This window comes from Triticum dicoccoides, chromosome 4A (genome assembly GCF_002162155.2).
Source record: "Triticum dicoccoides isolate Atlit2015 ecotype Zavitan chromosome 4A, WEW_v2.0, whole genome shotgun sequence".
Classification (NCBI taxonomy): Eukaryota; Viridiplantae; Streptophyta; class Magnoliopsida; order Poales; family Poaceae; genus Triticum; species Triticum dicoccoides.
Window position 1 is genome coordinate 636,823,866 of NC_041386.1, and position 60,386 is coordinate 636,884,251.

General features: G+C 46.7%; 3 protein-coding genes across 3 annotated transcripts; all 3 read right to left on the reverse strand.

Annotated features, from left to right (window-relative positions):
• Positions 1 to 2,552: 2,552 nt before the first annotated feature.
• LOC119289489 lies at positions 2,553 to 4,349 on the reverse strand. Its single transcript, XM_037568796.1, has 2 exons — positions 3,147 to 4,349; positions 2,553 to 2,868 (listed from the first exon to the last, which is right to left on the reverse strand). The coding sequence occupies exon 1, from the start codon at positions 4,253 to 4,255 to the stop codon at positions 3,302 to 3,304; it is 954 nt and encodes a 317-aa protein (XP_037424693.1). The 5' UTR covers positions 4,256 to 4,349; the 3' UTR covers positions 2,553 to 2,868; positions 3,147 to 3,301.
• Positions 4,350 to 6,632: 2,283 nt separating this feature from the next.
• LOC119287590 (elongation factor 2-like) lies at positions 6,633 to 11,528 on the reverse strand. The gene is made up of 3 exons (XM_037567158.1): positions 11,440 to 11,528; positions 9,948 to 10,076; positions 6,633 to 9,292 (listed from the first exon to the last, which is right to left on the reverse strand). Exons 2-3 carry the CDS (start codon positions 10,036 to 10,038, stop codon positions 6,852 to 6,854), a joined length of 2,532 nt encoding a protein of 843 aa, XP_037423055.1. The 5' UTR covers positions 10,039 to 10,076; positions 11,440 to 11,528; the 3' UTR covers positions 6,633 to 6,851.
• A 2,171-nt stretch (positions 11,529 to 13,699) lies between these two features.
• LOC119287591 (elongation factor 2-like) lies at positions 13,700 to 18,485 on the reverse strand. Its single transcript, XM_037567159.1, has 3 exons — positions 18,366 to 18,485; positions 16,923 to 17,051; positions 13,700 to 16,382 (listed from the first exon to the last, which is right to left on the reverse strand). Exons 2-3 carry the CDS (start codon positions 17,011 to 17,013, stop codon positions 13,942 to 13,944), a joined length of 2,532 nt encoding a protein of 843 aa, XP_037423056.1. The 5' UTR covers positions 17,014 to 17,051; positions 18,366 to 18,485; the 3' UTR covers positions 13,700 to 13,941.
• Positions 18,486 to 60,386: the final 41,901 nt, after the last annotated feature.

The following is a 60,386-nucleotide window of genomic DNA, read 5'->3' on the forward strand; positions in this document are numbered from 1 at the left end:
ACTGAGTTTGGAGAAAAGAAAGCTATGTTGCGCTCGAGTTTGTGCCTTCGTGAAGAAGTCCGTCAATTGTAACTCAGAGGGCACATGAAGAGCAAGAATCTAATCTTGCACAGCAGCACGCACAAAGTGGGCATCCACGCCGATGTGCTTGGTGAGCTCATGCTTCACCAGGCCACGCGCAATACTGATAACACCGGTACTGTCAGACAGTAATGGAGTGGAAGTAGAAGCAGCCACACCAAAATCCTCAAGTAACCATCGTAACCAGATCACCTCAGCCGTCAACATAGCCATTGCTCGCAACTTAGCCTCGGTGCTCGAGCGAGAAACTGCAGTCTGTTTCTTGATCTTCCAGGCAATAAGAGAGCCTCCAAGAAAGACACAGTAAGCAGACAGCGAGCGTCGATCTGAGGGATCACTAGCCCGAGTAGCATCGGAGTAGGCCTGGAGCTCGAGAGAACTGGAGCGAGGGGAAAAGGCGATGAGAGATCGTGCCACGAAGATATCGTAGAACACGGAGGAGATGACTATAGTGGATAGAGGTGGGGGCTGCAAGAAACTGACTCAGGATGTGAACAGGATGGGATATGTCAGGACGTGTAACAGCAAGATAGACAAGGCTGCTAATGAGGTGACGATAGCGAGTGGGATTAGGAAGAGGATCACCATCAGAGGCACGTAGCTGAATGTTGAGGAGTCACAACAGTGCGCTCATCACCGAGAGCGGCGCGGGCAAGAAGATCCTAAATATATTTTTCCTGAGAGATGTAGAAGCCATCAGAGGTCGAGGAGATCTCAATCCCAAGAAAATAGCGAAGTAGACCAAGATCGGACATGAGAAACTGGTTGTGAAGGCGAGCCTTGACAAAGGCAATATAGTCAGAGTCGTCACCAGTGATGATCATGTCATCAACATAGAGAAGGAGAAGAGTCTGACCACGAGAAGACGTGTGAACAAACAATGCGGGATCATGGTCACTGGGCAAAAAGCCAGCGGCAGTCACCATAGAGGCGAAGCTCTCAAACCAGGCGCGAGGGGCCTGTTTAAGACCATAGAGGAAGCGGCGAAGGCGACAGACCATGCCATCAGGAGAATAGTACCCCGGTGGTGGCTACATATACACCTCCCCACGTAACTCGCCATTGAGAAAGGCGTTCTGGACATCAAGTTGAGAGATGGACCAATTGCGAACAGAAGCCACAACAAGGAGAGTGCGGACAGTGGTCATGTGAGCCACAGGAGCGAATGTCTCATCATAATCGCGTCCTTGCTCCTGCTGGAAACCACGGGCCACAAGACGAGCTTTGTAGCGCTCAAGAGAACCATCGGAGCGAGTCTTAACTTTGTAGACCCACTTGCAAGTGATGGGACGAACACCAGAAGGAGGAGAAACCAGATCCCACGTGCCATTGTGCTCAAGCGCCGCAAGCTCCTCGACCATCACAAGCTGCCATTCAGGGTGAGTCATGCCGGCCCGATAGGTGGTGGGCTCAGCAATGGCAGAAAGACCATACCGGTCAGGAGAATAGCGATCAGGAGGAGGACAAGGCCTAACACGAAGGTTATGGACCGACGTAGGCGTGAGAGGTGGTGCACCAAAAGTAGAGGCACATCAGTAGGATCAGCGCTAGCACGAGGACGACGAGTGTAGTAGTGAGGAAAAGGGGAGTGTGGGCGAAAGACTGGAGAGGAAGGTGGGGAGGGAGATGAGGAGGAGGGAGGGGATGGTGGTACCGGTGGTGTAGGGAGACTCCTCTGGGAGAGGGTAGAACAGAGGGCACAGAGGGAGATGTGTCGGGAAGGAGAAGGAAGGAAATATCTTCCACGGAAAAGCTCGAGGAGGAGGGACGCGGATAGTAAAAACGAGACTCATCAAAAGTCACATCACGCGAAATGCGCAGTCGGCGACCAACAGGATCCCAACAGCGATAGCCCTTGTGCTCATCACTATAGCCAAGGAAAACACACTCAACTGGCTGAGCAGTCAACTTGGTTCGTTCTCGCGGAGCAAGAAGAACATAGCACACGCACCCAAACATACGAAGAGCGGAGTAGTCAGGAGAGCGATCAGAGAGATGCTCCATAGGAATACCACCCTTCAAGGCAACCGATGGCTGAATGTTGATGAGGTGTGTGGATGCGGATACTGCCTCAGCCCCAAAATGAGGTGGAAGAGAGGCGGCGATCATCATTGCCCGAGCCGTCTCAAGCAAATGGCGATGTTTGCGTTCAGCAACGCCATTCTGAGCATGGGCACCAGGGCAAGAGAATTGGGCAAGAGTGCCCTGCTCTGCAAGAAAACCACGCAACATGTGAGAGATATAGTCTCCAGCTGAGCCAGCACGGAAGATACGGACAGACGTGGAAAATTGAGTGCGAACAATGGCAGCAAAACGCTTGTATATGGGGAGAACCTCGCTGCGAGATTTCATACAGTAAAGCCAAGTGTAGCGAGAGAAATCATCAATAAATAGAACATAGTAGCGATGACCCCCTTTCGAGTCAAAAGGAGCAGGACCCCATACAACAGAATGAACTAAGTCAAAAGGACGCTGAGATACAGACTCACTGGTAGGATAAGGTAACTGGGTCTGTTTGTCAAGCCTACAACCATCACAATGCAACGAAACATCACCATAGACAGACCCTAAGACGCCTTGGTGTACTAATGAGGATAAGCGAGAGCCACAGATGTGACCAAGTCGATGATGCCACTGCTGGAAGGACACAGAAGAGGAGGCAGCAAGAGCATGGGAGCTGGCGTATGTGGTAGCAGCGGAAGGAACACGAAGCCAGTCAACCTCCCAAAGGCCCTCAGACTCACGGCGCCGAGGGCCAGCGCCAACCAGAGCCTGAGTGCGACGATCCTGAACAGAACAAGAGTCGGCATCAAGAATGACACGACAACCAGAATCAGTAAGTTGGGCAGCGGAAAAGAGATTCATGGTAAGACGAGGAACATGAGAAACACTAGGAACCGAGAAAGACGGAGTGGAAAGGATGCCATGACTAGCAGCAGGAAGAGGTGTGCCATCGGCCGTGAGAACATTAAGAGGAAAACCAGGAGGACGAAGAGAAGATAAAACAGAAGAATCAGAAGACATATGAAAAGAAGCTCCAGAATCCAGAACTCACGAGGATGTACCTGTCTGAGTAGGCTCCGGCGGGGGCAGAGTGGTGGTGGCTGTCACGACGGCAACAGAACCCGTCGAGGAAGAACCGGATGAGGCCAACATGCGCTTGAGCCGCAGAATATCCTGGTCAGTAAGCGACGCAGTCGAGGAAGACGCACGAGTCCCACTAGATGAAGAGCGCTTCAGGTCTCTCCGCTTCTTGTGACAATCTGATTCTGGGTGACCTGGCCTGTTGCAGTAGCCACAGAAGGTGTGCGAGCACGACCGACCCTCTCCTGAAGGAGGGTGAAACGCCCCCCTGGAGGTGTGGGCAGGAGCGGTGGAGTAGTGAGGTGAGCAGACAACACAAGAGCTTGGGCAGCAAGAACAGTGGGAACCACAAGCAGATCAGCAGACCGGAGATGTGTCTCCTCAGCACGAAGCTCGGCAAGCACCTCCGAAATAGGAACACGACCACGAGCAAGCAGGTGAGCACGCCGAGGCTCAAACTTTGAGCGAAGGCGAGGTAGGAACTCGTGGAGACGATGAAACTCCAAGTCTGACCGCACAGTCTGACAACAGCGGCAAGTACCACAAACCACAGTCTGGAGAGAGTCAAGCTGACGCCAGATGGCAGAGCTCTGGGAGTAGAACTCATCAATAGAAGAGTCACCCTGCTGCAGAGCATGCTCCTGACGCACCACAGATAGGTAGAGAGCATCACCAGATGGCTGATATCAGTGACAAAGATAGGTCCACATCGCAGCAACAGTACCAAGACCCATGAACTCAGACGCAGACTGGGGTAAGACACTCGCAGTGAGAACCGGAGCCGCTCGAGCATCATCGTTGCACCACTGAGTGTAAGCAGACAGATCATCCCGGTAAACAGAAAGAGCATCTGAGTAAGCGGATACCTGCTGATCATAAGCATCCACCGCAACATCATCAAGGGCCTTGGCTGCATCCCGATCAGCCTGAGAAGCGTCGGCAGCAAGAACAGGCGGGACCGGCGGGATAGGAGCCACAGGAGCAACATGACATGGCGGACAGGGGACCTCGCCAGAGAAAACGCCCCACAGGAGAAGACCGCGCATGTGGATGCACATGAAACCCACAAACTCAGCATAGTTGGTGCCATCGAAGATCACCGTGCACCGAGGGGCAACCACATATCCCGAGGAAGACATGGTGAGCCTTTTTTTGGTCAACTGCTACAGTGCGCCCGATCTAGATCAGGCAGACCCGCTCACGAGGGGAACGAAGCGGGGCTCGAGCAAATCGAGCGGACAAGGTGGCCAAGCGACAGCTGAAGGCCACGACCAGGAGGAGATCGCAGCTTGGGCTGCAGATCCAGATCGAGGGCCCATCCAGGCGGGAAGCAGCACCAGGCAAGAGCGGCCGGGACACCGGGCGAGAGCTGCCGGGCTGGGGCGACGTCCAGGCAGAGGCGGGCGCCGGTGGCCAGGTGCAGCAGCAGGGCGGCCAACCGGCAAAGCAGGAAGCAGGGGCGCCCGACCGGGCGGAGTAGGACAAGGCCGCCTCGAGCGCCGACGGCCAGGGCGCAGCAGGAGCGGGCGCCGGATCCAGCCGATCCAGCCGGACGGAAGGAGTCGGGCTTGGCCAAGAGAGAGACGGCCGGTGACGTACGGGAAACAGCCGGAATCGAGGTGAGCTAGGAGTGGCGCGCACGGAGTTGCATCGTGCGGGAGAGCGATGCTAACCTAACATCTGATACCATGTTGGATGAATGAGCAACTAGTATTCACTGAGGGTCAGAGGCCAGTACATATACATGTGTGGCAAAGTGCAGAGAACCCCTTATACATTGAGGATATACAGACAAGAGACTATACACATCTAACATGCGCTAACACAGGAAGAAGGATATATCTGGTGCAGAAAGTATCAGGGGCCACAAGAGCTTGATGAAGATTGTTGATGGCGCGACAAAGACAAGTTATGCATAAACCTTGTATATTCTTTCTTTTTTGCGGGGTCATAAATCTTGGATGTTCAATCCAATAATTAATTAGGGTACACTTAAGAGATTTTATAGAGTAGGGTGGGGGGGGGGGGGCAGTGGCCCCCTTTGGCCCATGAAGCTCCGCCACTGCACCAAACCATATATGCTCCCAATTTGAAGAAATTCAAATTTGAACATTCTGAAAAAATCTATAAAAAGTATGGACGTTGGCAACACATACGTATACAATCCCTAAAAAACTCAGATCCAAAATCTAAATATACGTTGAGGAATATAAAAGACAAATCCATCATGGTTAGTGTAAAGCTAAGACACAAGCAAAATGACATATTCATACATGAATTTCTCCTTTTTGTTTCTTCATGTGCGAATTTTTGGGGGCTGTGCACGCTTGTCCTGTGAGCACACATTCCCCTCCAATGAATTTTTAGAAACAATTGTGTCGCGGCATATTTAGAGATATCTAGCTATTGAAGACAAGGCTAAGTAAGAATAACGAATTGCACGTCATTTTTTTTATTGTCCTTTCTAAATTACGTTACAGCCACAAGATAGTCCTATCAACAATGACCCCGCGCAAAGATGTTAAGTAAGACATGCTCTAAGGACTGATATAATTGGATATTTTTTTTCCATGTCCGGTGAAACCATGCAACGTACAACTATGCAAAGGACAGGTTTTGGGTCTTCCCTGGCAGCGCCTCAACTGCTCCAATGGGCATATATATGCCTATATATGGTGCTTTGTTAAGTCCGTCGTCCGGTAGCACGACATCGCTGACGCACCAATTGAGGAATCGATGCAAAAAAAAAAAAACATTGAGGAACGGAATAGGAATATGCGACGCGGTACTGTTTTGCCGGCCCTGATCTTCCCTGTCGGTGCTGACTTTTGTCATCTGTTCTTTGTAAAAAATGTAACGCGGATTATCAGCCAATTTCGCTACAGTTGTAGTAAGATCTTAAAAGGCGTTTAACATGAGCAGCTTTTCTCTGCCATGTACTCTCTCCGTTCCAAAAATATAAGTCTTTTTAAAGATTTCAATAAATGACCACATACTGTACAAAATTAGTGAATCTACATTTTAAAATATGTCTATATACATCCGTATATTGTAGTCCATTTGAATTGTCTAAAAAGACTTATATTTAGAAACGGAGGCAGTACGTACTGTAGTAGCAATGGCACTCCAAAAATAGATCATAACAAACAAAACCTAGTAGCAATGGCACTCCAAAAATAGATCATAACAAACAAAACCGTCAAGCATTTGAGCTTCACATACATATAAGAGACTGAAAGCTTCAACCGCCAAACGATACTGCTCAGGTACAGAGCAGCTAATAGACAGTGGCCGGGGAAGAACACAAGGGGCTGGTGGAAATCATCATAACAACATGCAACAAGGAGCAAAGGAAAATCAGCTCAAGAGATTATACAACCATGGCTGGAACTCACAAACATTACAACACGCACAACCATGGCTAGCACAACAATCAAATACGTATATATGTAAATGAAAGCAAGATCTTGCACAAAAGCAAACACAGCACAGTAAAAATAACCACCGTGGGATGCCAGAAATATATCATCTAAGTTTAACATCTGTTACATCACCACAACCATCATCAAAACCACAGTCTCAGTAGCACCACATACAAACAACAAGATAGTAAGGAAGACACATAGGGAGAAAAATACCGCGCCTCCCTTCACAGCAACAGCCAGCAGCAAAACATGACCCAAAGTTTAGAGCTTGTCCTCGAAATCGGATAGGGGGGTCATCTGCTCCTTGAGACCCTTCCTCTTGCGGATCTCCGTCACGAGCGTCGCCGACTGGGTGCCGGGGTCCAAAGGATCGGAGGCCATGATGTCCCAGTGGTCAAACACGCACTGGGGGAAGGCCTGGCCGGACGTCGCGGCCCTCAGGGTGCTCGAGAACCCGAAGGACTCGATGACGGGCAGGTAGGCCTTGATGTTGTAGAGTGGGGTACCTTGCCTCTGCATCTCCTCGAACACGTGCCCTCTCTTCTGATTCAGCACACCATAGATACCACCAAGTGCGTTCTCCGGGGCCTGGATCTCAACCAGGTACACGGGCTCCAGCAGCCTTGGCTTGGCAGTGAGCTGAGAAGCGTAAATGACCCTCCTCGCCGTTGGGATGACCTGACCACCACCCCTGTGAATAGCATCAGTGTGGAGAACAACATCACAGACCTCATAGCAGATGCCGCGCATGTTCTCCTCACATAGTGCTCCTTCTTTTGATGCCCACTGGAACCCAGCCACAACAGAGTCCTTGATTTCATTCAGGTACTGCACTCCCTTACACATGTCCACAACCATGTTGGGGCCAGTCGTCTCAGGTCCAAAGCACCAAATCTTCTTGGCGAGATCCTTGTCCCAACCAAACTCCTCAGACAGGATCTTGGAGCGCACCTTAGGATCATCGCGCGGGCCAATGCGGCCATCATCAATAGCCTCAGCCAATCCCTCCTCCAATGGGCGAGCTTCCATGTAAAGACGGTTATGCTTGTTGGGGGACTTGCTCATAACGGTACGGCAGGACTTCTCCAGAACAGTCTCACGGAAGGAGACGACAGGGGGGGAAACAATGATTTCAGCACCACCCATGAAGTCATCCTGCAGATCCTTCAAGCAGATTTCAAGATGAAGCTCTCCGGCTCCAGCGATGATATGCTCACCAGACTCTTCAATGGTACAGAGAACCATAGGATCAGACTTGGCCAGACGCTTCAAACCCTCAACAAGCTTAGGAAGATCAGAAGCCACCTTGCACTGAACAGCAACACGTACAACAGGGGACACAGAGAACTTCATTGCCCTGATTGGGCAGGCATCAACTTCCTTCTCGTTTGTCAGGGTTGCATTCTTGGTGATGAACTGATCCAAACCAACCAAAGCAACGGTGTTACCACAGGGAACATCCTCAACAGACTCTTGCTTCTTTCCCATCCAGATAACAGTCCGCTGGACACTCTTCACATATAGATCCTTCTTCTGGCCAGGAACAAAGTTGGGACCCATGATACGGACCTTCATGCCAGTTGCGACCCTCCCAGCGAAAACACGTCCAAAGGCAAAGAATCTACCCTTGTCAGATGCTGGAATCATCTTGGAGACATACAGCATAAGAGGACCTTCAGGGTCACAGTTTCTGATGGCATTTGCATATATGTCATCAAGGGGGCCCTCGTACAAGTTCTCCACACGATACCTCTGTGCCTTTGAAGGAGAAGGGAGATGAAATATCATCATCTCAAGCAGAGCACGACTGGCAGGCAGCCAAGTTTGCATCACACGCTTCATGAGAGCCTTGCCCATCAAGTCCTTCTCATCATTCTTCATGGTCACACCAAGCTTCTTCAACATAGGCCACAACTTATCCTTCTGGTCATTCATGCAGGTTGCTATGATTTGCTTGATTGGCTCATAGCAGAACTGAACGAAACCTCTCTTGCAGGTAGCTGTCCCAGTGTTCTTGGAGGTCCATTTCTTTGTGGCTGGGTCAAAGAAGTTCTCACCCCACAGCCTCTCCATCATCTTCACCTCATCAACACCAAACTTGGAGGCATACATCTTAGCAAAGTTTGTAAGGGTGAAAGCCCACCCATGCAAACCAGCAGAGAATGCAACAGTACCCTTCTCTGGGTACACTTGGACATCACCAAGGAGCACATCTTCATATGTTGCCATGATGACATTGGCATTTTCGATGACACGGGAGAAAGTCTGATATGCTTCCTCACCTTCAAACTGAAGCTCAAGGAAGCATCTGTCCATCTTGTTCACAGTAAGAACAGGCCTAATCCTCTCACCAAGAGCTTGGCGCAGCACAGTTTCAGTCTGCACACAGACACCCTCAATGCAGTCAACAACCACCAAAGCACCATCAGTGATACGAAGAGCAGCTGTGACTTCCGAAGAAAAGTCAACGTGGCCAGGTGAATCAATAAGGTTGATCAGGTATTCATCTCCATCCCTGTCGCCCTTGTACATCTCAAGTGATTCAGGAGTCATCTGATAGAAAAGAGAGATACCCGTGGATTTGATTGTAATACCACGCTCTGCCTCATCTGCACGGGTATCAGTCATGCGAACATCCCCAGCAACTTCCTGGGCGATAATCCCAGCAGCTGCCACAAGGGAATCCGTAAGCGTAGACTTGCCTGCAAATATGTAAATAATATGTGAGAACAATGCACAAGCATCTGGTTTGACAGTTGAACACAACCTATATGAATAGAAAATTGAACATGTTAACTCATACAGTATAAGGCAGAAGTAGGACAGAGCAGTACAGTACTTTCAAACAATCAAGAAACAAAAGAAGGTACAAATAAGCTCAACAAGGTTTTTAGTAACATGGTTAAGCAAAATCTAGTGGGACATTGCAAACAAAATATGAAGACATCAATATTGAAGTAACTAAGTACAATCATGTAAATTTAAGATCCTATGCAGTGTAATACATTCAGGGACAATGTGAGAATACACCAAACTGGGAGATACTAGGCCTGGGATATTATGTCAATAGTACCATTTAAGCTTGGTGAAGCAGAAATCAATCATATAATAAGCAGTGGTGAAGCAGAAATCAATCATATAATAAGCAGTAGTAGTAAACTCCAGGACACAATAAGATGGATTGGTTTTAGGGATGAAACTAATTATGGCCCACTTCTTAAATTGACCCATTTAAATAGTCTCAGTATTTCGAATTAAATAGAGTAAAATTAAGAGCAGGCTACAAAAACATTGGTTAACAAAGATTCTACTGTATGAACTCAATAATTAGAGACAACTGTCTGTTTAGGCACATACCGTGGTCGACATGAGCAATAACAGACATGTTACGAATATTATTTTTCTTGTCCATAATTCCGCGGAGCTCCTCCGCTGTAAACTTCACCATCTTGACTGGTTTTGGATATCACACTGGGAATATAGTTCCTGTTCAGAATGGAACAAAAATCAAGTAATTAAAACCACAATTGAATAATCAGAAGGCTCTTACTACAGTTGGGCACGCATTAGTTTCAAGTGCAGTCAACCAAGCATATTAAAACTAACATATGGGAACCGAAGACCAAGTTCTGAAAACTTAATTGTCCAAAGTGCACTAAAAAGGAAGCCAGAAAGCAACAATGGCAACCAATTTTGAGAGCACTCGACATGACAGTGTGCGAAAGAAAGCACAAAACAGTAAGAAAGATAAGAAAGAAAAGCAGTCTATTATGTAGAGTGTGCACAAGTATGAAGCACAATCAGGCAACGGATATCACTAGCTAAACCTGTATAACTTATGAGGATCACAGAAAACTTCGCAGGAATCAACCATATGTGAATGGAAAAGAAGAGTAGGTCTGAAACAGAATCGTGGTTTTATGCAAAGTTGATTTGTAACAGAAGGGTAGTTTTATGCACACGTGCTGACTGTACTAGCATGTACACTACCAGTGTAAACACTAGAAACAATGGAAGCACAGAAGGTCATAATTTTGAGCTCTGAAATAGGTGCGACCAACCATGCATGGGGAGCACTGAGAAGAATACCAGAAGATAGCCACATATGATCAATTTAACCAAATGAAAGAGATCAGGGATAAATTCACCCATAATACCTCAACTATAAGTACATAAAAACTGGCACACCCCGATACAAGAGTCTCCCGTTCTTTCTTTTTTTTGAAATAAATACAAGAGTCTCCCGTTCTATATACACATAGTTATATTAAATTAAGCATGCCAAGCAAAGATGTGCATCACCATTTCCTCCGCCCTGAACATGAAGACAGAGAACAAAACCAACCAGGCTACGACAGGCAGGCAAGCAAGCGAGCAAAACCCTACAGCTTGAGCATTCTAAGAACCCCGTGGACGAACAGCAGCGCAGAAAAAAATCGCCGAAAAAGCTAGCAGAGCACCAGATGAAACAGATCGCCGTCTACCACGGCGGAGCGGGCAGATCCACGGTAAACACGGCGGGAGGAACACCCTTAGCTACCACAGAAGCACATCGGAGGCCACGAGCTTATGTATCTAGTGACGTCAGCGCAAAGTCGTCGCCAGGAACAAGCGAGCGGGACGAACCAAGCAGCAGATCTAACGCATCTAAGAGCAGCGAGACCGCATAGGAATAATCCCGGCGACCACGAGCCCAGCAAAGGGGACCGGAGCGCATCGAGCTAGCGAGGAGACTGAGCCGGTGAAATCGGTCGGCTAGGTAGCAGCTAGCTGCCTAGCACGGGCGCGCCCGCCGACGGAGCAGCCGGAGGGCGGCGGAAGGGGAGAGGAGAGGGGAGGTCCGGCTCACCTTGCGGGTTCGCCGAGAGATGAGAGGTGGGGAAGCGGCGGCGCTCCCGATCCGTGAGAATGGAAAGGGTTCAAGGAAGTGAGCACGCTAGGTCGCATTTGCTGGCCGTTATATACGCTATTTTTGTTGGTTCCGTGCGGGCCAAGATGCGCGGGGAGTGGAACTGTCCAAGGCCGGCCATGCGAAATGCGGCCCACAAGTGAAGCCGGCCTGTCCGGCGTCCACTGTGGTGGAGTCCGGCCCAAAGGGGATGATGGCCAGGCGTGGTGAGAATTTCGGAAGTTGTCGGAGCGAAAGCTCCGAAGCGCCATCAAATGGCGAGGAAGCTTTCGGAAAACCTCTAACCACCTAGGAGCCCAATCTTCAAAAGTAACAAGTGTTGGGTTTGATGAAAAAATGTATGTTGGGTCTTGCTCTCTCTATCACCAAAGAATCAACAGGTTTGGGCGCACATTTTTCAGAAACCATGCTCAGTTTAGACTTCATTGAAAGATGGGTTTAAATAAAGCAACCACGGAGATTTTGGATGGAGTGGTAATATTTGAACCTTGATGTGTGACACGAACACATGGCAACTCCGAATGTTTTTTATGACAAATGTAGTGACGCGGGGATGGCAACTTCATAAGTCAAGCATGGCCACTTGCTTTTTGGATGGTAAGTTTCAGCTTTTTCTGGGTTTCTTTTTTTCTTTCTAGATGACAATTTTAGTAGTTGTAAAAAACGTGAGGGCAAGAGTGCTTCGTGCCACATGTGTGGCACTTATTATTTAGGTGGCATGTTGTTGGAATCACGCTCAAATTAAGCTTCGTCCAAAGATGGTCCAAAGATGAGTGCGGCCAATCAAAATTAGTGTTAGCTCTACCACATCATATCTTCCCTTTTAGTGGAGAATTTGATGGAGGAGCTGCAGCCCTATTTCCCCGTATTATTTCTGTTAGCAATTGAAGGTTTTGTCTTGTCTTTTGAAAAGTATTGGAATTTCATAAAAGAAAAGAAAAAACATCTATGCAGCGGCCAAAACACCCTGACCAAGGCCAATCATCTCTTATCGATATTAACGAACATTGTGTCCAAATTAGGAAACTAGACTAGGATCACTTCATGTATACCTGTTTGGTTTGCAGCGTAAGGTTTTAACGCTTATTCTTAGTAGTGCCACAACATCTTAGGAATGTGTTTGATTTATTGCCACACTTTTCTAGCTACAAGGTTCACATGTCATAAGCTCACTTTTTGCTTAATCTTGCAACACTTATAGTCACCATTTTATTAACCACATTTTTTGTGACAGCCACACTTTGTCTAAGCTTAATACTTCCTCCATCACGGTTTAGAAGGCACAGTTAAATTTGCGTACGTTTTCACAATAAACAAGGTTTAGAGCGCATTGCATTTATTTCTAGTAGCTAATTACTACTCCGATATACTATTTCTATATGCATGCGTAGTGTGAATGCTATTTTTTAGCCCATCCCACAACCAATAGATAACCACCTAGGTCCCAGAGAATTTCCAAGAGCGCATTCTAAACCATGACGGAGGGAGTAGTGGTTAAGTTAGTCGTGAAAACAAGTCATGAAACGGCATCTTATGTTTCAGCAAAAAAAACTAAAAGGTTGAAGCTTGCTTGCAAGTGTCATAATTACATAGAGCCTATGTGTATAACTATTAAGTACATGTGCATCCAGTAACAGTCATAAAAAATATAGCAAACAAATCTATTATATGCCTAAATTTACTGAACAACTTCACAACTCAATTTTGCTATAAACCTGGAATAAGAGAAGTTACTGAGCATGAGAATTATGCGAATATTCTATTATGCCTACAAAGGTTCAATCTGTAATATTCCAAAAACATAAGTTTGGATACTCTCAGCGTTAACAGATGCTTCTACTACAGTATTTCTCTTAGGTCCAATTTTTTTCCGCTCAATCAGATGTATCTTAGCACACAGTAGGGAGCAATTTCTCATCATCAGTGTGTCCACAAAATTGTAGGGCATGAAATGGAGAATTGTGTACTGTATACAAACTGCAGCATAAACAAGTGCAGTAAGTTTTTGAGCATAGATTACAACTGCCAAAAGATGGAACACATTTTGATGGGCATCAAATCAGGAAGGTAAAATGAGAACGAAAAACTGCAAGCAGAGCTCTCAAGATCATGAAAAATATAGAGCAAGACTGGAGCAATAAAGAACCAGGCAGAGCTCTCAAGATCAACACAAAAGCAAACACAAGACACCAACAAGAACTACCAATGGATAACAGATACTTGTATAATCTAAGCTTTAACATCGACAGACATCAAAACGAAGTGCCAGTATCACGACAGATATATAATCTAAGTTTTAACATCGATAGACATCAAAACAAAGTGCCAGTATCACGACCGATAGGAATCCCAATAGCAGTACAGCGACGACTCAATAGACAGATAATAATGCAGCTCTCTTAGCAGCAAAAGCAAACTAGACCATGTAACAGAAGCAAAAGTTCAGAGCTTGTCCTCGAAATCAGATAGAGGGGTCATCTGTTCCTTCAGGCCCTTGCGCTTGCGGATCTCCGTGACAAGTGTGGCAGACTGGGAGCCGGCCTCCAAAGGATCGGAAGACATGATGTCCCAATGGTCGAACACACACTGGGGGAAAGCCTGGCCGGATGTCGCCGCCCTGAGGGTACTTGAGAACCCGAACGACTCGATGACCGGGAGGTAAGCCTTGATGTTGTACAGCGGGGTACCAGGCCTCTGCATCTCCTCAAACACATGCCCTCTCTTCTGATTCAGAACACCATAGATACCACCGAGTGCATTCTCCGGGGCCTGGATCTCAACCAGGTACACAGGCTCCAGCAGCCTTGGCTTAGCAGTGAGCTGAGAAGCGTAAATGACCCTCCTGGCTGTTGGGATGACCTGACCACCACCCCTGTGAATAGCATCAGTGTGCAGAACAACATCACAGACCTCAAAGCAAATGCCACGCATGTTCTCCTCAGCCAGAGCACCTTCTTTCGATGCCCACTGGAACCCTGCCACAACAGAGTCCTTGATTTCATTCAGATACTGCACTCCCTTACACATGTCCACAACCATGTTGGGGCCAGTCGTCTCAGGTCCAAAGCACCAAATCTTCTTGGCAAGATCCTTGTCCCAACCAAACTCCTCAGACAGGATCTTGGAGCGCACCTTAGGATCATCACGTGGGCCAATGCGGCCATCATCAATGGCCTCAGCCAGTCCCTCCTCCAATGGGCGAGCTTCCATGTAGAGACGGTTATGCTTGTTGGGGGACTTGCTCATGACAGTGCGGCAGGACTTCTCCAGAACAGTCTCACGGAAGGAGACGACAGGAGGGGAAACAATAATTTCAGCACCACCCATGAAGTCCTCCTGCAGATCCTTCAAACAGATTTCAAGGTGAAGCTCTCCAGCTCCAGCAATGATATGCTCACCAGACTCTTCAATGCTACAGAGAACCATAGGGTCAGACTTGGCCAGACGCTTCAAACCCTCAACAAGCTTAGGAAGATCAGAAGCCACCTTGCACTGAACAGCAACACGCACAACAGGGGACACAGAGAACTTCATTGCCCTGATTGGGCAGGCATCAACTTCCTTCTCATTTGTCAGGGTTGCATTCTTGGTGATGAACTGATCCAAACCAACCAAAGCAACAGTGTTACCACAGGGAACATCCTCAACAGACTCTTGCTTCTTTCCCATCCAGATAACAGTACGCTGGACACTCTTCACATACAGATCCTTCTTCTGGCCAGGAACAAAGTTAGGTCCCATGATACGGACCTTCATGCCAGTGGCAACCCTCCCAGCGAAAACACGTCCAAAGGCAAAGAATCTACCCTTGTCAGATGCTGGAATCATCTTGGAGACATACAGCATAAGAGGACCATCAGGGTCACAGTTTCTGATAGCATTAGCATATATATCATCAAGGGGGCCCTCGTATAAGTTCTCCACACGATACCTCTGTGCCTTTGAAGGAGAAGGGAGATGAAATATCATCATCTCAAGCAGAGCACGACTGGCAGGCAGCCAAGTTTGCATCACACGCTTCATGAGAGCCTTGCCCATCAAGTCCTTCTCATCATTCTTCATGGTCACACCAAGCTTCTTCAACATAGGCCACAACTTATCCTTCTGGTCATTCATGCAGGTTGCTATGATTTGCTTGATTGGCTCATAGCAGAACTGAACGAAACCTCTCTTGCAGGTAGCTGTCCCAGTGTTCTTGGAGGTCCATTTCTTTGTGGCTGGGTCAAAGAAGTTCTCACCCCACAGCCTCTCCATCATCTTTGCCTCATCAACTCCAAACTTGGAGGCATACATCTTGGCGAAGGTTGTAAGGGTGAAAGCCCACCCATGCAAACCAGCAGAGAATGCAACAGTCCCCTTCTCCGGGTACACTTGGACATCACCAAGCAGCACATCTTCATATGTTGCCATGATGACATTGGCATTTTCAATGACACGGGAGAAAGTCTGGTATGCTTCCTCACCTTCCACTTGAAGCTCAAGGAAGCATCTGTCCATCTTGTTCACGGTGAGGACAGGCCTAATCCTCTCACCAAGAGCTTGGCGCAGCACAGTTTCGGTCTGCACACAGACACCCTCAATACAGTCAACCACCACCAAAGCACCATCAGTGATACGAAGAGCAGCTGTCACTTCCGAAGAGAAGTCAACGTGGCCAGGTGAATCAATAAGGTTGATAAGGTACTCATCACCATCCCTGTCGCCCTTGTACATCTCAAGTGATTCAGGAGTCATCTGATAGAAAAGAGAGATACCCGTGGATTTGATTGTAATACCACGTTCTGCCTCATCTGCACGAGTATCAGTCATGCGAACATCACCAGCAACTTCCTGGGCGATAATCCCAGCAGCTGCCACAAGGGAATCCGTAAGCGTAGACTTGCCTGCAAACATGTAAATCTATGTGAGGACGGTAAAAAAGCATCCAGATTGACAGTCAAAAGCAATATACATTAATATACACACTTGGAACTTATTAACCACTGAGAGATGTAAATGTGGCAAAAAGTACACTGAAACAAACAATGATTAAAAGACGATTAAAAGAGGACAAACTGAGAATTTAGTAACATGGTTAACAAATTTTTTGTGTTACTACATACAACCATGTAAATTATAATGCATTCAGCAACTAACAGGAGCACACACCAAACTGGGGAGATTTTGAGCCATGGGATTATATGCCAATAGTTGCATTTAAGCTTGTTAAAGTATAGATCAATCATAAAAGCAATAAGAATAAGCTCCAGGAGACAGCAAGAGCTGGAACTACTTAATTTAAAACAGTGAAACAGCTCATTAATACAGAGATCTGGTTTTTAGAAATAATATGGAACAACTAAGAGCAGGCTACAGAAACATCAATCTACAAGATACTGTATGAACATGGTAAGTAGAGCAACTGACACTGTTCGGTCACATACCGTGGTCAACATGAGCAATAACAGACATGTTGCGAATATTATTCTTTTTATCCATAATTCCACGGAGCTCCTCCGCTGTGAACTTCACCATCTTGACTGCTTTTGAATGTCACACTGGGACTATAGTTCCTGTTCAAAGAATAGCAAGCTATCAGAATAAAGCAATAATACAGTTTGAATAACTATTAAATGAAAAAAAAAATCTGACAGTGATAAAATAATGACTGTTCAAGTAATTAGAACCACAATTGTCCACTCAAAAGTGCACTTAAATTGGTGTACAATAATAAATTTTATACACTGCTACCAAACTACTTTAACCAACACTTCCACCAACATCCCGAATAAAGTGAAATATATAAGATGGTCAATTGAGCTTATTAAATTTAATATACTAGGACAAAAAGAAATGCACTGAGAAGGCAGCAACAAAGCAAGCCCAACCGATATTAAGAGCACTGACAGTCACAGCATGAGAAAAAATAACACATACAATAACAAAGAAATGCAATCCATTATGGAGAGCATACATGCAAAAGCAATGAAGCAAAAATAGGAAATGGATCACTAACTAAACCCCCAAGTACTTCCAGGTCTGTAGAGCTTATAAAGGGGTAGAACATAGAGAAAAACTTCTGCAGAAGATTATGTCAAGACTTGGGAAAATGTAATTTGTAATGGAATCACAGTTTTATGCACAAGTACTGACTGTAATATCATGGCACTACCAACATAAACACTAGAAACAATGGCACAGAACGTCATTGAGTTGGAACTCTCAAGTGGTGCAACCATCAATACCAAGGGAAACACAGAAAATACTTGCACGGACTCATCCAAACGAAATAATTATCAGATCAGAGCGAAATACATGCAGAGTGCCTGAACTAAATTTACATAAAACACTGAAAACACAAAGACGACAAAAATATCTGTAGCTCCCTTTCAAATTAAACTGAACATGCAAAGCAACGATACCATTTTCTCCGACCTGAGTATGAGCAGGGAACAACACCAACAGGTTAGGGTAGGCACTAGGCAGGCAAGCGAGCGAGCAAATACCCTACAGCTCGAGCATTCTAGCAAAACCTCGTGAACGAAAAGCATGGCAAAATGGCCAAAACCAACACCGGGACAACAGATCCACGCTCAACACGACGGAATAGCACCCTAGGGACCGCGCATCTACAGACGTCAGAACAAAATCGACCCCGGAACTTGCGAGCAGGGCGAACAAAGCAGTAGATCTACGGCGCTTGGGAACAGGAACAGCACAGAAGAACGACGACAGATCCGGCGACGTGAACTGCGCGCAAAAGCTAGCGAGGAGACTAGAACCGGTGGAACCGATCGATCGGCTAGGCAGCAGCTGGTGCGGACTACGGAGAAGCGACGGGCCGACGAGGCGACCGGAGCGCGGGGAGGAAGGGAGGTCAGGCTCACCTTGGGGTTTCGCTTCGGTCTCCCGAGCCGAGAGGTGAGAGATGAGGAAGCGGCGGCGCTCCCGGAGGAAGAGAATGGAACAAGGGGTGAAGGAAGAACCCTAGGGCGGCATCGCTTGCCCGGTATATATAGTGGTGCTGTGCCGGCCCAGGTACGCGAGGGCCGAAAGGCGAGGAATGGGCGACTGCGGCCCGCGGGAGTGAGGGGGCCGTGTGTGGTGGAGTCGGGCCGACGGCCTGGCCCGAGTGATGGCCCAGACCTGCCGAGTGAGATGTGAGACGAATGGGCGACTCTTCTTCTTGTCTAAAAAAAAAAGAAGATGAACGACCGACTCGATGATCCCTACGGAGAGGGGGGAAGTGAACAAGGTTATACGGGGTAAATAATTCAAAAATAAGTGAATTTCTTTTTTTTTTCAGAAAAACTTCCGATCTATTAATCTTTAATCACGACATAATTGAATTTGTTTAACAAACATTGTTGACTGTTTGACTATCGTGTAAACATTTTTGCGATGAAATACATTCATGATATTCTAGGGACGAAAAACAAAACTGACTTTCAAAAAAGTCTAAGTTTTTAGAGGACTGACTTTGTTTCTTTTTTTGACAGACACGGATGCCATTTCATCATGAAAATGTACAAGTAGGTAAGAAACTAAGCATGTCCATTGCCGAAAAAGCATACTCTTTTAAAACTTCCTATTTTGGATTTTTACAGTTCATCCCAAATGTACATCCTCTCGGGATAAGAGTGACACTTTAGGTACGTGGTTGAACTTTTGTTCTCACGCAGGAACCATTGTCCCATATTCTTTTGCAAAAAAAAGTTAAAAAATCAGCATCAATGCACCATGCTTGTTCATCATATCAGTAACAAAAATAGGTGAAGTAGCATAAGTAGGATCATATTTCATTCTAACATTCAGAGATTTTTCTTTAAGATTAGCTAATAACTTCTAAAGATTAGATCTATCATTGCAAGCAATTCATATCTAGATGGAGAATCTTCGTCATCATTTTCATCAATATTATCAGTTTCAATAATTTCATTCTCTCTAGCCCTAGCAAGCTGTTCATCAAAAAATTCACCTAGTGGCACAGTATTATCAAGTATAGAAGTAGTCAAGTATCATGCATAACAGAAGTGTCATCATCGATAACATGCGACATATCAGAATCAATAGCATGTGTAGGTGTCGCAAGTTTACTCATAATAGAAGGTGAATCAAGTGCAGAGCTAGATGACAGTTCCTTACCTCCCCTCGTAGTTGAGGGATAGTTCTTCATAGTGACCAGCTGATATAAATCCCAAGTGACTCAAAGAATAGAGCTATGCTCCCCGGCAACGGCGCCAGAAAATAGTCTTGATAACCCACAAGTATAGGGGATCACAACAGTTTTTAGAGGGTAGATTATTCAACCCAAATTTATTGATTTGACACAAGGGGAGCCAAAGAATATTCTCAAGTATTAGCAGCTGAGTTGTCAATTCAACCACACCTGGATAACTTAATATCTGCAGCAAAGTATTTAGTAGCAAAGTAATATGATAGTAGTGGTAATGGTGGTAAAAGTAACGGTAGCAGTTTTGGTTTTATAGTGATTGTAACAGTAGCAACGGAAAAGTAAATAAGCGAAGAATAATATATGAAAAGCTCGTAGGCATTGGATCGGCGATGGAGAATTATGTCGGATGCGATCGATCATGTAACAGTCATAACATAGGGTGACACAGAACTAACTCCAGTTCATCAATATAATGTAGGCATGTATTCCGAATATAGTCATACGTGCTTATGGGAAAGAACTTGCATGCCATCTTTTGTCCTACCCTCCCGTAGCAGCGAGGTCCTATTGGAAACTAAGAGATATTAAGGCCTCCTTTTAAGAGTAACAAACCAAAGCATTAACACATAGTGAATACATGAACTCCTCGAACTACGGTCATCACCGGGAGTGGTCCCGATTATTGTCACTTCGGGGTTGCCGGATTATAACACATAGTAGGTGACTATAGACTTGCAAGATAGGATTAAAAACTCATATATATTCATGAAAACATAATAGGTGACAAGCATTAAGCATAGCAAAGTCATAGCAACATCAATCTCAGAACATAGTGGATACTAGGGATCAAACCCTAACAAAACTAACTCGATTACATGATAAATCTCATCCAACTCATCACCGTCCAGCAAGCCTACGATGAAATTACTCATGCATGGCGGTGAGCATCATGAAATTGGTGATGAAAGAAGGTTGATGATGACGATGGCGACGGATTCTCCTCTCCGGAGCCCCGAACGGACTCCAGATCAGCCCTCCCGAGAGAGTTTAGGGCTTGGCGGCGGCTCCGTATCGTAAAACGCGATAAATCCTTCTCTCTGATTTTTTTCTCCCTAAACACGAATATATGGAGTTGGAGTTGAGGTCGGTGGAGCGTCAGGGGGCCCACGAGGCAGGGGGCGCACCTAGGGGGTAGGCGCGCCCCCACCCTCGTGGACAGGTTATGGGCCCCCTGGCCTTGATTCTTTCGCCAGTATTTTTTTATATATTCCAGAAATAATCTCCGTTGATTTTCAGTTCATTCTAAGAACTTTTATTTATACAAAAAAATAACACCATGGCAATTCTGCTGAAAACAACGTCAATCCGGGTTAGTTCCATTCAAATCATGCAAGTTAGAGTCCAAAACAAGGGCAAAAGTGTTTGAAAAAGTAGATACGGCGGAGACGTATCAGATATCTGGCCTGGGCTAGACGGGCCACAGCCCGCCCAGTTAATACCTGCAGTGATGTTTTCGTTGTTGTTTAGAGGAGAAAATTTAATAGCTGGGCTAAACATCGCTGAAGAAGAACTCTGTAGTGCTCACACCTCAAAAACACAAATACTGCTTGAGCTGCTTGGTCCCAGTTGTCGACCGCTTCTTGTGCAATTCTCTCATTTATTAACTACATAGGTTGATAATGGTGTGGGACCGTGATGTCAGGAAACCAGGAGGAAGCAAAAAAATTGTAGTTTTATATACTAATAAAGAGGCACTTGCGTACGTGCGGCTATGGCCCTGGTGGGTCCCCATTGTCATCCTCTCCAAGTAAAGTCATCTCCTCATCCTCATGTCCGTTGACCATGTTGACAACGCGAGACGGCGGCGCCACGGCGAGTGCAACAACTCAAAGGACGATGGAGAGGGCCTCGCGGGCCCTACAGATGGTCTGATACAGCGCCCGCTGCTCATTCGGGAAGCCAGGATCATAGGGCCACATGTCCGCGACAGCATTGTCGTTCGCTTGTTCACCGGTGCTCGTTGAGCAGACGGAGGTTGCACCACAGGTCCTCCTGCGCTGATAGCTCTTCCGTCATTAGGGCGTCGAAGTGTGGCCGCACCTGCTCTATGGTGAACACGGCATGAACCGGCTTGGACAGTGGCGCCGGCTCCTGGTCGGAAGCTACATCCATCGTCTGATTGTCGTCGCTCAGCTCAGCGAGTTAGCTGGCGAGCCAGCATGTCCGGCTGCTGGACCGACCCGCTGCCAAGCACGAGTCTGACTGCCCTGGCCCACCCAGACTGCCTCCCTCGCCTGCGCGCGCTTTCCGCCCAAAACGATCAGCGCCGCCCGCCCCGCTTCCCGGTGCAGGCAATTGCTCCGCCTTCCAACGACACAAGTGCCGTCCATCCGTCCTTCTGCCGCCCACATTAATGATATGCGGTTGCCGAGGCGGCTACTCTGGCGCCACACGCACGTCCCTCCGCCGCCCACCATTGCTATATAAAGTGTTGTGCCGGCCATAGCCGCAGTCATCTGCATCCGTTCCCTTTCTCCTGTCCACACCACTATTGCCCACCATGGCTTCCTCGCACTCCAGCGCTCTTCGAGATGGGCGGACGACGTACCACAAGGAGATGGCAGCCATTATTGCCGACTGGCTGGCCGGCAGGCAGCCGAAGGATGACGACGTCCCAATGGAGAAGATGGTAGTCGACGATCCGGCGCCAACCCCCTCCTCCGCGCCATCCTTGCCGGTGCATTGCACCATGACCATCGGCGAGGCCCGTGCCCAATATATGGACACGGTGAGGCAGAAGCGTGAGGAGCAGTTCCGGGAGGCACAGTCCGACGCCGCCTACAACCACCATCTCCTTCAGGAGCACCTGCAGGCGGAGGAGCAGATCACCGTGGAGCAGGCGGAGCAGGAGGCGCTACTCGACTCGTACCGCTCCGCCCGCGAGGGCCGCCTCGAGCGCTGGCGGTACCGCATGCGGGTGGCGGAGGCTGTGACAGCCTACAAAGAGGGCGATGAAGCGGGCGAGGCGCTGTTTGGCGAGACCGAGGACAAGGCAGAGGATAATGCTGGCTCCGATAAGTCCCCGCTCCGCTGGCGTCGATGAGGCCCTGCTCCACCGAGGCCCCGCGGCGCCAACAACGAGGCAGAGGACACCGGCGGCTCCGCCGAGGCCCCGCAACACCAACAACGAGCTAGAGGACACTGCCGGCTCCGCCGAGGCCCCACCCTGCCGGCAACGAGGGGGAGGATTTCCCCGCTCCGCTGAGGCGCCGCCCGCCGACAATGAGACAGAGGACATCGCCGGCTCCTCCGAGGCCCCGTCCCGCTGCCAACGAGGCCGCGCCATACAGAAAACAAGGAAGAGTAGAACATGGTAGGTCGCCGTCGCTCGGGTCCAAGTAAGGCCACCCCTGCTACCCGCAACTATCCTTCGGTTGCTGGCACTGAGTTGTACATCATGGAGCAATTCTATGATTACAGGATGATTGAAGACCGCTCCGTGGTTGAGCAAGTTCATGAGATACAGTCATTTGCTAGAGAACTTGAGCACTTAAGTTGTATGCTATCGGACACAGGTGGGTAGCTTCCGTTAATTAATTATACATCCAGCGCACCCTTTTTAGTTGAAGAATGTATGAAATATAATGAAATCCGGCATGTTTATATGAAATCTGACCGTGTATGAATGAATTTATTTCGATTAGTTCAAATTCTTGTATCACTGGCATTGGATGAACATGCAAAACAATGCGTACTAGCATTATTCCTAGGGTGATCACCTCATTTGCAGCAGTTTCACATGTACTCCCTCCGGTCCATTCTAGTCTGCATACAAGTTTTGTCTGCAGTCAAAGTATCTCTACTTTGACCAATCTTATAGAAAAAAGTATGCACTTCACGATGTGCGAAGTAAAAAGGAACAGAAGGAGAACAAAGAGTTTGAGCAGCTTTTTAGCGTTTCTGTACATTGCAATCAAACACACAAGCCTGGCAATTCATAGAGAACATTCAAAACAATCGATGGTTATGAAGGAAATATGCCCTAGAGGTTTCGATGACAGTTATATTATGAGTTTATGAGTTTTGATGTACCGAAGGAGTTCGGAGTCTCGGATGAGATCGGGGATATGACGAGGAGTCTCGAAATGGTCGAGACGTAAAGATCGATATATTGGACGACTATATTCGGACATCGGAAAGGTTCCAAGTGATTCGGGTATTTTTCGGAGTACCGGAGAGTTACGGGAATTCGCCGGGGAGTATATGGGCCTTATTGGGCCATACGGGAATAGAGGAGAGAGGCCAAAAGGAAGGAGGCGCCCCCCCCCCTCTGGTCCGAATTGGACAAGGGGTGCAGCCCACTTTTCCTTGTTCCTCTCCCCTTCTTTCCTTCTCTCCTACTCCAACAAGGGAAGGATGAGTCCTACTCCCGGTGGGAGTAGGACTCCCCCCTTGGCGCGCCCTCCTCCTAGGCCGGCCACCTCTCCCCTTGCTCCTTTATATACATGGGCAGGGGGGCACCTCTAGACACACAAGTTGAACAAGTTGATCAGTTGATCTCTCCCAGCCATGTGCGGTGCCCCCCTCCACCATATTTCACCTCGGTCATATCGTAGCGGTGCTTAGGTGAAGCCCTGCGTCGGTAGCAACATCATCACCGTCACCACGCCGTCGTGCTGACGGAACTCTCCCGTGAAGCTCTGCTGGATCGGAGTTCGCGGGATGTCATCGAGCTGAACGTGTGCTGAACTCGGAGGTGCCGTGCGTTCGGTACTTGGATCGGTCAGATCGTGAAGACGTACAACTACATCAACCGCGTTGTGCTAACGCTTCCGCTTTCGGTCTATGAGGGTACGTGGACAACATTCTCCCCTCTCGTTGCTATGCATCACCATGATCTTGCGTGTGCGTAGGATTTTTTTTGAAATTACTACGTTCCCCAATAGTGGTAACAGAGCCAGGTTTTATGCGTTGATGTTATGCACGAGTAGAACACAAGTGAGTTGTGGGCGATATAAGTCATACTACTTACCAGCATGTCATACTTTGGTTCGGCGGTATTGTTGGATGAAACGGCCCGGACCGACATTACGCGTACGCTTACGCGAGACTGGTTCTACCGACGTGCTTTGCACACAGGTGGCTGGCGGGTGTCAGTTTCTCCAACTTTAGTTGAACCGAGTGTGGCTACGCCCGGTCCTTGCGAAGGTTAAAACAGCACCAACTTGACAAACTATCGTTGTGGTTTTGATGCGTAGGTAAGAACGGTTCTTACTCAGCCTGTAGCAGCCACGTAAAACTTGCAACAACAAAGTAGAGGACATCTAACTTGTTTTTGCAGGGCATGTTGTGATGTGATATGGTCAAGACATGATGCTAAATTTTATTGTATGAGATGATTATGTTTTGTAACCGAGTTATCGGCAACTGGCAGGAGCCATATGGTTGGCGCTTTATTGTATGCAATGCAATCGCGCTGTAATGCTTTACTTTATCACTAAGCGATAGCGATAGTCGTGGAAGCATAAGATTGGCAAGAAGACAATGATGCTACGATGGAGATCAAGGTGTCGCGCCGGTGACGATGGTGATCATGACGGTACTTCGGAGATGGAGATCACAAGTACAAGATGATGATGGCCATATCATATCACTTATATTGATTGCATGTGATGTTTATCTTTTTTGCATCTTATCTTGCTTTGATTGACGGTAGCATTATAAGATGATCCCTCACTAAATTATCAAAGTATAAGTGTTCTCCCTAAGTATGCACCATTGCGAAAGTTCTTCATGCTGAGACACCACGTGATGATCGGGTGTGATAGGCTCTACGTTCAAATACAATGGGTGCAAAACAGTTGCACACGCGGAATACTCAGGTTAAACTTGACGAGCCTAGCATATAACAGATATGGCCTCGGAACACGGAGACCGAAAGGTCGAGCGTGAATCATATAGTAGATATGATCAACATAGTGATGTTCACCATTGAAACTACTCCATCTCACGTGATGATCGGACATGGTTTAGTTGATCTGGATCACGTGATCACTTAGAGGATTAGAGGGATGTCTATCTAAGTGGGAGTTCTTAAGTAATATGATTAAATTGAACTTAAATTTATCATGAACTTAGTCCTGATAGTATTTTTCAAATCATGTTGTAGATCAATAGCTCGCGTTGTTGCTTCCCTGTGTTTAATTTTTATATGTTCCTAGAGAAAACTAAGTTGAAAAATGTTAGTAGCAATGCTGCGGATTGGATCCGTGATCTGAGGATTATCCTCATTGCTGCATAGAAGAATTATGTCCTTGATGCACCGCTAGGTGACAGACCTATTGCAGGAGCAGATGTAGACGTTCTGAACGTTTGGCTAGATCAATATGATGACTACTTGATAGTTTAGTGCACCATGCTTATCGGCTTAGAATCGGGACTTCAAAGGCGTTTTTAACGTCATGGAACATATGAGATGTTCCAGGAGTTGAAGTTAATATTTCAAGCAAATACCCGAGTTGGGAGATATGAAGTATCCAACAAGTTCTATAGCTAAAAGATGGAGGAGAATAGCTCAAGCAGTGAGCATGTGCTCAGATTGTCTGGGCACTACAATCGCTTGAATCAAATGGGAGTTAATATTCCAGATAAAATAGTGATTGACAAAATTCTCTAGTCACCATCACCAAGTTAGTAGAACTTCGTGATGAACTATGATATGCAAGGGATAACGGAAACGATTCCCAAGCTCTTCGTAATGCTGAAATCGACGAAGGTAGAAATCAAGAAAAATATCAAGTGTTGATGGTAGACAAGACCACTAGTTTCAAGAAAAGGGCAAAGGGAAGAAGGGGAACTTCAAGAAGAACGACAAGCAAGTTGCTGCTCAAGTGAAGAAGCCCAAGTCTGGTCCTAAGCCTGAGACTAAGTGCTTCTACTGCAAAGGGACTGGTCACTGGAAGCGGAACTGCCCCAAGTATTTGGCGGATAAGAAGGATGGCAAAGTGAACAAAGGTATATTTGATATACAGATTACTGATGTGTATTTTACTAGTGTTCGTAGAAATCCCTCGGTATTTGATACTGGTTCAGTTGCTAAGAGTAGTAACTTGAAATGGGAGTTGCAGAATGAACATAGAATAGTTAAGGGTGAAGTGACGATGTGTGTTGGAAGTGGTTCCAAGATTGATATAATCATCATCGCACACTCCCTATACTTTTGGGATTAGTGTTGAACCTAAATAAGTGTTATTTGGTGTTTGCGTTGAGCATGAATATGATTTGATCATGTTTATTGCAATACGGTTATTCATTTAAGTAAGGGAATAAATTGTTGTTCTGTTTACATGAATAAAACCTTATATGGTTACACACCCAATGAAAATGGTTCGTTGGATCTGGATCGTAGTGATACACATATTCATAATATTGAAACCAAAAGATGCAAAGTTAATAATGACGGTGCAACTTATTTGTGGCACTACCGTTTAGGTCATATTGGTGTAAAGCGCATGAAGAAAATTCATGCTGATGGGCTTTTGGAATCACTTGATTATGAATCAGTTGATGCTTGCGAACCATGCCTCATGGGCAAGATGACTAAGACTCCGTTCTCCGGAACAATGGAGCGAGCAACAGATTTGTTGGAAATCATACATACTAATGTATGTGGTCCGATGAATATTGAGGCTCGCGGCAGGTATCATTATTTTCTGATCTTCACAGATGATTTGAGCAGATATGAGTATATCTACTTGATGAAACACAAGTCTGAAACATTTGAAAAAGTTCGAAGAATTTCAGAGTGAAGTGGAGAATCATTGTAACAAAAATAAAAGTTTCTACGATATGATCGCAGAAGTAAAATATTTGAGTTACGAGTTTGGCCTTCAGTTAAAAACAATGTGAAATAGTTTCACTACTCACGCCACCTGGAACACCACAGTGTAATGGTGTATCCAAACGTCGTAATCGTACTTTATTAGATATGGTGCGATCTATGATGTCTCTTACCGATTTACCACTATCGTTTTGGGGTTATGCATTAGAGACAGCTGCATTCACGTTAAATAGGGCACCATCTAAATCCGTTGAGACGACGCAGTATGAACTATGGTTTGGCAAGAAACCAAAGTTGTCGTTTCTTAAAATTTGAGGTTGCAATGCTTATGTGAGAAAGTTTCAACCTGATAAGCTCAAACCCAAATCAGAGAAGTGCGTCTTCATAGGATACCCAAAAGAAAATGTTGGGCACACCTTCTATCACAGATCCGAAGGCAAGATATTTGTTGTTTTGAATGGATCCTTTCTATAAAAGGAGTTTCTCTCGAAAGAAGTGAGTGGGAGGAAAGTAGAACTTGATGAGGTAACTGTACCTGCTCCCTTATTGGAAAGTAGTTTATCACATAAATATGTTCCTGTGACTACTACACCAATTAGTGAGGAAGCTAATGACAATGATCATGTAACTTCAGATCAAGTTGCTACCGAACCTCGTAGGTAAACCAGAGTGAGATCCGCACCAGAGTGGTATGGTAATCCTGTTCTGGAGGTCATGTTACTTGACCATGATGAGCCTACGAACTATGAGGAAGCGATGATGAGCCCAGATTCCGTGAAATGGCTTGAGGCCATGAAATCTGAGATGAGATCCATGTATGAGAACAAAGTATGGACTTTGGTTGACTTACCCAATGATCGGCGAGCCATTGAGATTAAATGGATCTTCAAGAGGAAGACGAACGCTGATAGTAGTGTTACTATCTACAAAGCTAGAATTGTCGCAAAAAGGTTTTCGACAAGTTCAAGGTGTTGACTACGATGAGAGTTTCTCACTCATATCTATGCTTAAGTATGTTCGAATCATGTTAGCAATTGCCGCATTTTATGAAATCTGGCAAATGGATAAACAAAACTGCATTCCTTAATGGATTTATTAAAGTTGTATATGATGCAACCAGAAGGTTTTGTCAATCCTAAAGGTACTAACAAAATATGCAAGCTCCAGCGATCCATCTATGGACTGGTGCAAGCATCTCGGAGTTGGAATATACGCTTTGATAAGTTGATCAAAGCATATAGTGTTATACAGACTTGTGGTGAAGCCTGTATTTATAAGAAAGTGAGTGGGAGCACTACAACATTTCTGATAAGTATATGTGAATGACATATTGTTGATCGGAGATAATGTAGAATTATTCTACAAAGCATAAAGGAATGTTTGAAAGGATTTTTTCAAAGAAAGACCTCGGTGAAGCTGCGTACATATTGAGCATCAAGATCTATAGAGATAGATCAATACGCTTGATAAGTTTTTTCAACGAGTACATACCTTGACAAGATTTTGAAGTAGTTCAAAATGGAATAGTCAAAGAAGGAGTTCTTGCCTGTGTTACAAGGTGTGAAGTTGAGTAAGACCCAAAAACCCGACCACGGCAGAAGATAGAGAGAGAATGAAAGTCATTCCCTATGCCTCAGCCATAGGTTCTATAAAGTATGCCATGCTGTGTGCCAGACCTATTGTATACTCTGCCCTGAGTTTGGCAAGGGAGTACAATAGTGATCTAGGAGTAGATCACTGGACATTGGTCAAAATTATCCTTAGTGGAATAAGGATATGTTTCTCGATTATGGAGGTGACAAAAGGTTCGTCGTAAAGGGTTACGTTGATGCAAGTTTTGACACTGATCCAGATGACTCTAAGTCTCAATCTGGATACATATTGAAAGTGGGAGCAATTAGCTAGAGTAGCTCCGTGCAGAGCATTGTTGACATAGAAATTTGCAAAATACGTACGGATCTGAATATGGCAGACCCATTGACTAAACTTCTCTCACAAGCAAAACATGATCACACCTTAGTACTCTTTGGGTGTTAATCACATAGCGATGTGAACTAGATTATTGACTCTAGTAAACCCTTTAGGTGTTAGTCACATGTCGATGTGAACTATGGGTGTTAATCACATGGTGATGTGAACTATTGGTATTAAATCACATGGTGATGTGAACTAGATTATTGACTCTAGTGCAAGTGGGAGACTGAAGGAAATATGCCCTAGAGGCAATAATAAAGTTATTATATATTTCCTTATATCATGATAAATGTTTATTATTCATGCTAGAATTGTATTAACCGGAAACATAATACATGTGTGAATACATAGACAAACAGAGTGTCACTAGTATGCCTCTACTTGACTAGCTCGTTGATCAAAGATGGTTATGTTTCCTAACCATAAACATGAGTTGTCATTTGATTAACGGGATCACATCATTAGGAGAATGATGTGATTGACTTGACCCATTCCGTTAGCATAGCACTTGATCGTTTAGTTTGTTGCTATTGCTTTCTTCATGACTTATACATGTTCCTATGACTATGAGATTATGCAACTCCCGTTTACCGGAGGAACACTTTGTGTGCTACCAAACATCACAACGTAACTGGGTGATTATAAAGGTGCTCTACAGGTGTCTCCGAAGGTACTTTTTGGGTTGGCGTATTTCGAGATTAGAATTTGTCACTCCGATTGTCAGAGAGGTATCTCTGGGCCCTCTCGGTAATGCACATCACTTAAGCCTTGCAAGCATTGCAACTAATGAGTTAGTTGCGGGATGATGTATTACGGAACGAGTAAAGAGACTTGCTGGTAACGAGATTGAACTAGGTATTGAGATACCAATGATCGAATCTCGGGCAAGTAACATACCGATGACAAAGGGAACAACGCATGTTGTTATGCGGTCTGACCGATAAAGATCTTCGTAGAATATGTGGGAGCCAATATGAGCATCCAAGTTCCGCTATTGGTTATTGACCAGAGACGTATCTCGGTCATGTCTACATTGTTCTCGAACCCATAGGCTCTGCACGCTTAAGGTTTCGATGACAGTTATATTATGAGTTTATGAGTTTTGATGTACCGAAGGAGTTCGGAGTCTCGGATGAGATCGGGGACATGACGAGGAGTCTCGAAATGGTCGAGACGTAAAGATCGATATATTGGACAACTATATTCGGACATCGGAAAGGTTCCAAGTGATTCGGGTATTTTTCGGAGTACCGGAGAGTTACGGGAATTCGCCGGGGAGTATATGGGCCTTATTGGGCCATACCGGAATAGAGGAGAGAGGCCAAAAGGAAGGAGGCGCGCGCCCCCCTCTGGTCCGAATTGGACAAGGGGTGCAACCCACTTTTCCTTGTTCCTCTCCCCCTCTTTCCTTCTCTCCTACTCCAACAAGGGAAGGAGGAGTCCTACTCCCGGTGGGAGTAGGACTCCCCCCTTGGCGCGCCCTCCTCCTAGGCCGGCCACCTCTCCCCTTGCTCCTTTATATACATGGGCAGGGGGGCACCTCTAGACACACAAGTTGAACACGTTGATCTCTCCCAGCCGTGTGCGGTGCCCCCCTCCACCATATTCCACCTCGGTCATATCGTAGCGGTGCTTAGGAGAAGCCCTGCGTCGGTAGCAACGTCATCACCGTCACCACGCCGTCGTGCTGACGGAACTCTCCCGTGAAGCTCTGCTGGATCGGAGTTCGCGGGACGTCATCGAGCTGAACGTGTGCTGAACTCGGAGGTGCTATGCATTCGGTACTTGGATCGGTCGGATCGTGAAGACGTACGACTACATCAACCGCGTTGTGCTAACGCTTCCGCTTTCGATCTACGAGGGTACGTGGACAACACTCTCCCCTCTCATTGCTATGCATCACCATGATCTTGCATGTGCGTAGGAATTTTTTTGAAATTACTACGTTCCCCAATAGGTTATGCATCTCAGCGATTCACATGTCAGAGCCAATATTTACTTCACAACTAAAGAATAAATAAAAAATGGATTGACGCTGCTGACAGCAAAGGGTGTCCCATTTGAAAATATCAAACGCATGTCTTCTTGCTAAAATCAATGTGCAAAATTTGACAAGGTTGTCCCATTCCAAAATATCAAATGCGTACGATTGTGGAACGGGCAGGGTTTGCCATCAGTTTGGACATTGACATGGCACCTCGTGCTAAATAAACCAGCTGTTCTTCTTGTGTAGTTTCACCAAAATTAACCAAATTTGCTCGGCACCTCCTTTCTTGTGGTGGAAATGAATGATTCGGTGTATTCATGAACATTTTGTGTAGTTCCCATTGAAATCAAGCTGAGCACCCCTATTTGCACAAATACAAGAAAAGTGATTAGTATAAAGCAACTGTACTATGAATTGATAGTTTAAACAGGCACCTACATGGTCCATGTAGAGCACACTTTTAGAAAAATGGAACTCATCAGAAAGAATCCTAGAACAACATTGTACTCGCGCATCGCAGCAAGAAAATGGAGATTTGTCGGTCCTTCTGAGATGAAGTTAGTTTGGTCTTGTGGGGGGTAATGTAACCATCCTTCAACTGCTCCTTCTGATGAGAAGATAGGCAGTGCTTCTTCATCCTGGCATAATCGGAACTAGTCACTTCACGTACTCCATATTCTTCTTCAGAGGAGGATGATCCTGTTGTGCAAAGACAAGAGGACAACTAAATGCTAGCATCCCTGTTTGCTCAAAAAAAGGAAAGGAAATATTTAGGGGCTGTTTGGTTTGAGACTAAGTTTGCCAAAGCTTGCCACACCTAAGGTTAGGCAAGTTTGACCAATTTAGGTGTGTGTTTGGTTCAAGCCACATTTTAGGCAAGCCACACTATGTCCCCACATCACATACACACAAAAAGTGTGGCAAGATTCCCTTAGGCTTGCCAAATTGTGGCCCTCATTTTAAAGAACTAACCTTAGGCAAGTTTGGTAACATTTGTATGGCAAAGTGTGGCACTCTTAGGCCTAGAACCAAACAACACCTTAAAATAGCACAGATGAAGCACTTCTCAAGGACAATACCACTTTTTGATGACAATATCTAAACAGTAGCACAACACCAATAGAGATGACAAAGCTTAATCATATGGATGAAATCAGTGGGCGAGTACCAACCTTTGTCAGGAGGCTTATTGTGTAGAGCATACAGATGAAGCATTTCTCCGGAATCATCTATTGCTATCTACTGTGGTGGCCATGCTTACTATATACTCCTCGATTAGTTTAATGTTTCCAACATCTTCTTGTGCAGTTCCACTAAAATATATGGTATCTTCAAAGAAGATCCCTGTTTGCACAAGTAGAGATAATTGCGTATTACATTAAGAGTGGCATCAAATCAGTGGCAAAACAATTGCTTGTTCCAGCCATAGCAATAAATTAAGATGCAAAACTATATCATTACTTGTGTCATCACAGTTCCAATGCTTCATTACAACACCGAGAGTTGATTTTTGTTTTTCTTCCGCTTGTTCTTCCCCTTCATCACTTAGTTCAATAACAGACAAGCTTCGCCTTCAATGTAAGATTTGGCATGTCAATTAGGTTGCACAAGTATAGCAATGAAAGTGACAAAATATAGGCCAACAGTTGTGAAATATCCTTATCTTATCTCAATGGGATATTACGGTGCACATACAGATTGGAAGTCTTGTCTCCATTTGTGTAGTTCACTAAAATCAAGCAACATTACCGTACAAGTAGCACAACATATGAAAGCACACTGCAGAATCATGTGAAATAAGGCTAGTATTGACCTCTCATGACATGGAATTCAAACAACTCACACGAAGAAGATCTGAACCAAATTTGCCAACACAGATAGGAAGTAAGATCTCCTCTTGTGCAGTTCCACTAAGATCAAGCAATCAAGCAACGTTGTCGGTGTGACATTTTGGTTGAATTGCACAAAACACTCTTAAAACAAAAGTGTTTTGTGCAGTGCAACAAAAGGTCACAATGGCAACGAGGTGAAGTAGATAACCATGTTTACACAGAGGTGCAAAGGAAACAACTAGTGGTCAATAACGATGGATGACACAGAAGCCAACAAAAAGAAGCATCTACCTTATCTAAACGGGAAAGAAAGCAAGACAGTAGCATTTCTCAAACGATGGCATTGATTAATATTAATAGAGAGATTATATTAATAATAAAATTCGTTAAACATGTAATTTGCTTTTAACTATGACATTGCATCAATTTTCCAGCGGCATTATTAGAGGGTGTTTGTTTACAGGGACATTTTGGTGGAGGGACTAAAAAAACTCCGTGTCAGTCCCATCTAAACCAAACAAGGGGGACTTTTAGGGACTAAAAGTGGGCATTTGGGACTAAAGAAAGAAGACCCTGCCACGGATCGCACCTTGTCTCTATTAGTTCATTACTAGGGGTAACATGGTCTTTTAGCATGTCATTTAATAACCTCTATTCCATGTTTAGTCCCTGGAACCAAGCATGTAGGGACTAGGGAGTTTTTAACCAAACAGGGCCTTAGATTAACAACAACTAAAGAGTTGCGCGGAACAGTGGACGCACCAGCACCATGTGCATCTACCGATGTACTGGGGTGATGCACAGTCTGTTGCAACAAAGAACAAACAACCAAGGAGCATATTTGTGTTGGTCCCAGTTTTGTTATCTTTAGACACCTTTCCCTATGTGAGTGCAGCAAATTTAGTCCTGCTCAAACTCTATGGCCTTGTCCCCAAAAACAAAAGATCAGTTTGTTATAGATGTGCATACTGTGTTTGTCATTGTTTTCCCTTTTCGACCAACGTAGGTGCTGGATAGCCAGTCTGTACTAGTACTTTCCCCCTTCCTTTCCTCTTTGAACCACGTCCTAGATTTATGCTATACAACTTCCCCCCATTCCTTTCCTCTTTGAACCACATCTTACATTCATGCGATACAACTTTCCCCCTTCCTTTCCTTTTTGAACCACGTCCTAGATTCATGCTATACAACTTTTCCCACTACTTTCCCCCATTCCTTTCCTCTTTGAACCACATCCTAGATTCATGGTATACAACTTTCCCCACTACTTTCTTGTTTGATCCAACACCTAGATTCAAGTGCAGAAGCGGAAAAGGCCCACATGCAGCTAGAGTAATGCATGTGGAATAAGTAAATTATACCTTAAGGTTCTTGGGGTGTGGTTCGGTGGGCGATCGGAGGCCGTTCGGCCCACAATATGTACGACGGTGAAGAAGAAGGGGTCGGAGGCCCTCCCGCTCCGCCGCTGGGTGAAAGTGAACAGCTGCGCTGGTAGTGGATTCCCTCCCTCGTCGACGGCGACAGCGTTAAGCCTCCTTCCCTTCTCGACGGACGGATCCTGCCGGCTCTTTGACCAGCAGTGAGGGGGGAGAGAGAGAGAGGCCAACAAAGTCTTGTTTAGATCTGGAGAGGGTGAGAGAGTGTGAAGAGAGCAACTACAAGCAGACCAGCAGTGAGGGGAGAGAGAGAGGCCAACGAAGTCTTGTTTAGATCTGGAGAGGGTGAGAGAGTGTGAAGAGAGCAACTACAAGCAGACCATCAGTGAGGGGAGAGAGAGAGAGGCCAACGAAGTCTTGTTTAGATCTGGAGAGGGTGAGAGAGTGTGAAGAGAGCAACTACAAACGCTGACGCTCCAGCGTGTATATATATACTGGAGAGAGTGTGAAGAGTGCAAACCCTAGAAAACAAGAGCCGAGGCTGCAGCTGATCGTATAGCTCCGTATCCATCCATTTTGAGCAGTCAAAGAATCCTCCTGGCAGGAATTATGCTCAAGTGTAGTTATTGAACCCGAGACCTCAAGTTTGATGAGCGAACAGGCTAACCAGCTACACAACCCTCCAGTTATGTTCAGCGAGAGGAAAATAACCTTTTATACATTCCTGCATTCATGTGACAAGCATGCCGTGTTTTTTTGTGGGAGTCATTGGGATTTAAATCATAATCATGTGGCTTTGGTGGTAAGACTATCCATAGTGGTGCGGAAATAATGCAGCCTTAGTCACCTTACCTCTCTCCACGTAGTATGTTGGGTCCCACCAGTCAGAGGGTGAAACAAACAAATTAAAAAAATTTAAAAGCGCGAGCGTTGTATCTTACCTCACACATCTCGCTACTGCTCGGGAACACTATCCAATTGATCCCTCTGTTCGCTCACGTACTATTTTAAGTGAATCCTTATTATAACATGCACACAATTTTGGGCACTTGTATTTGACCTAAGTCAGTGTGCCACCATATCTCATATGACTCCCCCCGTCTAGGTGTAATAAGTCACGTTAGAAGGTGCAGCGGGACCAAGGTGCAAGCAGATTGGAGGAGAAGGAGAAACTTGACTGGTCATTCCTCCAATCAAAGCCCTGATTTCTGTCTCTAAATGCAACAATTAACCCAAACAACTAAGAGATGTTGTTTTAGCTACCAATGCAGGGCCACGTATTAACTCGCATGCAAGCCGACTTTGATTTCTTGACTGATCAATGCGTAGTTGCGCTTCATGCATTGGGTTTCCGGGGGAGATAACAAGGCAGAGTAAGGAGCGTTTGGTTACATTGCTTAGGCTGGTCATAGTGGTGAGTAACTTGGACTAGTAACATGCATATGTTACTAGTCTATGTTACTACTACGTGAAGTTTGCCGTCGGAAGCGAGCCGATCTGGCTCTCCTGAGCTAGCAAGGTTTTTCTAGCCCACCCAAGCTAGCTGGCCCACAAAAGCTAACATATTTTAACAGTTCGAAATGCCTAACCTTGCCCAGCTATGCTATAAGCTGTTCTTGCTAAGGAGCCAAATGCTCCCTAGGTAACAACGCTCGCTAGCAATGAGGCCAGGAGGGGATTGAGATGCGAAGTTAATGGATGATGCCTAAACATTTTGGGAATATCTGATTTCCGTAAGATGACTTAACACCTAGACGGAGGGAGTACTACTCCTCAGTCCAGGTTTGATGGAATATTCGTCACCTCTTCGCTTCTTGTACATACTCCATTTGTATCTCACTTCCTATGGGTTCGCACTCGCACGATTTCCCCATTCTATGAACCTGTGTGTGCGTGTGCGTGTGTGTGTGTGTGTGTGTGTGTGTGTGTGTGTGTGTTTAACAGCGTGTGTGTGTTAGAGAGAGCGACAGATCGACCTACTCCTACAAAGAGATAGTGCGTAGTGTAGGATTTTAGCAGCGAGAGTCGGTGCATCCTCTTGTTTCCGGGCGTCCGGTAGGGACAGGCGGACAGCTGCCACGCCCACTCCTGACCAGCCTGGCCCACCCAAAGCCCCTTCATCGCCTGTGTGCGCTTCCTGCCCAGAACGGTCAGCGCCGCTCCACAGAATCGGTGCCGCATTCATGCCCTGGCAGAGCGGACGCGACCTCTCACTGGCACCTGTGTTGAAGGGAGAAGCGGATTCAAGAGTGGTGGTTGCTTCGTCCGTCCAACTTACTGCTGGGTCTATGTGATTTGACGGCTCATTGGTCATTATTACTGAGGTGGTAGGACTGCTGGATGTCCCACGCTTTCGGCGAAAGGAGGTACTACTAGATTACAATTTTCTCCATTCTTACGGCAGAGGAGTGCAAGAGCAGTGAAAACACGTAGGCTCAGTGATTACATGGCCCACCTCACACTATCACCATATTTTCTAGACACCGTGCAACACCTAACTCTTTACATAGTACTCCCTCCGTTCCTAAATATAAAGTCTTTGTAGAGATTTCACTAGGTGGACTACATACGGAACAAAATGAATGAATCTACACTTAAAATGCATCTATATACATTTGCATGTGGTTCATGGTGAAATCTCTACAAAGACTTATATTTAAGAATGGAGGAAGTACTAGTATAGTACGTACTGTAATTTATCAGGGAGATAGTACAATGCTATGAAGCTTCCAGCTTCTGTTACATGTATCTTGCGTCCAAGGTTGCCCGTTGCAACATTTCATCAAATAAAAAGGAGACTAACATGCATGCTATTGCATCTCAATGATTGACAGATCATAGCAAATATGTACTCCCTCCATTCCAAAATAAGTGTGTCAACTTTACTAGCAAAAGAGCCCGTGCGTTGCAATGGGAGAGAAAACATAACACACGCTCTTAACTCAACAACCATCACTCAAGACCACAATAGGTCCATCTCCTTTATTTTTGCGAGGCATCATATTTGTGTTGCCACTTATCCTCCTTCTCACCCTCACCGACGATGGCCTCGGTGTTCACACAAAACAACAAAAAACGTGTGTTGAATATGGTTAATCTTAAGGCGTCTCTCTCCCTCTCTCCTCTCTCTCTCTCTCTCTCTCTCTCACTTTCTCTCACTCTCGCGATGAGAAATCTATTATTTCCCCCTGCGACATTTTTCAGAGGTATGCATGTGTAGTTATCGATATTTTCTTTTTCCTATATGGTTATAGTGGGGTGTTTATTTGCAATCTGGATCGCTGCCGGTATGAAAAAAATGGATCTTGCGCTATAAATTATAAGTTTGCTTCCATAACAATATTTTCAAAATATTTAACAGGTAAAATTAAAATCATATTTAGATTCCACCACATTTTTCTAATAAAATTTCATATATAATATATTAAAATCGAAGTTACGGTTTAAAAGATATAGATAATTTAGAAAATCATTTGGTTTGACTCAAATATATGCCAAATAATATTTAAAAATACTTAACAGGTAAATATAATCTCATATTCATATTCTACATATTTTTCTAAACAAATTTCATATATAACATGTTCAAATTGGAGTTACGGTTTAAAAGATATGGATGATTTTAAAAAGCATTTGTTTGACTTAAATATGATTCGCGGATGAATTACCTAAAACATCAAGGGGGTTTAAAAAAATGTAAAATAACGGTTCGGGTGTGAATTAAATCCGGATGGCGGGTTGATTTGAAGAAAAGACAAGAACTTTTGTGTAAAATACGAAAATAACGAATCGTTTTAACTTAAAACAGGATAGCGGGTTGAATTCTCTGAAATAGAGGGTCTTTTCTGAAAAATGCCATGACGGACGAAAGAAAACCAATTTGCTTTATTATTAGGTAAAGATGCAGGGGGTGTTTGTTTCCAGGGAATTTTTAGTGTAGGGACTAGAAAAAGTCCCTCTTAGAGACTTTTTAACCAAACAGGAGGGACTACTACGGACTAAAACTTGCTTTTTGGGACTTAATGAAGAAGACTCTCAAGGAGAGTCTTTTTTGGGACTTTTCCAACAATGCCCCTCCCTGCACCCATTGCCCCGCCGCCCCATGGCGTTGTTTGGTTGTTATTTTTCTGTATACTAGGGGTAACATGGTCATTCAATAACCTCTAGGGAGGAACTAGGGACTTTTTAGTCCCTGAAAACAAACAGGGAGTGACTTTTTAAGGAGTAGGGACTTTTTAGTTGGGACTAGAAAAAGTCCTAGGACTTATGAACCAAACATGGCCTCAATATGGACTACATACGGAGCAAAATGAGTGAATCTACACTCTAAAATACGTCTATATACATCAGTGTTTGGAGTATGTACTAGTAGTTCATATTGAAATCTACTAAAGGACATATATATTCCAAACAATATGATAATCTCTCTAACCAAGGTGGTAGGGACAAGGAGTAAACGGAGGGAGTAGTAACATTTTCTCCTCGTCCTGCGAGCCACCGCACGCGTGGGCAAGGGAGCAGGCGTAAGGCGTACAATACTACTACTAGTAAGCAAGCTTCACCTCATCCTATGAGCCACCGCACCCGTGGGCGGGGGAGACGGCGTACTAAGAAAGCTTCTCCTCATTCTGCGAGTTGACGGGACACATCAAAAGTACTCCAATGTGTATAGAACCTTGCCTCTAAGGTAGGCCCTGCATGGTTTGCCTCTTTTTTAACATAACACGTCAAGTCGCAATTTGTTTGTTCACCTGTGGTAGACGATCCTCCCTCCATCTAGTGGACAACCAGTACACGTGTTAAATTACCACGTGGGCTGCCTTTTCATACAGAAATGAGCTCCACCGTGTACCCGTGTGGGTGTGGTTGGGAAAGAGACGGGAGTACGTGCGCCGTGCGTGCACCTCTTCTCTTCATGCACGCCCCCACCTACATGGGTGTGTGAGAGAGATACAAACCTAGAAAAATGGCTTGTGCGTTCGTGAGTGTTTTTTTGGGGGGGGGGAGGTTGATTCCGTGAATGTATTTGTGGGAATGTGTCGATGACATCTCAAACAAATTTTTGCATGCAATGTGTGTGAAATGGAGGCCTATCCATATCATATATATAGAGGGCAGGGTGATCCATGAGAAGAGAGGGAGGGGTTATAGATATCGATAGAGTCGAAGAGAGGATCAAGTGGGTGGGGGCGAGATCGATGAAGAGATCCATCTAAATTGTGCGTGTGTGCAAGACAAAGATATAGGGTGACTGACCTACCGGAACGTCAAAGGGCACAGGTTAAGTTTGTGTGTGGCAGGGAGACATGACTAGAGCGCTCGATGTATCGGTGTGTGTGGGAGGGGGAGGGGGGTGGGGGGAGGGGTAGGCAGAGGCCTAACTATAGAGGTAGAACGACTCGTGTATGTGTTGACACTAGTAGAAAAAGGGTCAAATGTGAAGCACATTAGTGCCGGTTTGAATTTGAGCCGGCACTAATGTGTCCATTAGTGCCGGTTTGAATTTGAGCCGGCACTAATGTGTCCATTAGTGCCGGTTCCAACGGCTAGGCGGGCGGACATCATTGGTACCGAGTTCGTGGCGAACCTTTAGCACCGGTTCGTGCCACGAACTAGTACTAAAGTGAGTGGTGGCAGGATGTTGTCAGTCCGGGGCCCCTCCAGCACCTTTAGTACCGGGTCGTATCACGAACCGGTACTAAAGGTCGTCCTACATACACCCTTCGTCCACCCTAGCTCACTTTGTTCTTCCCCTTTCCCCTCTCCTCTTTGTTCTTTCCCTCTTCCTCTCAAGCTCATCACACATTTTGCCCAAAATTTGTCAAGATTTGAAGGCCCCCATCCATTCAAATGATCACAAAGGTTAGCAACTTTGTGCTTTCATCTCTCATTGCTAGATTAGCTCGTGCAATGCTTTATATAGTGATTGATTTTTGAGTTTAGTAATTTGGGAGGAATTATATATATGTGCTAGTATTTGATTTATATGCAATTTGAGGTCAAAAATAACAGTTAGTTTTCATATGTAGGTGTGGTTTACTTAGTGCCTTCTAAATCTTCGTCGTAACCACCGTCGATCGCCCGCAACGTCCCGTCGCTGGCACCACCTTGTGGTGAGCCTCTTGTTCATGAATGTTTTATATAAAAAATTGATGTTTGTGTGATTTGGATATATAGTTACTCGTATAATTATCTTACCCATACATTGTTTGTTATACATAGTGCCATGGTTTTGATTTTCGTCCCCGTCGGCCCTCGCCCGGGTTATGATTCGGATGTGGTATATTCTCTTTTAAAACTATTTGTTGCATTTCGTGTTTATGACAAATTATGCCCATCAAGTTGACATAGATATTTGTATGTAGAAGGTAGTTGAACTGGAAATTCCAACCGACCCTATTGTCGAGAGGTTAAATTTAGTTGAAAGAGAAAACGAGGATTTGAAGGAAAAATTGAAAAGAATTGAGGGGGAGAAGATGGAACTAGAGTTGCATGTTGCCGATGTCATCGATGATCACAAGATTAAGCTGGAGAAAATGCGCTTGAAGATTAGAAAGATTAGAAAATATGTGGTATCATTATGCTGTTGGATCAATTGTTACCTTAGTTGCGATCTTGATCGCATTTGTTGTTGCATTTAAATTCTTTAGCTAGAGAGTTATTTGTTTGTTGCATTCAAGTGTTGTATGAACTTTATGTATTGTATTAATTTGGTGTTTTCGGTGCTGTGTATTGAAGTTGAGCCAGCAATGGATGTACGATGACCGATGCTCTCCCGAGTTCATTAATGGCGTGCATACTTTTCTGCTTGCGACTGAGGCAAACAAGCGGGCGGATGGTTTTATGCCTTGTCCATGTGCTGGCTGTAAGAATGGTCACAATTACTCTACGTCAAGAACCATTCACGTGCACCTGTTTGAGTCCGGTTTCATGCCCCACTATAATGTTTGGACCAAGCACAGAGAAAGAGGGGTTATGATGGAAGACAATGAAGAAGAAGAGGACGACGACAGCTATCCTGGCCATGGGTTCCCTGAATACGATGATACAACAATGAGGGAAGAATCTGAGCCGGCAATGTGGGAAGAAGCTGAAGAAGAGGCATCGGATGAGCCCGTTGATGATCTAGGTCGGGCCATTGCCGATGCAAAGAGAAACTGCGCAAGTGATTTCGAGAATAAGAAGTTGCAGCGCATGTTAAAGGATCACAAAAAAAAATTGTACCCGAATTGCATAGGTGACAAGAAAAAGCTGGGCACCACACTGGAATTGCTGCAATGGAAGGCAGAGAATGGTGTATCTGACAAGGGATTTGGAAAGTTGCTGGTAATGATAAAGAATATGCTTCCAAAGGACAATGAATTGCCCGAGAGTACGTACGAAGCAAAGAAGGCTGTCTGCCCTCTAGGGTTAGAGGTGCAGAAGATACATGCATGCCCTAATGGTTGCATCCTCTACCGCGGTGAGTACGAGGATTTGAACGCTTGCCCGGTATGCGGTGCATTGCGCTATAAGATCAGCCGCGATGACCCTGGTGATGTCGAGGGCGAGCGCCCCAAGAAGAAGATTCCTGCCAAGGTGATGTGGTATGCTCCTATAATACCACGGTTGAAACGTTTGTTCCAAAACAAGGAACATGCCAAGGCGATGCGATGTCACAGAGAAGACAGTAAGAAAGACGGAAAGTTGAGAGTACCCACTGACGGGTCGCAGTGGAGAAAAATCGAGAGAAAGTACGGGAAGGAGTTTGCAGATGACGCAAGGAACATATGGTTTGGTCTAAGCGCAGATGGCATTAATCCTTTTGGGGAGCAGATCAGCAACCATAGCACCTGGCCTATGACTCTATGTTTGTATAACCTTCCTCCTTGGTTGTGCATGAAGCGGAAGTTCATTATGATGCCAGTGCTCATCCAAGGCCCTAAGCAACCCGACAACGATATTGATGTGTACCTAAGGCCATTAGTTGAAGAACTCTTACAGCTGTGGAATGGAACAGGTGTACGTGCGTGAGATGAGCACATGGGGGAAGAATTTGACCTAAAGGCATTGCTGTTCGTGACCATCAATGATTGGCCTGCTCTCAGTAACCTTTCAGGACAGACAAACAAGGGATACCACGCATGCACGCATTGTTTGGACGATACCGACAATATATATTTGGATAATTGTAAGAAGAATGTGTACCTGGGACATCATCGATTTCTTCCGAGCAGGCATGCCGTAAGAAAGAAAGGCAAGCATTTCAAAGGTGAGGCGGATCACCGAACGAAGCCTCGCCACTGTACTGGTGCTGATGTACATGATATGGTCAAGGATTTGAAGGTAGTCTTTGGAAAGGGTCATGGCGGACAACCTGTTCCGAATGACGCTGACGGACGCGCACCCATGTGGAAGAAGAAATCTATATTTTGGGACCTGCCCTATTGGAAAGACCTAGAGGTCCCCTCCGCAATCGATGTGATGCATGTGACGAAGAATCTTTGCGTAACCCTGCTTGGCTTCTTGGGCATGTATATGAAGACAAAAGATACACCTGAGGCACGGGAGGACCAGCAACGTATGCACGGAAAAGATGGCATACATCAGGGTCATGCCAGCTACGCTCTTACCAAAGAAGAGAAGGAAAACTTTTTTGAATGCCTACTCAGTATTAAGGTACCGTCTGGCTTCTCGTCGAATATAAAGGGAATAATAAACATGGTAGAAAAAAAGTTCCAGAACCTAAAGTCTCATGACTGCCACGTGATTATGACGCAACTGCTTTCGGTTGCATTGAGGGGGCTTCTACCGGAAAACGTTCGATTAGCCATTGTGAAGCTATGTGCATTCCTCAATGCAATCTCTCAGAAGGTAATCGATCCAGAAATCATACCAAGGTTAGAGAATGATTTGGTGCAATGTCTTGTCAGTTTCGAGTTGGTGTTCCCACCATCCTTCTTCAAAATCATGACGCACGTCCTAGTTCACCTATGCGAAGAGATTAACGTTTTGGGTCCTGTATTTCTACACAATATGTTCCCCTTTGAGAGGTTCATGGGAGTCTTAAAGAAATATGTTCATAACCGTGCTATGCCAGAAGGAAGCATCTCCAAGGGCCATGAAAATGAGGAGGTCATTGAGTTTTGTATTGACTTTATTCCTGACCTTAAGCCGATTGGTGTTCTTGAATCGCGACATAAGGGCAGACTGGATGGAAAAGGCACGCTAGGAGGGGATCAAATAATATGTATGGACGGACATTCTCTAACTGAAGCACACTACACAGTTCTACAGAATTCCGCCTTGGTGGCTCCGTATATGGACGAACACAAGAATTTTCTATGCTCCAAACACCCGGAGCGGTCTGATGACTGGATTACATGTGAACAAACCAGGAGTTTCGCCGGCTGGTTGCAGACACGTACCATGCATGACGCCTCTATTGAAGATGACCTGTACTCGCTGTCCCAGTTAACATCTTCGAATATAATGACTTTCAAAGGGTACGAGATAAATGGTAGTACATTTTACACGATCACCCAAGATAAGAAGAGCACCAACCAAAACAGTGGTGTCCGCTTTGATGCAACAACCAAGATGGGAAAGGAAACATATTATGGTTACATAGAGGAGATATGGGAACTTGACTATGGATGTGGTTTGAAGGTCCCTTTGTTTCGGTGCAAATGGGTCAATATGACACGAGGCGGGGTAACGGAAGACTGACAGTATGGAATGACAACAGTGGATCTCAACAATCTTGCGTATGCAGATGAACCATTCGTCCTAGCTAATGCTGTGGCACAGGTTTTCTATGTGAAGGATATGTCTACCAAGCCGAGAAAAAGAAAAGATAAGGAAGCGAATGCATCATACGATGAGCGCCACATAGTTCTTTCTCGGAAGAGAAACATCGTGGGAGTGGATGACAAGACAGACATGTCAGAAGATTATGAAAAGTTTGATGAAATTGCTCCATTCACAGTGAATATTGACCCGAGCATCCAGTTAAATGATGAAGATTTTCCATGGCTACGATGCAAAGGGACACACGCGAAGAAAAAGTTTCACACCCAAAGATCTGGGATGTGATCGGCTTCACTATCATCACTTTCTTCTGTGTTTTACACCCAGGAGGGAATCTCTGTAATAGTTAGGGTAGTTATGTGTTTTGGCATTTGAAACGTGAAGAAATTTTATGTGCAAACAAATTCTTTCATGCATTTACTTATTTTTTCAGCTAAATGGACCTAAAATTGAAAAGCATTTCAAATGAACTCAAAAAAGGTTGAAAGTTGGCATGGTATCATAATTTCACCCACATAGCATGTGCAAAAAAGTAGAGAGGGTTACTGCAAAAACTGGATGCACTTCGTGTACAAAATGGACAATCTCTTTCAAAGTATCAGGGTTTCGGACAAAAACTCATCCGTTACAAAGGCATTTCATTTTTTAAATAACCTAAGCATCACCAAATTGAATATAATGATAAAACACACTAATATTAAACATAAGAAAAAAGTAATAACTGAAAAATCTATTTTCAAAGTTAAGTTATTCACAAACTAGTGATTCACACAAATTTCAAATAATTTAAAATTTAAACTATTCAAATTTGTAAACTACCGGCACTAACAGAAAGTTTGTAATTTTTTGTACCTAAAGCAAAAATATTCACAAAGAAACTCTAAATACAGCAAAAAACAACTCAAAAATAAATAAAACAAAAATAAATAAAGCAAAAAGCCCGCCTACTGCGCCACAACGGCCTGCATACGACTAGAAACCCAACCTGTTGTTGGGCCAGGATGCAGGCCCGCAAAGGCCCAGTAGGCCCACAGGGAAGCATAGAACATTTAGGCCCAGTAGGCCTGCTTTGGAGAGGATCTCGAGAGAGCTACCGCACTGGGGCTTATAAACCAGTGCGGACGCCCCTCGGCTAGCGAGGTGGGACTAAACATGACGCACCGCACCTACGCCAGCGCACCCCCTTTAGTACCGAGTGGTGGCTCAAACCGGTACTAAGGGGGGGGGGTCTTTAGTACCAGTTGGAGCCACCACCCGGTACTAAAGGGGTGCCATTCCCGCCGCTTGGCCTGGCCAAAACAGACCTTTAGTACCGGTTGGTGGCTTCAACCGGTACTAAAGGTTGTTCTATATAAGAAAACACTTCAAAAAATTTGTCAGTTTCTCATCTCTCCCTCTGCTTCTTTCTCCTCTACCCCATTGCCGCCGCCCCTTGCTGCCGCCCCTCGTCACCGCCCCCGTCGCCGTCCGTCGCCGTCCCCATCGTCGGCCCCATCCCAGTCCCCATCCCCGTCCCCGTCGTCCCCGTCGCCGCGCCGCGCCCTGTCGCCGCGCCGTGCTCCGTCGCCGCGCCCCGCCCCGTCCTCCCGTCGTCCCCACCCGGCCCGTCCCTGTCCCCGTTGTCGGTGTCAAAACCGGTGGATCTCGGGTAGGGGGTCCCGAACTGTGCGTCTAGGCCGGATGGTAACAGGAGGCAAGGAACACGAAGTTTTACCCAGGTTCGAGCCCTCTCGATGGAGGTAAAACCCTACGTCCTGCTTGATTAATATTGATGATATGGGTAGTACAAGAGTAGATCTACCACGAGATCGGAGAGGCTAAACCCTAGAAGCTAGCCTATGGTATGATTGTTGTTGCGTATGTTGTCCTACGGACTAAAACCCTCCGATTTATATAGACACCGGAGAGGGTTAGGGTTACACAAAGTCGGTTATAATGGTAGGAGATCTACATATCTGTATCGCCAAGCTTGCCTTCCACGTCAAGGAAAGTCCCTTCCGGACACAGGATGAAGTCTTCAATCTCGTATCTTCATAGTCCAGGAGTCCGGCTGAAGGTATAGTCCGGCTATCCGAACACCCCCTAATCCAGGACTCCCTCAGTAGCCCCTGAACCAGGCTTCAATGACGACGAGTCCGGCGCGCAGATTGTCTTCGGCATTGCAAGGCGGGTTCCTCCTCCAAGTACTTCATATAAGATTTTGAACACAAAGATAGTGTCCGGCTCTGCAAAATAAGTTTCCACATATTGCCATAGAGAGAATAACATTTACACAAATCTAATCTACTGACGTATTCCGTAGTGTGACACACCAGGACCAAGCCTTTATCCGAGTCATTTTATTATCCCACCTCAGCGTGTAATGCGAGGCGGTTTCCTTGGCACGTCTTGTTAAAGCAGAGATCGTGTCCCCTTATTCCGGGATTCTCATCAATACGGGCGTGGGTAACCCAACCGCACCATTGATTACAGCGCTTGGAGATAAGCGAGTTTTACCAGGCTGGTGGGGACACGTAGTTGCGTCCACCCATATAAGGGGATAAGGATCCACCTTTTCACCTACACCTTCTTCCTCCCTTGCTTATCCATTTTGCACACTCGAGCTCCAGCGCCCAAGTCCGCACTCCCCACCTCAACCTTCTCCAGCCATGTCTGGAGCGGGAGGCAAGTGGATGGTCTCCTCTGTCACGGAGGGACACATCAAAAAACTGAGGAAGGCCGGATACTTGTCTAACGACATCGCGTACCGGCTTCCCGAAAAGGGACAGCTCATCCCCACCCCTAGGTCCCATGAGAGGGTGGTGTTCCTCCCCCATTTCCTCCGTGGACTGGGCTTCCCTCTCCACCCATTTGTCCGGGGGCTCATGTTCTACTATGGCCTGGATTTCCACGATCTGGCCCCAAACTTTGTCCTCAACATCTCGGCATTTATCGTCGTGTGCGAGGCTTTCCTCCGCATCCGCCCCCATTTCGGCCTATGGCTCAAGACTTTCAATGTCAAGCCGAAGGTGGTGCGCGGCAACCAGGCGGAGTGCGGAGGCGCCATGGTGGGCAAGATGCCCAATGTCTTATGGCTCGAGGGCTCCTTTGTGGAGATCCTGAAGGGGTGGCAATCGGGGTGGTGTTACATCACCGAGCCGCGCGACCCTGAATGGGTCGCATCCCCCGAGTTTCGATCTGGACCCCCTACGCGGCTCACCTCCTGGAAGGAGACGGGTCTGTCGTGGGGTAAAAAAGGAGAGCTGACCGGACTCCAAACATGCGTCCAAACCCTGGTGGACAAGAAGCTCAAACTTGTCAACGTAGTCCAGGTTATGCTCATTCGCCTGATCCTCCCGTGTCAACAACGGGCTTTCAACCTGTGGGAGTTCGACCCAGCGCGGCACCGAACTCCGAGCAGGCTCTTCGACACGATGTACGAAGATGCCTGGAAGGTGCTTTTCAAGGGCGCCGAGGCCCCCGCATCCGCTACCGAGGATCGCGGATTCAGTACGCAGCGTCACGCTCATGCGGTAAGCTGTTTTTTCCCTTTTACAGGGTATTAGTTTTTCATAGTTTGACTCCATGCAGGATCTAAGCCCCCTTACCTTTGACAGGACTGGCAGGAGACGTCCGGATAGATTAACTGTCCGGCTCCTTTGCCTGAAGGCCCAACGGACGCTCGTTTGGCGAAGCTGCTGGTTCCGGCACCCTATGTGGTGCCGGAGAAGAAGGCCACGAAGAAGGCCACGGGGACTCGAAAGAGTGCCCGGCGCCAGGAGGTGTCGGATCCATCATTCGACGGTTCTGAGGCGCATTCCTCCCGTGAAGACGAGGAGGAAGAAGAAGAGACCTCTCCCCCTCCAGCGGGAGGAGAGAAGAAAAGGAAGGCCGCCCCAACTGGGGAGGCCGAAGGGTCCAAGAAGGGGAAAACCCTTCCTCCGGACTATTCCACCGATGCCGACGACGGCGGAGAGGAGTGGCCGCCCAGGGCCAAGCCCCTGGCAAAATCGTAAGTATCCGGATACTAGAGTAATTCATAGTATTCGTTTATTGCACAGCTTTCCCTTATGTCGAATATGTTTATGCAGCCCACCCAAAGACCGGCTCGACGCGTCGTCGAGCGGCTCACTGGACTCGTCGGATGTGAACTCGCTTCCGACGGCTTCCTCCCCCCGCCCTACAGACGACACCGAAGTGTTGTCCCAACAGGTTCCAAGCCGGAGGAGGTGGTCCTGGAGGCGCCGCAAGGCGACCTCCCGGACTCCAGGAGTAAAGGGGATGAAACCCCCCAGGGCTCCAAGTCCGGCTCTAGGCCGGACACCGCTCCGGAACCTTCAAAGGTTCCAGAGTCCGGCGGGGGACCTCCTTCCAAGAGGAGCAAGCCCACCGTGCCGGTGACCCCCATCCAACCGGAGGCGCCGGACAATATGTTGGAGGCACTCCAAGGCGCCTCCATCGACGAGGAGCACCGCACCATTATGAGTGCGGTGGTCCAGAAGGTTTAGTCCGCCAAGAGCGGACTGACTGAAGCTTGTACTAGCCTTTTAACAGGCTTTGAGGTAAGTAAAGAATGTGTAAATAATATTACCGCATAGACAGTAGCCCCTGATGCTCTATTTGGCGTTCAGGAAGAAAAGCCGAATAGAGGATCAAATAAAGTTAGCAAGAGTCTAACAAAAAGGAGTCAATATGCGTATGCAGGCTTCTCTGCTTGCGTCCGCCGCACTTACTGTAGAAGTGGACACGCTAAAGCAGAACCTCGAGCGGTCCGAGCAAGAGCTCGGGCGTGCCAAGAAGCAGCTCGAGGACAATGAAGGTAAGAAATACCTTGTTTAAACATATATAAAAAGGTGCAATTGCAAAAAATGACAGGATTATCATGGCTATTGTAGGGGCCACGTCTGAGGTGGCGACCCTTAAGCAAGCGCTGGTTGAGGCCGAGAAGAGGGCGGCCACGGAGCGCACCGAGCGGGAGAGGTACGAGGCCCAGGTTGGCAAGGTGCAGCAAGAGCTCCGGGTTCTCATGAAAAAACATGAGAGTTTGGAGCTTGACTCAAAGACGCGAGCGTCCGAGCTCGCGGTGGCTATTGAAAATGCCAAGTCTGCCAAGGCCGAATCCCAGAAGACCCTCCAGGAGTTGGATGAGGTGAAGAAGATAGCGGCGGGTAAGGCATTCTTTATGCAAAGCAAACACATAAACGTGAGTTACTTGTTACTTACCCGAATCTGGAGCTCTCCAGGAGCGTTCGCAGATCTTCCCCGAAGTGTGTCCGATGCCGCCGCATTCTATCGAGCCGAGGAGGGCAGCTCAACAGAGAAGGTGTTCTGGTCTCAGTATGCTAAGGCCGGACACCTCGTGCCCCTGAGCGACCAGCTGAAGCAACCGGTCGAGCTCCACAAGGCGGCCGAACAGGCCATGAAGGGCCTCATAGTTCGGCTGTGGCCTGGAGAGGCTCTGCCTAGGAGCTATTTCGGGCTGGTGCGGCGGCTGGTGGAGGCCTGTCCAAGGCTCGAAGTCATCAAACGCTCCGTCTGCATTGAAGGTGCCCGTAGGGCCCTTGCCCGTGCTAAAGTGCACTAGGGCAAGCTGGATGCTGAGAAGCTTGTGAAGGACAGGCCACCGCCGGGGAAAGAGCATCGCAAGCCCGAGAATTATTATAAGGATGTTCTGAAGGGTGCCTGCCTTGTGGCGGATGAATGTTCTAGGGATGTAATTTTTGAGTGAAACTTGCTCGTTTTGTCCTGTGCGCTGAAAACTTGTTCATACGCGCTAAGCAATGCTGTTGGAATTTAAAATATTACCTTTTGTGCGGCTGTTTATCAATTCTGAGAGATGGCGAGTCGTCGGCTTCTGCCCCCGTGCCGCTAGTGCTGGGGTGTTCGGGGATAAACCTGAGCGCTCTTTTTCCCATGTTTGGGTCCTTCGAGGGAGGTGCTCAGCCCAACGAACAAGGCAGTCGGACTATAATGCGTGAACACTCTCACTTAGCCATAGGATTCTATAATTTTAAATTTCGGCGAAGCCCCTGGTATTCGGAAGACCGAGTTCGGGGCGCTATCCACGCCTTGGCCGGACAGAGCCGACTCCTCGCTCTAAACGGCATAAGTCTTTAGGGACTCGAAAAACTTCTTGAACAGCGACCAGCTCTCGCTTCATCATGACAGTCAGTTTTAGCTTTCTCCACTGAGGTGCTCGACCCAGCTCAACTGGGGCACAATCGCAGTGGTTCTCCTAGTGCTACCTTAGCCGATATAGCGGAACATAAGGCACCAAAGCATAGGAGCCGGGCAAACCCAACTATTGACCCAAGACAGGATTCGGTGCCATGTATATAATGCTATAAGTTCGGGGTGCCACACTTGTTAAAGTGTTCGGACTTCTCACACCATATTGAGGGGTATTAAAGCCCCTGGCGTATTTTGGCCGTACCAAAGTGTACGGGTGCAACATGTCATTAAGGAACATATATTTGTAAAAAAAAGTAATGCAAAAATAGACAAAAGCTATGCATTGTTTATTAAAAAAGAGCTGCGATCAAAGTAGAACGATACAAATAATGCGATAAGCAAAAGGTTGGACTATTTTAACATGTCCGTTCCAGGGGCAGACTGCGGAATGGTATGCGAAACAGGTATACTGCTCATGATAGAGACCACCCGGGAGTTCCGTAATGTGGCATGGCTTGTTTGCTTCCCTGGTTCTTGCATCATTTGTGCGGCAATTGAACTGCCGAACAAGCCTTCCTAAGAGTGGAGTCCTGAAATTAAGAGAAAATTAAAAAATTGGCAGCCCCTGGTGCGGTTTAAGCTATGTTTCGGGCGTGCCGTGATGGTGCCCCTCCCCCTGTACCCATGGTATCTCTAGAGCATAGTTATGTACGCGAAGTACTAGCATCGCCTTTTTGCGAGGGTTGGGGTTGGGGCCGCATTGCTACGCCTGCTCGGATCGTGCCAGGCGGTCTTGTTGTAGGTTACTCTGGGCGCGCTTGACGGTCTCTAGTCATTTAGTGGCCGGACCGGAGAACTGCCTGGAGAGGCTGCTTTGTACTTCCGCTACAAGGGCCGCCGTGTGCTCCTCCGTTCGGAGGCAGCGTTTGGTGTTTCCATTGACCGTACCTTGAGGGCCTGGCATCTTGAGCTTAAGGTATGCGTAGTGCGGTACCGCATTGAACTTGGCGAATGCGGTTCGCCCGAGCAGTGCGTGATAACCATTGCGGAACGGGACTATGTCGAAGATTAACTCCTCGCTTCGGAAATTATCCGGAGATCCGAAGACCACTTCAAGTGTGACTGAGCCTGTATAGTTGGCCTCTACACCTAGTATTACGCCTTTAAAGGTCGTTTTGGTGGGCTTAATCCTCGAGGGATCTGTGCCCATTTTCCGCACTGTATCCTGGTAAAGCAGGTTCAGGCTGCTGCCGCCGTCCATAAGGACTCTAGTGAGATGAAATCCGTCAATAATTGGGTCTAAAACCAATGCGGCGAATCCGCCATGGCGGATGCTAGTGGGATGGTCCCTTCGATCAAAGGTGATCGGGCAGGAGGACCATGGGTTGAACTTTGGGGCGACTGGCTCTACCGCGTATATGTCCCTTAACGTGCGCTTCCGCTCCCTTTTGGGGACGTGGGTTGCGTATATCATGTTCACCATCCGCACTTGTGGGGGAAAACCCTTCTGTCCACTGTTGTTCAGCGGTCGGGGCTCCTCGTCGTCATTGCTACGCAGCCCCTTGTCTTCATTTTCGGCATTTAACTTGCCTGCCTGCTTGAACACCCCACAATCCCTGTTGGTGTGATTGGCCGGCTTTTCGGGGGTGCCATGTATCTGGCACAAGCAGTCGAGTATTCGGTCCAAACTGGACGGCCCCCTAGGATTCCTTTTGAATGGCTTTTTCCGCTGACCAGATTTAGAGCCTCTGAATCCGGCATTAACCGCCGTATCCTTAGCATTGTTGCCGTTAATGCAGTGCTTCTGCTTGTTGCGACGCGACCTGCCACTACTGTCCCTGGTATCCGAATTACCAGGGTTCTTGGTCATATTGTTGCTACGATCAAGCCAGCTTTCTTCTCCCGTGCAAAAGCGGGTCATGAGTGTCGTGAGTGCTGCCATAGACTTCGGCTTTTCCTGTCCAAGGTGCCGGGCAAGCCACTCATCACGGATATTGTGTTTGAAGGCTGCTAGGGCCTCAGCGTCCAGACAGTTGACTATTTGATTTTTCTTTGTTAGGAACCATGTCCAGAATTGCCTGGCCGATTCCTCTGGCTGCTGAATTACGTGACTTAGGTCATCGGCGTCTGGGGGTCGCACATAAGTGCCCTGGAAATTGTTGAGGAATGCGGCTTCCAGGTCCTCCCAACAACTGATTGATCCTGTTGGCAAGCTGTTAAGCCAATGCCAAGCTAGTCCTTTAAGCTTGAGTGGGAGGTATTTGATGGCAGGAAATCATCGCCGCAGGCCATGTGGATATGAAGGAGATAATCCTCGATCCATACCGCAGGATCTGTTGTGCCATCATATGATTCGATGTTTACGGGTTTGAAACCCTCGGGGATTTGATGATCCATTATTTCGTCTGTGAAGCATAGTGGGTGTGCGGCGCCTCTGTACTGGGCTATATCACGATGTAGCTCCAATGAGCTTTGTAGACTATGTTCGGCCTTGCCGAATTTGTGGCCGGCGTGACGGTTACCGTCTTGAGTCGTGGGGCACCCATGCGATCCGTAGATCGATCTTGTTTGCCTTGCCTTGTCTTCCAACATATCTCGCAGGTCCGGCGCATTTTCCCGTGCCTTGGTACGGGGTGCGGCTTGAGTGGAGGGCCGAGAGGCCTCTCTGTCGCGGCCACGGGGTGGCCGATCGGCCGTATCGAGTGCCGGTGATGTAGGTTTAAGTGCTTCCTCCTCTAATCGGGGTAGTAACCTGCGCTTTGGGTAGCTCTTGGAGGGGCGTTCGAGTTTATGCTCTTCGGCCGCAAGGACTTCAGTCCATCTGTCGACTAGCAAATCTTGATCAGCTCTAAGCTGTTGCTATTTTTTCTTGAGGCTTCTTGCCGTGGCCATAAGCCTGCGTTGAAAACGCTCTTGCTCGACGGGATCCTCTGGCACGACGAATTCGTCGTCGTCGAGGCTTGCCTTGTCTTCGGAGGGAGGCATTTAGTTATCGTCCTCGACCTCTCTGTCTGCCGCTCTCTCATGAGGGCTGGTTTCTCCATCCTCCTATGCTAAATCTTGCTGGAGGGGGTTTTCTTCGGCACTTTCCGGAGTATTATTATCTCCCGTGCTGGAATCACCGTATTTGTTTTGGCGGGATTTTGAGCGGCGCCGCTGACGCCGACACTTGGGCTGTTTCTTGGAGGAGTCATCCTCCGCTGTTCCATCGCCATCTCCTTCTTTTGGGGTGTCCACCATGTATATGTCATATGAAGAGGTGGCTTTCCAGGGCCTAATAGGCGCTGGTTCTTCATCGTCTCCTTCATCGGCATCCACACCGTCGATGTCTTCGGAGTCGAAGTCGAGAATGTCGGATAAGTCGTCGACAGTGGCTACAAAGTGGGTGGTGGGTGGGCTTTGAATTTCTTCATCATCCGTACCCCAACCTTGCTGACCGTAGTCCGTCCAGGGCTCTCCTGATAAAGAGAGAGACTTCAGTGTCTTCAGAATATCGCCGAAAGGTGAGTGCTGAAAGATGTCCGCGGTAGTAAACTCCATGATCGGCGCCCAATCGGATTCGATTGGCAGGGGCACGGAGGGTTCGGAGTCCGGAGAGGAGTCCGGCTCCTTGGAGTCACGAGTCCCGCAGAGTGCGGGGCTGGTGTTCGGCTCGATCGCCATTGGGATCGCAGTCCCCGAGGCGGCGTCCAACCACCTATCCTCGATCGGCATAGTTGGCTCTGAATTAAGGGTCGAAGCCGATGCGGGTGCGGCCTCCAGGGCACTGTTCGGCGGCAGGGCTAGATCATGCTCGTCGAGACAGTGCGGCGCGCTCGGCAGTGGCTTGAATCCGTCGAAGATCAAGTCCCCGCGGATGTCAGCCGTGTAGTTTAAACTTCCAAATCTGACCTGACGGCCAGGGGCGTAGCTTTCGATCTGCTCCAGATGGACAAGTGAATTGGCCCGTAGTGCGAAGCCGCCGAAGACGAAGATCTATCCAGGGAGGAAGGTCTCACCCTGGACTGCATCGTTATTGGTGATCGTAGGAGCCATCGAGCCTGACGGAGATGACACAGAGGAACTCTCAGTGAAAGCACCAATGTCGGTGTCAAAACCGGCGGATCTCGGGTAGGGGGTCCCGAACTGTGTGTCTAGGCCGGATGGTAACAGGAGGCAAGGAACACGAAGTTTTACCCAGGTTCGGGCCCTCTCGATGGAGGTAAAACCCTACGTCCTGCTTGATTAATATTGATGATATGGGTAGTACAAGAGTAGATCTACCACGAGATCAAAGAGGCTAAACCCTAGAAGCTAGCCTATGGTATGATTGTTGTTGCGTATGTTGTCCTACGGACTAAAACCCTCCGGTTTATATAGACACCGGAGAGGGTTAGGGTTACACAAAGTCGGTTACAATGGTAGGAGATCTACATATCCGTATCGCCAAGATTGCCTTCCACGCCAAGGAAAGTCCCTTCCGGACACGGGACGAAGTCTTCAATCTCGTATCTTCATAGTCCAGGAGTCCGGCTGAAGGTATAGTCCGGCTATCCGAACACCCCCTAATCCAGGACTCCCTCACCCGTCATCGCCGCCCCGTCCCCATCCCCGTCGTCATCGCCCGTCTCCGTCCCCGTCGCCACCGCCCGTCTCCGTCCCCGTTGCTGCCCCTCGTCGTCGTGCCTCGCCGGTGAGCTCCTGCCCCGGCCGCACACACACACACGCATTATGTTATAGAAATATTACAAATGTTAGTTATATATAAATGATTTTTAGTTATAGAAATATTAGAAATGTTAGTTATATAGAAATATTAGAAATGTTAGTTATATAGAAATGTTTTTAGTTATAGAAATATTAGAAATGTTAGTTTTAGTTATAGAAATACTAGAAATGTTAGTTTTAGTTATAAAATTTAGAATTTGCATATATGAAATCACACTCCATCATTTAAAAAATGTTATTTTACTTTTGCGGCATATAGTATTTGTTGTGGATGATGCCCGACCAGCATCCTCGCCGTCGACCAGTTCGCGACGACGTCCTGCTTCAGAGGACCCATGTCCGGGACCGGGCTCCGCCGGGCTGGCACTAGGAGGTGCTACCATCAGGGGTGCGATGTTTGGTGAGGAACCCGGCCCCGGGTCCCATCGTCGACCCTGATCTCCTTTGGTGGCGTTCGCGTGGGCCACTTTCGGTGCAGAGGGAGCCGGCCCCGCCGGAGGTGGTACGTCGCCGTGTCAGGGAGGAGGACGAGCACGTCCATCGCTACATGGCTGCTATGGACGTCAGGTTCTCCAATACCTGGCAGGTTCTTTGGGGAGATCACCCGAGCTATGATCCAGTGATGGTTCCTTCACTTTGGTTGTCCACCGCCTAGATTACTCTCTAGTATTCGATCTTTATTAGCTAGCTAGCTAGCTAGTGATGTATTCGATATATAATATTCGAGATTATATATATTATTCGAGACGATGTATTCGAGATTATATCTATTATTCGAGATGACGTATTCGAGATTATATTCGATGATGCTTATTATGTACTATGATTGATCCAGTTTTTCCTTTTTAATTGATTGCATCCATGCATTGTAATTTGAATATATTTCTTTTGGATTAGTTAAATAAAACCTATGGCGGACAATACCGGCACAGAGGGAGAAGAGGCCCTGTTCAATATCATACGCAATCCTCACGGGCCAGATGATGATCAGAATGAAGAAGATTATGGCGGCTCCGAATATCTAAACAACACTGGGGAGGGTGATATGATATTCGATTGCGACGACCGAATTGATGAAGTCATGAACTATGAACATGACAAAGAAAATGTTGATCTTGAAACAACAAAGACCGGCGAGGTATATTTATATAAGCAGGCATCTGGTGATCATCACATGTTTTAAATGACTTGAAGATATATATTAACGAATCGATCTTTCTTCTTTCAGCCATCCGGATCGGGCAAATCTTCAGGAAGCAAGACAGTACGAGGCCCGAACAAAAAGTTGAAGGAGGGCGTAAAGTACAATATCGAGGCCATCAAACCTAATGGCGAACCATTAGCGCCTAAGAAGGTTGCAGACAAGTTCATTCGTTAGTGCGGAGTTCTTGTGAAGGACCAACTCTCGATCTCCCTTCAAGAATGGAGAGAGCCAGCAAAGCCACGTCCAGATCTTACTTTTGTCGACGACAGACAAAAACTTCTGCTTTGGGAAACGCTCATGGAACATTTCACCCTACCAAATCATTTCACAGATGCATATGTGGAGAAAGTCAAGGACACTGCTCTTAGGAAGATGGCGGTTGCATTCAACAACCACAAGAATCGTGTATGGGACCAGTACGTCAAGGGAGGAAAGAAGACTCCAGTATTCAAGGGAACACTAGAGAAGCAAAGTGCTCATTGGGACAATTTCATGAATTTCAAGGAATCAGAATTATCTAAGGAACGGTCGAGAATAAACAAGGCCAATGCCGCAAAAAAGGATAAGTTCCATAAGCTGGGGCCAGGTGGCCATGCGGTGGGAATGCCTAAGCGGGATAAGTATGAGAAAGAGATGGAGGATGCAGGTGTCACTCCAGAAACATTGAGCTGCCCCCCCAGGTGTAGGACTTGGTTCTATGCGCATGGGGGGGAGTTGGACCCGAAGACAGGCAAAGTTTCGAAGAAGGCATGTCTGGACGGAGCCGAAGATAAGCTATTTGTTGCAATAGAAGAGGCTCGATCGGGGGTGTTCAAGCCCAACAGAGAGAACGACGAGCTTACGCGTGCCCTAGGAAATCCTGAACACCCGGGAAGAACACGAGGCAAGGGCGCTATTCCATGGTACGAGGGGTTTTCGTACTGGAATGCCGACTACAGAACCCATGCGAGAAAGAAGATTGCGGAGGAGAAGAAGAGGAAGATGGAGGAGGAGCAGAGGAAGCTGGACTATGAACGCCTTCAAGGCCTAGAATCAGCGCACGTGGACTTGGCAGTCAAATTCCAGCGGCAGCAGGAGCAGATCGACTCACTTAGCCAGCAAAGGGGGTCTCAGTAGCTGCAGCAGCTAGCGGATGATCCAGCATTGGATAGCACTGTCCCATCCATGCCGAGAAGCAGCGTGGGTTCCGCCCCGGGCGACGCATTGCTGGATAGCTACCCACTGGATGACATCATGGAGAACACTAACTGCGAGCTACACTTCAAAATGAAGAACATATCCATGAAGGTGGCGGACACCGTTGCTTTTACAAATCCCCCCGAGGCAACCTTCCATTGCAACCCGATTCCAGCGGGCTATGCTCGTGTCTTGGTTGATGAGGTGGTGGACCAATATTCGGGGCTAGAGCTTGACATTCCTGGAGGTGACGAGGAGCACACACTGGGAGAGGCCAACCATCGTATCATCCTATGGAGAAAGGATTGCATCATCTTTCGAAGGCCACCGACACCGCGTCATCCGACTCCTCGTCGAAGTCCGCCACCGAGTCAGTAGACTCCCGCTCCTCCAAGTCCACCAACGCGTCAGGCCACTCCTCCTCCAAGTCTGGCACAACTTCAGGCCACTCCTCCTCCTCCAAGTCCGGCAAAGCGTCAGGCCACTCCTCCTCCAAGTCCGGCACAACTTCAGGCCACTCCTCCTCCTCCAACTCAGCCACGTCAGCCGTCTTCACCGCCTCAGCAATCACGGAAGAGAGCCGCCTCAGCTATGGTGCATAGCGGTACAAGTCAAGGTAGTACTGGAGGTACAGGCGGAGGCAAGCGATTTCAATATGGTCCAAGTAGCCTCGTGCCTCTTCCGCAGAGGCCTTATGACAAGTTCGAGGAGGAAAACACATCCATATCGAAGGCCGAGGTGGAAGCCCATTTTGCACCAAAACCGCCACCGCCGCCAAGGGAGAAAGTGCCTGAGGAAAAGATTGACCACTTAATTCGTATGGCTAGAGCACCAGCTCCCAAGCCTGTTGACACAGACTATGAGCGCCAACTCAGGAAGTTAAATCGAGCATGTCTACAGAAAGAGGCGAGCTCAAGCTCGAGCAAATCAGCTGGCAAAAGGAGCGGTAAAACCGTTCCCCAGCTGGGAGAACAGGCGGCGCAATCAATCCCCCCGCTTGTTGTGCCAACAACACATGAGAGTACGCGTGCCCAATATTATTGTGGTCAAACCGTTAACGTTCTCGGACTGGGCGATGTGGTAATAACCGAGGAGCATATTGAGCAGGCTATAAGGCTCATGATCACTGTTGGACAACTCCTCGATATCGAGCCCATGTCTCTGATTAGAGAGGAGGATATAAAATGGAAATATGTCCGGGGCCAACCTTTGGTCGAGCCAGACGAGGTCAAGAAGCTCCCAACGAGAATGTATGAATTGCATCAATGGTACATGGACATTACCAAGATTTCCAATCGAGAGTCCCTCATGGTGAATGTCAAGAAGGATCATTACTACCATGAGAAAGCTGTGTCCGTTGAGTATTCAGAACTATTTCAGTTATACAATCAAGACGCACTCGACAAATCTATCGTCAGTTGCTATTGTCTGTAAGTGATTTCTTTTTGTAATTTAAGTCTCAAGCTAGCTGTAGTGATCATTTTGATCAATCATTACCTGTAATTATCCTCACTATATTCTTTTCTGTGGTATTATGCAGGATGAAGATTTATGAAATGAAAAAAGGTGGACGCTATGGCATTGGGTTCATTGACCCAAATACCATTAATGAATACACATGGAAATTAGATCCATATTATGAAAAAAGTGTAGAGGAAAGCATGCTAGAGTTCTTCAAGCACCTCAATACCAATGAAGATATACTACTAGCTTCCTTACAACTTCGAGTGAGTCACACTGTCTTGTACTACAAATTCTGTTTTTGCCTACTAGCTAGCTACATGTTTTTGCTTACATATGCCCGCTTAATTAAGACATGCAAACGTGTGTGCATGCAGATTTCACTAGATCTTGTTAATCATTAAAGTTGATGAAGGAACAGTTGAAATACTGGACTCACTACTTAAAAAAGCAAGTGACTACACCATCTTGTTTGAGATAGCCAACAGGTAATTTCAATCATTATTAACTATATCTCAGCCTATTTAGTTCATCATTTACTGATATGAACTATTTAATAACCCCTTTATTCATTTTCTTGGTCGGCGGGCAGGGCTTGGGCAAAGTTCATCAGCGTCACTCCAGGCCAATGGAAAAAAAGCTAAAATGGTTTCGACCCAAGATAAGTAATTAAGTAGTACTAGCTAGCTACCTGCCATCTCTTTAATTATCATGCTTGATTAATTATTATCTGATCAAATTCCATTCTCATAAAGGCCCTGAAGCAGGCGCCGGGCAATAATCTGTGTGCATACTACGTTTGCGAGAACATTCGCATGATGGCGTCCGAAAGGAGCAGATCTCAAAGACAGGAGTGGGTACGTTTGTCAGAACACTATTCACAATTTTTACAACATTATCGATATCTAGTCACACAACTAATACACATGCATATTGATCTCCTTCTTAACAGTTCAAAGAGGTGTGGGAGTAGCTCCTAGCAGAGGACCGCATAGAAGCAATTCAAGAGGATAGCGGGATTTTTGCTCGACCAGGTCATAGATCCCAAAGGAGAATACTATTACCCGCTACCGCCCCCATGAACCACTTCCAATTGTCATCGTGCTCCGAAGGCACCAATTAGGCTAATGCCACTGGCTCTGAAGGGACCAATTAGGAGAAATTGTATATAGCTAGCTAATTGTATATATACATGTGTGTATATATGTGTGAATTAATTAATGGTGGTTGTGAGAC

Coding starts and splice junctions, on each gene's coding strand:
- LOC119289489 (XM_037568796.1), bottom strand. CDS start 4,255: ATGGCACCAACTATGCTGAGTTTGTGGGTTTCATGTGCATCCACATGC.
- LOC119287591 (XM_037567159.1), bottom strand. CDS start 17,013: ATGGTGAAGTTCACAGCGGAGGAGCTCCGTGGAATTATGGATAAAAAG. Junction 16,383..16,922: donor TATTGCTCATGTTGACCACG/GTATGTGACCGA, acceptor ACATGTTTGCAG/GCAAGTCTACGCTTACGGAT.
- LOC119287590 (XM_037567158.1), bottom strand. CDS start 10,038: ATGGTGAAGTTTACAGCGGAGGAGCTCCGCGGAATTATGGACAAGAAA. Junction 9,293..9,947: donor TATTGCTCATGTCGACCACG/GTATGTGCCTAA, acceptor ACATATTTGCAG/GCAAGTCTACGCTTACGGAT.